This window comes from Magallana gigas, chromosome 10 (assembly GCF_963853765.1).
Source record: "Magallana gigas chromosome 10, xbMagGiga1.1, whole genome shotgun sequence".
Lineage (NCBI taxonomy): Eukaryota > Metazoa > Mollusca > Bivalvia > Ostreida > Ostreidae > Magallana > Magallana gigas.
This window is the reverse complement of record NC_088862.1, coordinates 18,274,520-18,346,608: the sequence shown is the minus strand read 5'-3', so window position 1 is coordinate 18,346,608 and position 72,089 is coordinate 18,274,520. Positions and strand designations below refer to the sequence as shown.

The 72,089-nt window shown below is 31.5% G+C and overlaps 3 protein-coding genes across 3 annotated transcripts; 1 reads left to right on the top strand and 2 right to left on the bottom strand.

Annotated features, from left to right (window-relative positions):
• Positions 1-43,292: 43,292 nt before the first annotated feature.
• Positions 43,293-45,647, bottom strand: LOC105333790 (BMP-binding endothelial regulator protein). The gene is made up of 5 exons (XM_034452951.2): positions 45,490-45,647; positions 45,062-45,220; positions 44,474-44,611; positions 43,870-43,980; positions 43,293-43,699 (listed from the first exon to the last, which is right to left on the bottom strand). The coding sequence occupies exons 1-5, from the start codon at positions 45,548-45,550 to the stop codon at positions 43,449-43,451; spliced, it is 720 nt and encodes a 239-aa protein (XP_034308842.2). The 5' UTR covers positions 45,551-45,647; the 3' UTR covers positions 43,293-43,448.
• A 2,950-nt stretch (positions 45,648-48,597) lies between these two features.
• LOC105333791 (kielin/chordin-like protein) lies at positions 48,598-50,812 on the bottom strand. The gene is made up of 5 exons (XM_011436962.4): positions 50,653-50,812; positions 50,309-50,467; positions 49,763-49,900; positions 49,170-49,280; positions 48,598-49,001 (listed from the first exon to the last, which is right to left on the bottom strand). The coding sequence occupies exons 1-5, from the start codon at positions 50,711-50,713 to the stop codon at positions 48,751-48,753; spliced, it is 720 nt and encodes a 239-aa protein (XP_011435264.3). The 5' UTR covers positions 50,714-50,812; the 3' UTR covers positions 48,598-48,750.
• Positions 50,813-56,275: 5,463 nt separating this feature from the next.
• Positions 56,276-70,069, top strand: LOC105333792 (uncharacterized). The gene is made up of 10 exons (XM_066072634.1): positions 56,276-56,392; positions 56,703-56,766; positions 56,881-57,008; positions 59,581-59,881; positions 59,999-60,018; positions 60,226-60,457; positions 62,482-62,569; positions 64,590-64,752; positions 69,062-69,164; positions 69,886-70,069. The coding sequence occupies exons 1-10, from the start codon at positions 56,366-56,368 to the stop codon at positions 69,957-69,959; spliced, it is 1,200 nt and encodes a 399-aa protein (XP_065928706.1). The 5' UTR covers positions 56,276-56,365; the 3' UTR covers positions 69,960-70,069.
• Positions 70,070-72,089: the final 2,020 nt, after the last annotated feature.

Below are 72,089 nucleotides of genomic sequence, written 5' to 3'. Positions count from 1 at the left end.
GATTTAAAAGAAATATTTCACTGTTTAGATTTAGATTACTACTTTGACTCTAGAATGACCGTAGACACAAATATAGTTCAATCAAAAATACACTTCTTCTTTTCAAATTTCTGGAACAGTGAGATTAGCAATATTCCAAACGACGTACTTTCACTCTTTTTAAAACAGTTTTTGGTAGAAAAATTATATAGTTTTAGATATGCCTAAACATTTGCGATCAATTTTGGCTCAGTTTAGATGTGGGATTTTACCATTGAAAATTGAGACGGGTTTATACCACGGTGAACCCATTGAGGAGCAAATTTGTACTTTTTGTTGTAAAAGTGCAAAAACGTCACACAAAAATTTATGCAGCTTCGTGCAAACCTTTTCGTAATCCCTCTATTCAGTGTGACCATTGTGCATAATTTAAAACGATATTTCAAGAAAAACGTTTGCTTAATTCAAATTACTGACAACAAATCTTGATAATGCTGAAATCGTATTTTAGGTGCGAAAAGATCAATTTTAGTCGTCCATAACTCAGAGGAATGAACTCTGACCTCCCATTATCTATGTCTTTTTAAGTATGTTTTGTCTACAGATTTCAAAGATATACTTCCTAAGAAATTCTTGATACAACAACATTGAGGAGTGGGATACCTAAACATTCAGTCCATTTAAATGTGTGTTAAAATCCATTTTTACTGATCTCTGATATCTGAGACTTTTACGAAAGGTATAACGTTGATGGAAATTATAAGTTAGTGCAAGCATCACTTATCGCGATACAAAAAATGTTCATATTAGTTTTTAGATAAGCTTATTACAATGAAACCTTTCCAAACTTACAGAAAAAATGTTAAATAAATATCAGTATCAAATATATTGCATTTGGCTAAGTATAATTATTCTTAAGGAATTAGTCAATGAACATTTTTGATATACCATCGTAAACCCATTGAATATCGTTTTATCAATAGAAATATAGTTCATATAAGCTTATTAACCTTTCCATTAATTATTACATTGATATAAAAAGTATTATTTAAAAACTGTCGTTGGATATGATAATGAAAATATAACAATGATGTTGTTTGTAAAAATTGGAAAAAAAATAGCAAAGAGAGCGATCTTTGTGTTTCTTTTGGCTAAGAAAGAAATTTGTTCATCTTTTAGATAAATAGGATACAACAGTTAAACTCAGTGATTTCATAATTTTATTTAAGATTAAAAAAATTGTTAAAGATTGTGAAAAGACAATGTTTTATATTTCGCTCACTTCATGTTACGTCAATTTCCTTTATATATACTTTACCTATCCCTACATGGCTTTAATAATTGTGATCCTAGAGTTAACTCGTATCATATAAGTTAGAAAAAATAAAGATATTTTCTTTATTTCAACCTGCGTGTTTCAAATCAAATTATTTTTTGGGAGTTGATTTTAATCAACTCTCCTATGCAGTTACTCAGGCAAACCGAAACTGAAACAGTGTTTGGACCCAACCCCAAATCATCACCGCTGACAAGAGATAGTTCTTGAAAATAATCGAAAAATTCGATGTAATGTGCGCTGAAGCATTCTTTTAAAGGAAACTTATTTATAAATTCCTAAGAAATAGTCAGATTTTAAATAGTACGAACGATTTAGAAGTTTTTTGAAGTCGTATGTATTCCGACAAGCAGAGAGTCAGTCTATATTTAGAGGTCGCATCATCAAGCTATCACGTGACGTGGTATCTCTCACTTGTCGGATATCAACGGAGACAGCAGAGCATCTGGTTGAACGAGACTAGAGTTCATTATTGGTTGGATCCATACACTTTTTGAAATATTTCGAATACCAATACATAGTTTGATGAAATAAATTCTATATTTTAATAAAACACAACATGATTCATAAGAGGTTTTCTCGAAATTCTTGTCGGAAAAGTCCGAGAATCCATATTATAAAAATGTGCGTATACTAGTTCAAATAGAGATCATAAACTACTTGCCAAGCAAAATAACATATCGTTGATTTTAACATAAATAATAATCTATAAAATCAACTCCCGTCAGTACTTCAGTACTTTGACTAATTAAAGTTATTCCTTAAAATGTTAAAAGACTGGTCTTTCCTCGTATCAAGGCGAACAATGCAATTCACATTTACCTTAATTTGACAGGTGGAAAACTTGCATTAGTTTTATTTATCATAAGGATATACGAACTCTCATTCGTAACCATGTGTGTAAACATTCATAAATCAAAACAAAGCACAAGAAAAAGGGTTTTTTTCTTCTCCGTTTTTAACCTAATATTCTTCGACATAACACAACATACACTGTATATTGGTTTTTCATAAGGGTGTAACAAATCTAGAAGCTTTTTATGCAAAATTATAAAAAAAAAATTAAATTATACAATGATAAGACTCTACTAAGAGTAAATCTTTCTACAAAAATACATTCTACCATGCTGATAAAAATATTATTATAATATAGAAAACTATAAATATAATACTATATAATACTATATAATACTATGTAATATAAAAACTATTTAATAATATGATTTAAGAATATTTTAAATTCTTGTTATTGCTAATTGAATAAGTCATTGATGCCTTTAAACAAACATTGAAAATCGTGACACCAATTTCCAATTTGGGCATGAAAAATATAAACTTTCAGAATTGTGTTGTCAATTCATGGATGTCACACAAGCCCCGATAAGCATCAGAATGTTAGAATCAGATTGTATATAATCAGGGAGTGCTTTTAAAGACATATAGAGAATGGGTAAAAACTGAAAGAAGATAAAGACCAAACTCAAAACTCAAATTCCTTTTTTTTTAAAGTATTCAAAACTCCATTTTTAATCATTTTGATAACAATTAAGATGTAAGTTTTTGGCAAGCATGGTATACCTTTCGATAGTAATTAACGAGGCTGGGTCTAATTTGTTCTGCCCTAGATTTTTGATTGAATTTTTTTACATGAATTTCTACTGATATAATTATTATTTTAAGATAAAAAATAGACATTTACCACACCGTTTGTTTAAGGGGTCATCTCAAAGTTTGTTAATTTTTAACAGAAAACCCTACGGGATTTTGCTTGAAATGTAACAATTTTGCACATTTTTTTTTTTTTTTTTTTTTTTTTTTTACATTTTTTTTAAATTTCTGCCCTAGGGATCTTTTGTTCTGTTCTATATATTATTGTTATTGCTGAAAGGCATCAAACGGTAAAGAAAAAAAACCTTTTACATCTTGGTTTGTTCCAGGGGTCTCATCAAAGTTGTTTTTTGTATGCCCAATTTCCCAGATTTGTCAGATAATGGCTATTTTTTATTTGACAACGGCGGAAATGGTGATCTTTATAGTTTTATTAAAACATTCAGACATATTTAAGTAATAAATAGATAAATAATATCCGATATTAAGGGTCATTTATATAAAATACATGGCTACTGTCTTGAAATATATGAATTAAGCTATATTTAGGCAGGTTAAAAAACGTGACAGAGGGCTCGGTTTGCTGAACCCTCTTCACGTTTTGACCAGAGCCCAAATATAGCTTATACTTCGAGACATTTATGTTTTATCTACAATATAATATCAATTTTACTCATCAAACGGTCTATTTTCAACAAATGTTGCTGAATATCTGCAGTTGAAACTATCACGCTATGGCGTCAACCAAGCAAAAAGATGACATCACAGTGCAAATGAAACGCTGCGCGAAAGCATGTGTACTCGATCTGTACTCGGCCTCGTTTAGATGCAAGTTGTTGGTAAGCATGGTATACATTTTGATAGCAATTAAGATGTAACTTGTTGGCAAGCATGGCATACATTTCTTATTCATTTCGACAAGAAATGTTTGTAGAAGGTGCAACTGACCATACTTGATAAATGTGTAGGTGGGATAAGCATCAAGCAAATGAAAAAAAATTATTTCCTCAATAAATTTCAATTATTTTATAAACATATTCAAATTCTGCGTGATATAATCGTAGTTATTTTTAAATCAAGAAATTAATAACGTTATTTTAAACTGTTATGATAAAACATGAAAATGACAGATTTAGTAATTGTAGTATATATTCAATGATTGGTAAATTTAATATATTTATACATTGGCATTGTTCCAGCAAATAACAAATACATTAAGTTTTGGTTTCTTTGGCAAATTAAGTTTTTTAAAATGATCATATATGTATACATATTTAACAGAGATTTTTTTTTCAATATTTTTTCCTGTTTCTTGGTTTTTTTTCAATCCATGCATAAAATGAAATGTAGAACCGACTTTTCCTATTTTTATTTCCTTTTAAAAACATAGCTACGGCTATATTCAATAGAAATTCCTTCTAATAAGAGTATGACTGGCTTTCTTATGTTCTATTAAAACCTTTTTGACAGAAATGTACAAACGGGACTTATTTATGATCAAAGAACGTGCTATGTTTTGCCTCTCTTACATATCAGATTTATGCTTTTATTGAAAACATTTTTTGCGTGAATGACATTCATTTCAGTATAATACTGAATGGGTGCAGTTTTTTATGCAATGAAGTTTATTTCGCTGTAAATTGATTTCTGATATTTGTTTGACATGTTACTACAAATTTATGGTTAAAATACGACAAACTTAAACACAAAAAACAAAAATTCAAAAACATTTTGCAGATATTAAATTAAATTCATGAAGAAATGAAAACATTCAAACTAAACGTAAAGCTGATCTATGGAGGAGAATTACATGTATTCTTTTTGTGCTAAGGTAAAGAAAGACTAGATATAAGATTGAACGCACGTGTGGGTAAAACCTTAATTAGATAAGATAGATACTAAATGATTAATGACTTTTAGATATTACTTTTCCGTTAAAACTTTTTTTGGCACAACATTTTTAACGGTTCAACATCTTTCTTCGGCAAATTAAGCGTAGTAGTGTACAAATAAATTGAAATTGTGTAGGAATTCATCTTGACTTAAATCAAAATAAAACTATCGATTCTTTAATCAATATTGATAAGGAAATCTACATTATTTTCGATGAAATGTGCTTCATTTTAAAGAAATATTCATTGGATTTGTGATTTAATAGATAAAATACGTATAAAGATAAAAGCATCAAGAATCTTGTTTTTATCTATAAACTACCGTACACGGAATACACGTACATGTACAAAATTACAGACAACAATTGTTGATTCATTTATAAAACTCTAATGTTCAGAACAACTTGCAGAATTAAATATTATATTTGATAACAAAATACTGTTAAAATAAGACTATGAACACATGTTTTAATATTCATATAAAAAATCAAATGACCCATTTAAAAGATCAATTATTCTATTTTTTTTTTTACTCCCTCAAGTGAAACAACAATTATGTTAATAATTGTATTTATGTGTTGAATGCTATAATTTTATTTGCTTATTTATTGTATTTTTTCATGTATATGTTTGATTAGATAAGTTGCATTTCTTTCCCAGGCCTTGTAGTGGTCGTTGGCCATATTATGTAATTTCCCTGCAGTGGTCACTGTCCATGTCTATTTTTAGCCCAAATTCTTAGTCTAAAAACCTCCAAGTGACCTATCATGTAATTGATAAAAATCCAATGGTGAAATTCTCCCCAAATTTAATTTAATAGCCAATCAAATTAAGCGATAAGGTAACGTGGTTTGATGCGGTCAGTATCTGACCGGTGAGATTAGGGTCATTCTGTCTTCATCTCTGATAGTGTTAGCACGAGTAATGTTTTAATCTTGTGCGTAAAATACGGAGGGTGTCTCAATTAATTTTGTTAGTTATAGTATGTTTACAGGTGTAGTAATGTGTAATGATAGGTCAGTGTTTAACTGCTATTTTGTAGTTGCACATTGTGTCTTTAGATATTGTTAGTACAACTTTTAAGTTAGTTTATTAGAGTGCCTGCGGGTTTCACCTTGGAATTGCCATTCATGTTACGTTTGTACGGGTTATAGTATAATGAATTATATGCACTTATTGCCAGGTCAGTGTGTAACTGCTGGTAACACTATGCCAAGTCAGTGTTTAACTGTTGGTACATTTGACTATAAACTGTGATTTGTGTATGTGTTCACATCAGCATCAACAAGTGCACAACTCACCTTGGATGGCACAATGGAATTGCCAATTGTCATTATGCAATTCACATTTGGTGGCATATTTTATTTTTGAGGTGCCATCTTTTTGCTGGTTTTGTATATATTGTATATAATTTTGAACAAAATATTGTTTTTCTGTATTTTAAGGGGATCAGCATATTGATAAGTTATTTAACATTTTGTGTGAACAGCTTTGGGTCTGATCCCCTACTATGTTGTTTATATTTTTCTTTACTTTCGTCATTTTTAATATATAAATGACATATTTCATCATGCACAAGTGTTGAGTTCATTTATCAGACAGCAAAAACCGAGCTGCGGTGGGGTTGTGCAGCATGAGAAAACATAAAACAACAATTATGTTAATAATTGTATTTATGTGTTGAATGCTATAATTTTATTTGCTTATTTATTGTATTTTTCATGTATATGTTTGATTAGATAAGTTGCATTTCTTTCCCAGGCCTTGTAGTGGTCGTTGGCCATATTATGTAATTTCCCTGCAGTGGTCACTGTCCATGTCTATTTTTAGCCCAAATTCTTAGTCTAAAAACCTCCAAGTGACCTATCATGTAATTGATAAAAATCCAATGGTGAAATTCTCCCCAAATTTAATTTAATAGCTAATCAAATTAAGCGATAAGGTAACGTGGTTTGATGCGGTCAGTATCTGACCGGTGAGATTAGGGTCATTCTGTCTTCATCTCTGATAGTGTTAGCACGAGTAATGTTTTGATACACCCACCACCATCCCCGTTTCACCACTCCAATATTCGAAAGTTGCATACATGTACAAAATATTGTTCTTTTGCATATGGCATATTTTATTTTTGAGGTGCCATCTTTTTGCTGGTTTTGTATATATTGTATATAATTTTGAACAAAATATTGTTTTTCTGTATTTTAAGGGGATCAGCATATTGATAAGTTATTTAACATTTTGTGTGAACAGCTTTGGGTCTGATCCCCTACTATGTTGTTTATATTTTTCTTTACTTTCGTCATTTTTAATAAATGACATATTTCATCATGCACAAGTGTTGAGTTCATTTATCAGACAGCAAAAACCGAGCTGCGGTGGGGTTGTGCAGCATGAGAAAACATAAATTGAATTATTCCAGGCTCACGCCTAGCAGTCGATTAATCCTTCCTGTCTGGTAATTTATCTTTTTATCAGATAGATAATGTCATTTTTGAAATACCATCAGTCTGTAGTTTTTATATCCCCCGCAAACGAAGTTTGGGGGGTATATAGGAATCACCTTGTCCGTCTGTCCGTCCGTCTGTCCGTCCGTCTGTCTGTGCAATTGTGTCCGGTCCATATCTTTCTTATGGAGAAACATTTGAAGTTCTTACTTTACACAAATATTGCTTATGACCTAAGGGTGTGTCATGACCTTGACCCAAGGTCACTCGGGCAAGGTCAAGGTCACTGGCAGAAAAAATACAAAATTCGTGTCCGGTCCATATCTTTCTTATAGAGAAACATTGGAAGTTCTTACTTCACACAGAGATTGCTTATGACCTAAGGGTGTGTCATGACCTTGATCCAAGGTCATTAGGGCAAGGTTAAGGTCACTGGCAGAAAAAGTGCAAAGTTTGTGTCCGGCCCATATCTTTCTTATGGAGAAACATTTGAAGTTTTTAATTCATACAAAGATTGCTAATGACCTAAGGGTGTGTCATGACATTGACCCAAGGTCATTTGGGCAAGGTCAAGGTCACTGGCAGAAAAGCGTTGAATGTTCTTACTTCACACAAATATTGCTTATGACCAACAGTTTTAAAAAAAATAGAGTAGTTGTTATTTAAAGAAAATAGACGGTGAAATAGATCCATCCAATATTTTCTATAATTGGAAAAATACACGCATTATGATTTTTATCTTAGCGGGGGGTATCAATTGTGAGCTTGCTCACAGTACCTCTAGTTTTTTTTGGCTTGAGAAATTGCTTACTACCTATGTACTGGCTATTGGGACAATTGCAAGTTTATTGTTTTCGAGACAGCAACTATATCCCGAGGCGAAGCTGTCTAAATCTTTCTCTGAAACAGGATCACCTACCACCGAATATAAATTTATGTCGGTAAAATTCTGGAGGAATAGCCATCTGTACTTGTAGATAAACCACACTTTTACATTAACGGAGCTATTTAAAGTGTATGAGAGATTTCAGAGCATTTCCGAGACAGGTAAATAATATAATAGGGAAATTTTGTCATTATTTTCAAAATGGACATTGTTTACTTTGTTGTGTTTTTTGTGGTCTTTTATTGTGTTTTTTGATGAATCATTTGTTTTAAAATTACTTGTATCAATTATTTTGGTGTACTTATGCATATACATGTATGTTTTTTTTTTTAGGAAATCAAATTAAACAATTCAGGTTCTTATATTTTATTTTTTCAATTATTTGTTAAGATATTTGATAAACAGAAATGTAACAGAAAAAGTGCTTAACTTATAATGTGTTTGAGAACTAAACTATTTGGAATAAAAATAAAATAAAATAAAAGTCTCATAAGCAGAACAAAACGTTTATTATAATTTGTTTAGAGTCCAAAAAGGTATCAAGTACATATAAAAGAAACAAACATAAATCATTTTTAATGTTTTTAGGGAAAAGAAACTTTCTGACATGTAACGAAATGGATAAACAATTGTTTACTTAGAAATCACAATGACAATGCAAAACAGAATACATCATTTTGCCTGAATATCCTTTGACAAACCACGAAATAAAAGTGTTACTCTATTAGTCCAATCTGCTTTTATTTTCCTTTTATAATGCACATTACAATGCATACTTGTCTATTTCATGAGCAATCGATTTCAATTTTGAAAGGAATAAAAAGTACCAATAGTTACGAGGTTCTATTTTCAACATAAATAGATCTTTTATATGTTTAAAAGATGTCATTTACTGACCCTGGAACGCACTACTACACCTAAAAAGCGTATTAGAAGCGTGCAACTTTAGTATCGTATAAGAGGCGTATCGTATCGTGCAAGAAACGTACCGTATCGTATACAATCGTTTCGTTCCGTGCGCGAAAAACGTACCGTTTCGTATAAGACACGTATCGTATCGTATGAAAAATGTACCGTACCGTATGAGAAACCTATCGTATCGTACAAAGTGTATAATAACCGTATGAAAAGCGTGGGACAAACTTACAGATTTTTATGAGAACTTTACTTCCCGGTACGTAACGAATAACAAAAATTCCAGGAGGAGGGGGCAAAATGACCGGATGATTTTATTTCTGCATTTGCTTTGAACAAGAAATCAAAATGATAAATGAATTTGACCACAAAATATAAGTGCATTCTTTAAAGAAATATATTTTAAACTTGGACACAAATAAAAGACCGGTACCGATCAATGAGTTGAAATTTCCGTTATAACTTTTACAACATGCAAACATGAAAATAATTCTAGATTTTCTTTAATTTCATGTGATTTTTTTTTCTTTGTATAGATACCAACTTTTCAGGTTAAGATACACCCGGTTTTCACACCTGGCCGCGGTCACCTGTTCACCTTACAAGCCCGGCGGTGCGTTTGTATACTGCTGTGTTTATGTTGCTGAACTGAACTGTTGCGTAATTTCTGTTGATCCAGACCATTTAAGGATCATACCTTTTTTTAGATATACACTGAGAATTAGAAATGTGCTGCAGATTACCAATTAACGAGGAAGTATTATCCCATACAGTGATGTCATATGTACATGTACATGTATTTGTATTCGTGGAATTAAAAAGAAAATGTAAAAACTCAAAATGAATACTCTACGGATATTTTATAATCATGAAATAATTATTGAGAATTTTTGAAAATAAAATGCTTACTTTGGTGATTAATGCAAGTACCGAGGTAGTGGAGAAATTGCCCGGTAGATGAAAATATACAGCGTTAATTCGCACTAAATTATGTTACAATTTCTTTCTTTTCTTATTTTAGTGTAAAGGGTTAAACATTGTTACATGTAGTAAGAAGGTTTATTTGCAGAAAAGAGTTTCTGAGAGAGAGAGAGAGAGAGAGAGAGAGAGAGAGAGAGAGAGAGAGAGAGAGAACGTGGTACATTTACATAACGGAAACTTCCGATTGTTATAATGCTAACCCCGGTTATACCTTAGTAGAAATTATTTATTCATCAACGGATAAACTCGCTGTAATGTACAATAAAATCTGATTTGATATCATACAAATGTAATGTTCCTTTCTGAACGAATTCCCAAATCAATGTGTGTCAAACTAAATACGTATCTCTGAAAAATCTCTCTCTCTCTCTCTCTCTCTCTCTCTCTCTCTCTCTCTCTCTCTCTCTCTCTCTCTCTCGTTAGTCCGTCACCGCAAGTTTTAAAGCAACGTTATCCGGCGGGCATTTGTCTATAAGGCCATATTTAAGATTGTTATTGACGATATAAATTATTTATTCAAACTTGTGATAATCCTAATTACTTTGAAATTAATGTGAATAAGATGTTGGTTTTTTTTATTATAATCATCGATTGTTAGAAATTAAATTCATATCGAACAGAAACCGTGCAAACCGTATGGAAAGCATATACAAAACGTATCGTTTCGTACAAAAACGCGCTATAAAATATTAAAAAGTTTTGTTATATCTAAAACATGTTTGAGCAATAATAGAATTATTATCAAATACCAATGTATGTTTTATTTGAATTTTTTCATTCGAAATGTACTTTTCCTCGCAATTTTCATTTCATTATGCTGATTTTAAATTTTTGTTTTTGACATTGGGCCGCATGTCGAATTTCTGATCTAAAATGCTTTCATTTCACTAATTTAATCTCAAACAATATTTGATTTTAAAACATTATTTGAATGCAAATTTTTTGAACCCTTTGTGGCACAAATTTCATCTTCCTTTGTCATCGATTAACTGAATAACCCACTTGTCTACGCTATTTTGGGACAACCCTCGTATGTCCTTGTAATTTATGATTTAAATACATGGTGTTAAACTCCGAGTGTTCTGCATGTCCATTGATCATAGAGTTACTTTGAGTTAGTTATTTATGAATAATAAAATTGGAATATCAAATTACTCGCCGACACGCCTTTTTGACGGGCATCAGTTAAATAGATTTACAATGTTACTAAATCAGTTTAGACAGCTTTGTTATGAAACGGTTTTAGCCCACAAAAAAGCACATTGTTTCTAAATCTCTATGTTAATAAGTCTATACTTACAAAAAAGATTTTTTTTTTTTAATAAAAATTTTAAAAAACCTTAAGCCTGATCTTCTAATATATTAAATGTAGAAGCTAGTAAAAATCTTAAATTGGCCGATATTGCTTTAGTTATGCATAAATACATAAATACAACCTAAGATGACTTTCATGCATTCTGGAAAATTAAAGCTAAAAATAAGTAATGCATATTCTTAATTAAAAAAAATCATCATTTTATAATTAATAAGTCGCAAGTTCTCTTTAAAATGTTATTGCTTAATTATTACGAAAATAAGATTTGAAGTAGAAAAGTATAAAACTAAAATAACGCTTTTTTACATTTTAATACACCATTAAGTTAATATAACATTTAAATGCTTTTAAATTTCAACTTGCAATATTTATAACGTATGTCTTTTTTAACGTGCGGAGATCGTAAGTACAGATTTTGCAAAAAAAAAAAAAAATTATTACCCTTCCTTTATAAGCTGTCATCACTAACCACCATTTTTGTTATTTCGTCGATTTAATACTGAATACATTAAACTGTTAACGTTACTGTATACAGTAATTCGCACAATTAGGACTGCACAGCCCGTAATTGTAATTAGTGGATCCGATTAAACGGATCTAGTTGAATAAAAAAACATGTTCACTGTACACCGCCTAAAATAAACACTTTACGTTTAACACATGTATGACTGAGTGATTAATATGAGAAAAAGAGATTATTCTCTGCTGAAGTCCTTTTACATTGTGTCTGACGAATAATTTCTATAGCTAGCCAACGACTGACACAACACATCTAAAAGCCGTCAATGGATAGCCAATGGCATATTTCAAGAGCTATCATTTGCTTCGTATAATTAATCAAAGAAACACAAAAGTACGGGCTTGTAAAGCTAAAAACATAAATTGCTCTTTATTTACTTCCGCAAATTATGAAATAATCTTGAGATCCTGATGCACTGTCCTTCTGAACTTTTCCTTTGAATTTGAGCTTGACTTCCTTTAACATTGTAGCTTATATTTGATACTTCATCTTTTCTTGTAATTTGAAAATAGGTATTCTTATGAATCTATTAAAAATTCTTTTTAAATTTTTTTATCTTTCATAAACAAATCCAAATTTCTGTCTTGACGTTTCCAATATCTCCGAGACCATTTTAAACAGCATTTAGTTTATCCAATATACAAGTTTGACTTTGGAGTAAAATTCATATATGATGGAATTGCTTGTAAAGAAAATATTACATTACCTCTGAATAATTTCATTTTTTAATATGTGCATACTTAAAATAAGCGAGACACTTAGATATAAATCCTGTGTCAGAAACCTCACCTTTTTAACTTCAGAGAGTTCTCAAACAACACATAAGTTATCATCAGCAATCAGGAATTCAGTATTTGATTGTTTTTTTTATCTGAAATTAATATATTGTTTTAGTGCGCTTTTTAACCTTTAAATCTTCGTAATTTGTTCTCATTTGTGTATATTACAGGAGAACTGGAGGATTTTTCTATCGTTTAATTACATGAAATGTATATCCAATTTCCCTTTTTTATCATACATATTACTTGAAAAGAGAACAAAGTAATTTTTAGAGCGTATATGTAATCTATGATATAATTTCTTTGTATCTTCTTTGACAGTTTATGATGTAAATTAAATTAATAAAACTCAGTCTCTTTGAAGATACATTCAGTATTGACACGGCCCTCTTACTTTGGCATGAAAGTTATAATTTAGGACAGTATGATTTTAAAGTTCTTCGAAAAAAGTCGTATCCGAAGAAAAAAAAAGGCGACTAGAAAATCTATACCTAAGGCAGAATAATTCACGTTTAACTCAGCAAATAGCGTCATTTTGTTTCGTACAAAAATACAGCGATATTATGTCTATTCGTGTTCATTCTAGCAAAGACGAATACATAATTCAGCAGTGTATTACATATATTAGTATATCTCAATATGATTATTCTACATAACGCAACATCTGATTGGACAATCACGTCCCAGGGCAATAAAAATTCATATTTCCCTAGCTGTCATCGTCATATTCTTTATCATATTTCACCCCCTCGAATCTTCTTATAGAAAATCAATAGTATGAGCATGTGATGCAATTAAATGAATAATTTTATTAACAGATCGTTTTAAATCCTTTTTATTTCAGAAACTGTATTAGAAAAAAAAGGTAAACATTAACCACGTTATTGCTTTACTAGAATTGAGAAACTGATGCATTCTTAATTATCACCTGTCGTTCGGTATAAAAAAAAAACCAATTTATTGCATGATTGTGAGGGAAATATGAAGATTTATTCCCCCAGAAAAACCGTATTTCCCTCGGGCGTTGCCCTCGTGAAATATTTTTTATGGGGGAATAAATCTTCATTTTTCACTCACAATCATGCAATAAATATATAATGTCATTACATTATTTTAAATAGTCATTTGAAAAGTGAACAAGCCACAATTGCATCTTCTTAGTCAGCTCAACAATACTAGTATATTGAATCTCTTTAACATCATTTAATTTCTTGATGATTATCGGAATAAAACATTTAGTTTGAAAATATGTTCGTCATAAGAATTTGAAGAAGAAGCTAACATAATCTTAAGGGTTTTTTTGTAAGTGAAGTAAACCGGAGGTTAAATTATTCACACTGTTCATGGTTTGGTATTTTGAAACACGTGCGAGCGTATTTCATATTATATAAAATTGGTAATAAAGAAAACAAACTGCCTATAATGTCAAACGTCAGGTGTAGAAAAACGTTAAACAAAATGCAATGATTTGTGAAAAAGCCCTTGTCAATTTCACATCCACCAACAAAAAATAGTAAATAGTTGTGTTACCATTTGTATGCTACAAACATCAGCAATGCAGTATATCATATATCAAATCCTGTATAAATTACCCTTAACCTATAACTATTAAATAAATCAAGTGTGTTCAGCCTATATGTACATCAATGATTGTTGATACTGGTGGCAAATAAAAGTACATATACATAAAGCACCAGTACGTAAGATGGTTGAATGGACGTAGCTATTCTTGGACTTCATTAATCTCAGAGTGATTTTAGGTGGCGTTATCCACGGCCACGAGTTTTAATAAAAATCGAGTAAATTATAATTAAGAGTATCAAATTCATTTAAGTCTGTAAAGCCTTTGGGAAAAAGTGTTGAAAAAATATATCCCTACTCTTAGTAACGTTTGTTCAATTACGTTGTTTTTATATTCCCTATATTTATCTTACCGGAACTCAAGCACAACAAGTACAAAATGTGGGTGAAGTATAGTTTTAGATAGTGCAAATAAGCCTCAATGTATCTCATTTTCTGATTTAAGAAATCATTTTTCTGTTCATAGTGCAACAACAAATCAAAGTACTGAAGTACTGAAAGCCGGGCTCTTTTGGTGTGTATTTATGCTTATTGTGTAGTAAGGACTGAAAATATCTCTCTCTCTTTCTCTCTCTCTTTCTCTCTTTCTCTCTATGTCGTCAAAGCGTCAGAGAGCGACCAAATTTTGTAAGCGGCTATAAACAATAAACAAAAAAATATGTCTGTCTAGTTCAACTGTTGCTGCCTTAAATTTAGCAACAAGCGTTATATATTTAATCCCCATTTCTTCAACGCGCAGCAAAGTAGTTAATGGAAATTTATGCTCATTGTATGTGTCAAAAATGCATAGTCTTGTTTTTAAAACGTTATTAATAAGAAAACTAAAAAAGATAGACAATTTTCTCGAAATTAAAAAAAAAAAATGCCAACACTTTTGATAAAACGTGACTCTTTGTGTAACTATTTGGTATAGCGGAAGCTTTTACTTTGACGCTGTTTGGTTTTTTGTTTACTTTTGAAGTTGTGCTATTTATAGTAGCATTGGCGAATTGCCTGCTTACAGCCAGGACTCTGCTTTCAGCAGAGCCCGGCTAAAAATATATTCGATAAATGAAGCAAAATCCTTTAATTAATAAACCCCATAACATAGAACATTTAATATGTGAATTAATCAAAACCAAAAACTAATAATATGATTATATAACATATTGTTTATCTTGTTGGTGATAATGTTTTTTAGGTAAAGCTCAGTTTATTTTCTATTGCTTTTTTATTGTATTTTAATATCACTACTATAGAAAAGATAAGAAATAATAACAACAATATTACATATAGCTTTCTCAAATATAATTTTTTTTTGCACAGAATTATTCACGCCTAATGAAACTCATATAAATAATTTAAAATGTTTGAAATTCAGCAATGATTGATAACATATTTACGCATAACTCATTACGAAAATTTATTGATACAGTGTCAACGCTTCTTCTCTGAAGATAAAGCACCAAATTTGTTTATAAGCAGTGGCTAAGTTATAAAAACCGCATTTTTTCTGGTTGAAATGAAAGTAAAAAAAGAACTAGGTTATTGTCGCCCCTTTTCAGACAACAAAAGACTTTGCTAAAAACATTTTTATTTTTAAATTCTCCGAACTTCGACTTCATAATAAGATCCAAAAATGTAAAAAAAAAAAATTTAAAAAATTAAAGAATCTTTTCCATCACACATTCGGAATTAACAATACAGAGGTCTTTTAAATCTACGACGTCTGATATTTTAAATATCGTTCACAAGTAATTTTTCCCCATGCAAAAAGATTCTGACGTAGTTAAACGTTTAAGATAACTCGTAGCATACAGTTGTTATTTGAACATGTAAGACGCTGGGAGACGATTTGACGGACATAAATCATGATATCCAAAAGAGGAATCTTAAAACCAAACTAAGATATGCTACTGGAGTAAGTGTCTCATAACAATCAATACGGAACTGTCGAAGCGCCGGTAAACGACTATCCAGGCGTCCAAGATAGCGCCGGTAAACGTTAATCCAGGCGTCCAAGATAGCGCCGGTAAACGACTATCCAGGCGTCCAAGATAGCGCCGGTAAACGACGATCCAGGCGTCCAAGATAGCGCCGGTAAACGTCTATCCAGGCGTCTAAGATATTTTTTACCATACGTCATCGAGGTTTCAATCTAATCAGACTCAACTTTATGTCATTGATTGGATTTTAATTTTGAAAATAAACTAATGAACTTCTGCAGCAAAACTGTATTCATTTTCTTTTATGACTCGGAGAAAAAATCATCTTTTATGGTTACATGTATCTTGAAAGATTCTAGAAGAGAATAATTAATGACTAATTCATCTGATCTGAATCCCATGCATTGAGTAGGGGTTTAATGAATATAGAAAAAAAAAGTAAAGAACAAGCCCCCCCCCCCCCCCCCAAACACAATGATCCAACTTAGCGACCGCATACACCAAAAACAAAATAACATCCCTTATAATAGCATCAGGGATGAATTGTAATTGTAGCATTTGGAAGCGTTGGATTGCCTTTATAAAAATTAACACTAATAAAGGACATCATCAATGCTGGTGTGACATTTGACTTGATGTGACTTTGCAAATTAACCCCTGGTGTTTTTAATTTATTGTATGTATAGTAGTTAACGTTTTGAAATATATGTATGTTATCTATTATAAACCGTCCAGAAGACTTTGAAAAAAAGGATATGATAATTTGTTGCAATGCAAGCCATGTTAAACTGACAAATATAATTCATAAAGATTTTCTTTACAATGTTTGAATATAATAAACTACTCTCAACATATTATAAAATTCATAGTAAACTAATTAAAATGAACTACTTAAAATAAGCACATGCAAACATTCCATACCTTCTACTTTTTTTAAATCCCACAATCACATACATGCTTATATTCACAAACGTTGTAAATTGTTTACCTCTAAAAATTGTTTTCAAGAAAAATGTTGATAACAAAATTGATAATTTTGTTAATGAAATTGTATATGACAAAGTAGCACAGATCAGTTTTATTCCTTTCAGATTATTAAACGGAAAATATTGGTCATTACTTCAGAAATATAAATTACCTACAAAGCATATAAATCTATGCTTTGTATTTTGTTCTTTATTATTGCTTTATTTCGGATGTTATGTTTTGCATGCTTTGTTCAATTTTGTTCTTTTGGGGTGTGTTGTATCTCTAACGAACAGTTTAGTTTTGATTATGTCGAAATCTGTGACTCATATGCATAATTAGTCTTTAGCGTAACAGGCAAGTCAATTGAAAATGTTGTTGAGACAAATTAATTCAATAATGATTAATGGTGACGTGTCTGATCCCGGCGGCCGTCTTAATTTAAACAAAATTCTACAACAGTTATTGCTCAGAGATCAACGTCACCAGTAAATTATCAGATCAGAAATACCTATTTGTGTCACACTGATCATGAAAGTACAAATTCAAACCGTAAAAAAGTTCAAAACCAGGTCAATTTCACGTGTTAGTTCCAGTTAAAACAATGTGATCAATGCGGCTGTTACTAGGACCTCCCTAGCACATTTTCACTGCGTTTTTTTTTTTCATGAAATATATAACGTGTAGTAGTAATAATCGCATTAAATTGCCTTTAAAATATCAGGAAAATGACTCAAAGATGTTTTATAAATAAGTGAAGAGTTTTAAAAATCCTACGAAAAATTCAGTCGTCTGCATGCGATCCCTTTAATCGATACACATGTAAACATTACTAAACAGAATCGTTCGGGTTACACGGAACAGCCGTCAAAATGACCTAAAACGTCTCTCTATAGGAGAAACAATCTGTAGAAATACTGGGCTGTTAGAGTTCTTGTTATCATGAATGTTGCAGGATAACTTCCGAGGTCGAGAAATGTTGTTTAAAACATTAACGCCTCGGCTTTTATATTTCAAAACAACATTTCTCGACCTCGGAGGTTATTCTGCAAAATTCACGAAAACTCATAATTTATTTCTTTATAATTATTTAGTAATTGGCTTACATATTGCAACAACCATTGATAACAGATTGAGAAACAAGCCAAAAGGCTAATGTCAATCTTGCTCCCGTCAGATTACAAAGGAGAGGTGAATGAAGTACAATAACAAACACGGATAAAGAAAGATTTAGGGGAAAAAGGTGAAAAAACCAAGAGAGAATCGAATAGGAAAGTGAGTTTCAAGTTTCAGATATTGCTATCGAACAAATTCGCAAAAATCAATAAGGCAAGTCGTCTTAAAGAATACGGTTTGAACGAATGAAGAAATTGAATTTTGTCTAGTAAATAAATATAATTTGGATAAGCAAATTCCAAATCAGAAACATTCTAAAAAAATTGGAGGCAAATTTTAACATAACTGGATTATCAGACATTGTAAAACGATTTTACAGTTGAAGTTAAAGGTCATTCAGTTCCCTTATGTAAAATGTGAAACTTACGTTGCATAATCTGAATTTGGCTCTTTTATAACAAAGAGCTAATCAATATGCCTTACGGGACAAGATTATGAAACAATTTTTTTCCCATCTAATTATTCAAATCTCAAAAAAGGGGTGTTCAACAATTAGCTCATCACTTTTTCAATATCCTCGTCTAGAATTCATTTGCATATTATACACTAACATATTGAAAAATGTTTACATTAATTATTTTCGAGTTGGTTCATCAAATGTAAAATCATACAACTTTTGGCGTAAGGTTGTAGCTGATAAATGCAAATGTCGACAGAACATATGCATATTAGATAATAAATCTTCTTAATATAATTTCGTATTTATATCTACATATACCAGGGTTGTCCCAAAATAGAGTAGACAGAACACAAAACTTAAAATATGTTTCCTTTAATTTCATAAGACTTCATTGTCTTGTTCAAATACCCATTGGTAAACAAAACCAAATTGTTTTTTTAAAATTCCGTTTATTTATTTTTTGAGAAAATCAATATTTAGTGAAGAAGTTTTGCCAGGAGGCGCAATGTTACGACATCAAAAATGCTCAGTCTTTTCGTCATTGCTAAACCCATCACATCGTTTCGATAACATTTAGCTTTAATTTTCGAAAATATCATGCTAGATTTTATTTTCCTTGATTATGTACACCGCTTGCACATTTAGTATACATTTCGTGTCTCGTCTTAACAATATTTTATAATACAAGCAATCTGCCAATTCCTCGAATGCCTCGTATTTTTGATAGTATTATATGTGCCTTCCCGATATGTGTCTATCAGCATTTTTTCGTCTTTATCTATCGGTAGGGGTTTCATATTTGCTGGATTACGTAGTATTTGTCTGATATTTTCTGTGTTCGTTGACAGGTAAGTAGCGCCAGGGGGTGGGGGTGGGAACAGCACCAGCAAAGATTTTTCTTAAATTGCATTCAAAAAATTGAATTAATAACAATTAACTTACAAGTTTATGTCGGCCGCCCACTTTTATGGGACCATGTAAAAAATTGAATTGAAAACAACCCTCCCCCATAGATTATTATTTTCAGGATTTTGGTTAATAAACTTTTTTTCGGCTTATCAAGATTTTTTGGATGAGTTCCCCCCCCCCCCCCCCCCCACACACACACTTTAAAAGACGATGTTACGTGCCTGGTTGACAATATAATCAATGAGTGGATTTATTAGCGATTTTGTTTATTTATTTTCTTTCAAATTCTCATTAATTTATTTCAATAATTTTTACAAAATTGTGTCATTTAGTGTTAACGTTGCACCGCCTCAGAGGCTTACATCACCATTTTACTACAAATTCCAACATCAACTCGTCGCACAATTACTCGAGTGTTTTTAACTCTTTTTCCATTTTCTGAAATAAAGAAAAATAAAGTAATAATTACATAAGTTTTATTCAAAAACTGTTTCAGATATTTTGGACATGTGTCTTTTCAGGGAAAGGTGTATTTTATTATTATACACGTAGAGCCTTAATGAAGTGGATACTGGTGCAAGAATTTCAATAAAAATGTCATAATTAACTTGTTTGTTTCCATAATGTAATAGACAGTAAACCATATTGACCTGTGAAAATATTGTCATTTATCGAAAAATGTTGATTATTACACATACTAATAAACTAAAAAAAATTACAAGAAAACATAAAGTGGGGCATAACGTTGGTAAATATGATTTTCCTACATGTTGCCAAACTACCGCTTGTTTCAGAGATTTGGCTCTCTTGGCCCTCATGATATTTGCAAAACAATATCACATATTGTAAAAATGCGTCTTCTACAAGAGAATTCGAAAAATATTTCATGTATATCCTTATCTTTACTTTTCTTTTCCTATTCTATTTTTGAAAAACGTCGTACCATTATGTGTGTTTAGAAACGATTTTAACATTTTCATAATAACATTGGCATTTGGTTAAGAAAGGCTGTTACCATTTAAGTGATGGCTGTATGTTTTAACATGGTTCAGTACTTAGAAGAAAATAAAACACGACTAAAGTTTGTTGACAGAAAGTTTGCTGTATACCGTGATTTTTTCGTCCAGTCATGCATCATATTTATCAAAACCTGTCTCCATTCAATAGTAAGGACTTTAATTTCCTTTCTTTTTGATTTTTCAATGTAATCAATGAAAGTCTTCAGGGTATTTTTCTCCTCCAAATCCATATTTCTGAAAGGTTCAAACATAAAAGGTGTAGTCATTTTTTTCTCTTTGATATAATAATAGTTATTTTCATGATATCATCATAATCTGGTCGTAAACATCTTTTATATATTTCACTGACATGTACCTAGTAATTACCATATTTTTTTATATAGCGTGCTTCTTTTTTACCCGTTTTGCTTTAATTACATGTAGTTACAAACTATTTCAATATCTTAGCTGCAATATATTGTACATGTAACTATTACTTACAGGGAATTGGAAAGATGCTTAGACATATCTCGCATATAGTAGGAATAACCGTACGAGCTACAAAATAAAAGAAAAGAAATTTCTTTTCGTGTCCATTGTTATTATCTATGTTGTAAATAATTTTCTTTGCTTACCCTCCATTCAAGAGGAATGTACAGTTTCTCTTAATACCATATATGCCATAAAATTCAAAACTATTAAGAGGAAGTCATTTATTGTAATAATTTTTTTTCAATCTTTGGGTGTTCTTCAGTATTTCGTTTACTCAATAGGAAAAAAATCCACTGATGAAAATGAAAACCATTTATTGTGTGTCGTAGATTTCTGATTGTCAATGACTAACATTTTAAGCTAATTCCCTTTGAATAACTTGAATTTTTAAGAACAATTTGTTAAAGAAACTACACTTGATTGCGATTTTCTTGATTGTGAAAATAACACAAACTGTCAAACTTTATTAAATACGAAATACAGTTTAGAAATACATGATCCACTTAATAGATACAATTAATGACGTTTTCATTGACATCTTTTTTAAAGATATACTAGTCCGAATTTCCTCTCTAACGTTTCAAATCCCTACCAATCTTTGTTCAATTTAACAAAACTTTGAATGATGATAATACTAAAACAATTATAGAATTAAAATAATTATATTCACCTTATTTTGCTGGCATAAAAAGATAATGATCACATTTTTGAGATATAGTGTTTTTAAGCATTGTTCAATATTTTTGAACTTTTTAACCATTAAAAATTTGAAAACTCAGAATCCTGAATAAACAATTTCCTAAGTAAATAATAGCTACAATTTCTTTTTTTCTTGGGTGAAATTTCTAAAAATCACTTGAAAACAGGAAAAAAAATATGACCCTTACTGTACTTTGTTCTTTACCTAACAAACATGCCTTCCGAGAACTTTAAGTCCTACCTGTTTTATATATATCCCGAATAGAGTAAAATCACTTTACTTTTATAGATACATTTTGTAGCTGCCTGTCGATTCCCCCGTGATTGATTGATGATATTCTAAATTAGAACATTCAAACGTTTTATAATTGAAATTCCTTTGATGGTTATTAATTTAAAGAGACAAATATTATGTTTGTGCTATACAATTTCATGAAACTGACCAGTAGTGTAGATTATATATTGATATTCTAATCCAATTGCAATTAAGGGATACTTTATCAAATGCTTCCAATCACAAATATTTTTGAGCAGTTCTTCGCTATAACACTTCCGTAACAAAACTGTAGTTTCGAAGATTTACAAGTATACTACCAACAACTGATTTACGATAGGTTCTGATGGGTATTAACACCGAATACATGTTAAGTTATCATTAGAATCCAAACTTATGATGAAATAATACAAAATGTATGAAGTAAATCATACTTACTGACAGATTTTGTCGAGGTAATATTTCATCCGATCTTTTTAACACATTCAAATTTGCTTTCATTTCTTTGCTATGGTACGGAGTTTTAGAAATATAATATAAGCTTTTTTAATGATAAGAAAAATTCTTTGAAAAGTATTGCGAGCATTATTTGGTGTTAAAACATAGTAAAGCACTTAAGGTCAGACGACACGTTCCTCGAGAATCTTTTTTGTATCTCCTCATAATAAAGAGTTCCAATAAAAAATATTAATTTTATAATTAGTTTAAAAATGATCAAAATTTACTTGGATTTGGTTATATGTCTAGATGGTCGAGTGGTTAGAACCGTGGCCGCTCACTGCCAGATGCGTATAGGTTTTAGAGGTCGTGAGTTCAAATCCCCGCCCCGGCGGAGATATAGTTCTAATATAGTGAATTTCGCTGTGCTGTATATGTGTTTATTTTTATATCAGCAATCCAAGTGTATTTTCAAGAAGATTATATAGGAAATTGCATACTCTAGTATTTTGCCTAGTATTTTGCAAGAATGCCTGGTAAGGTACCCTAATTTTTTGCAAGAAAGCTTGTCAAAGTAGTAGTAAACCATTAAAAATTCCTGGAAAACGTAATCTAAAATTGAGGAACGTGTCGTCTGACCTTAAAAATACTCGAAAAGCACTTACACTAAATAAAGCTTGTAATTCTTTTCAAATACTTTTCGTGCTACAAAATTGAAAACATTATATTAAATGTACACATGGTAATGTCATGCCAACCTCCTTATTTTAATATGCAATTACGCAATTTTTCAAATTTTTCTTTTGTAATAGTGGTTTGTTTATAATGAAAGCCCTAAAACATCTGTATCAAAGATTTGTTAAAAGCAATCTTGCTTTATTCCGCTTTATTCTTTAAAATACTGTACTGTCCAAAGAACAATAACTCAAACATAAAACAGCAATCAAATTTTTTACAACCAAGCTTGAAAGTTATAGATTCATTGCTCTCTTAAGGGAAACACTATTCGCCTTCAAAATAACAAACAATTTGAGAAATTTTACAAATACTGGCCATTTTTAGCGAAAGAAATGTCCAATGAAAATATGAGCGTTTCATGAATCGAATAAATCAAATCAGTTAAGTGTAAGATAACAACTTAATTAAAATAGTTTGTTAGATCAGTGCATTTTATAAAACAATAATGTAAATGCTACATAAAAATTCAAACAGATCAAAATACATATGTAACACATGAGATTCCAGATATTGTCCTTACAAAATAAAAATTTAGTTTACCAATGAAAATCTTCAAATCATTTATGACGTGAAAATCATCAGCAACAATTTGCATGTTAAGATTGAATTGTCATTTTTACAGGAAGTGCGATATCCCCGACTCTAATTCTCAACATCGTTTCCATTTTAACTTTGTAGTTTAAATTGGTGTTCATACTATTTTACAAAATATAAACAAGTCAAAGCAAAATGACCATTATAATGTTTTGGTTTTTTTTTAAAGATCCAGAGTGTCTTTAACTATATTAGATCGCGTTTATGGAGTTTATGGTTTAAGAAATGACAATGATTATTTGGTTTTTCATAGAAAAGCTTCTTTATGGACAACAGAATCCTCAACCTTGTAGTTATTTCAATGAAAATATGGAAACAATTCTCAATAAACTTTTACTTAAGAAATGAAGATAATAATTTTTCTATTGATCGACGTATCAAAGAAAAAATTGACCGGAAAACTTCATCAATGCGCGTAGCGCATTGATGAAATAGTTTTCCGGTCAATTTTTTCTTTGATACGTCGATCAATAGAAAAATTATTGTCTTCATTTCTTATCATTTAATAAAACATTTTCAAATCAAAAAATGTTAAGTGTCATCGATCAAAAATGTAAATTATGTAAATGAAGCGGCGCGTATGAATACAAAACAACAACAACAACAAAATTTAAAATGGATGCGCCTTCAGCTGATGCAGAGCTACTGAGCTGAATTAATGGATTAAACACAAATAGTGAGTTAAAATCTGAACCGGCTGAATTGAAAACAAAAGGAAAATACATGCGATAGCTTGTGATACTATTCACTGTGCTGAAAAATTCGTAATAAAACTAGTTTTCATGTGTGATTGCTGGAATATGCAACTGAAGATAACCATCCAAGGAGAGACGATCGTGGACGAATATAGTTGATAAGTCGACAAAGAATAGTATGTATAAGAGACTTTTGTAAACGTTGTGGTAACTAGCTAGCCAGTGATGTACTTAAATGGTGTACCTGCCGCTTGGAATGCACCGGAGGAGTTGATGCATTACTCTTAGTCTTAGCTTTTCTTTACGATGCTTATTCTGATGACCGATCGTGTACGTGTGTAAATTTAAAAATTATCGTTACCAAATTTGAACAGCAGTGTTACCGTGAAAGTGTATAGGCCTATATGTTCGTTATAATTATTCTGGAAAAGGAACATCCAGCCTCGCAGTAATGTTGATTGATCTCAAGCAGACGAACTCGTGAGAAGACGCTTAATTTTCTATTTCGTGAATCAAATAATGTGTTTTGTTTATTTTTGAAGGTTAAACTTTCAAGTTTTTATGTTTAATACATTGTATTTTGTCTGCTGACAATAAAACAGACATAACTTTACATTTTGTTGACAGTGTTTATTTTGGAAATTCCCGTTCTATAAATAGTGTTAGATCAGAACAGTTTAGAAAAGTAGATCCGGCGAAAATTTTATTGATGCAGGTATCAAAGAAATTTTTCGACCAATCAGAAGCGCCGATATCTCATCAAACGAATAAATATTAAATGATTCATATATACAGAAAAAACAGGTAATGAATACCTCCTTATTTTTATATGCAATCACGCAATTGTTCAATATTTTTGTTTTGTAGTATTGGTTTGTTTATAATGAAAGTCCTAAAACATCATTACCAAAGATTTGTTACAAGCAATCTTGCTTTATTCTACTTTATTCTTAAAAGTACCGTACTGTTCAAGGAACAATAACTTAAACATATATCAACCATCAATTTTTTACAACCAAGCTTGAAGTTATAGATTCATTGCTCTCTTAAGGGAAACATTGTTCGCCTTCAAAATAACAAACAGTTTTAGAAATATTACAAATACTGGGCATTTTTAGCGAAAGAAATGTCCGATGAAGATATGAGCGTTTCATGAATCGAATATATCAAATCAGTTAACTGTAGCATAACAACAATTTGCATGTTAAGATTGAATTGTCATTTTTCAGGAAGTGCGATATCTGACTTTAATTCTCAACATCGTTTCCATTTTAACTTTGTTGTTTAAAAAGGTGTTCGTAATGTTTTACTAAAGACAAACAAGTCACAGCATCATGACCATTATAATGTTTTGGGGTTGTTTAAAGATGCAGAGTGACTTTAGCAATATTAGATCGCGATTATTGATTTTATGGTTTAAGAAATGACAACTTTTTTTTTTTCATAGAAAAACTTCTTTCTGGACAACAGAATCTCGTAGTAATTTCAATAAAAATACGGAAACAATTCTCAATACACTTTAAGTCATATATACAACAAAAACAGTTAATGAATAAACAAAACTTCAAGTTACTAGATAAATAGTCTTTATAAATTTCATGCAGAATGATATACAGATTGCAAAACCTAATTCATATTTGAAAACCTGGCTAACAATTAACCAATATCCGTGTGGTTGAGGATCCATCTGTTGTCGTCTTTGAAATTAAACTTTTTGCAGGTGACGATACAATTGTAAGGATTTTAATCATGAAAGGAAATTACAGTCAAACTTCATTATCACGAACTAGAGAGGACTGTTTAAAAACTTCGAGATATCCGAGAATTCGAGATATCAAGGGCATAAAACTTAAAAATAAGTGGTTGGGGCTTGCAATTCACTTCGACATATCCATTGTATTCGAGATATCAGGTTGAGAATTCTAAGTTCAACTGTAAATTGTTTTAAAGAAAAGGTAACGATTACAATTTTTTTTAAATCATAGTGATATTTAAAGTCGTCAAAGAAAACATATTGGATTGTGGTATCGGTTATTTGGACATCTTATCTTGACTGTTGAAAGCGAAACAAAGACTTTGTTCCCGGTCATGGAGCTGTCTGATTTATTTGGAAATTCACAATGCCACTAAAATCTTTTCATATTAATTCAATAATTAATACAATATTAATAAAACACATCAAAGGACATTCTTTTAACATAACAATGGGTGGAAACTATGAGTTTGGGGTAGTAAATGCTGCTTTCCAGCTATTTTCCATAGCCACAAGCAGGTCAATTTCACGTGTTAGTTCCAGTTTAAACAATGAGATCAATGTGGCTGTTACTAGGACCTCCCTATCACATTTCACTGCTTTTTTTTCATAAAATATATAACGTGTAGTAGTACTAATTGTATTAAATTGCCTTTAAAATATCAGGAAAATGATTCAAAGATGTTTTATAAATAAGTGAAGAGTTTTAAAAATCCAACGAAAAATTCAGTCGTCTGCATGCGATCGATACACACGTAAACATTACTAAACATTACTAAACAGAATCGTTGGGGTTTCACAGACCAGCCGTCAAAATGACCTAAATCGTCTCTCTATAGGAGAAACAATCTGTAGAAATACTGGGCTGTTAGAGTTCTTGTTATCATGAATGTTGCAGGATAACTTCGGAGGTCGAGAAATGCTGTTTAAAATATTAACGCCTCGGCTTTTGTATTTCAAAACAACATTTCTCGACCTCGGAGGTTATTCTGCAAAATTCACGAAAACTCATACTTTATTTCTTTATTATTTTGTAATTGGCTTACATATTGCAACAACAATTGATAACAGATTGAGAAACAAGCCAAAAGGCTTATGTCAATCTTGCCCCCGTCAGATTACAAAGGAGAGGTGAATGAAGTACAATAACAAACACGGATAAAGAAAGATGTAGGGAAAAAAGGTGAGAATCGAATAGGAAAGTGAGTTTCAAGTTTCAAATATTGCTATCGAACAAAATCGCAAAAATCAATAAGGCAAGTCGTCTTAAAGAACACGGTTTGAACGAATGAAGAAATTGAATTTTGTCTAGTAAATAAATATAATTTGGATAAGCAAATTCCAAATCAGAAACATTCTAAAAAAAATTGGAGGCAAATTTTAACATAACTGGATTATCAGACATTGTAAAACGATTTTACAGTTGAAGTTAAAGGTCATTCAGTTCCCTTATGTAAAATGTGAAACTAACGTTGCATAATCTGAATTTGGCTCTTTTATAACAAAGAGCTAATCAATATGCCTTACGGGACAAGATTATGAAACAATTTTTTTCCCAACTAATTATTCAAATCTCAAAAAGGGGGTGTTCAACAATTAGCTCATCACTTTTTCAATTTCCTCGCCTAATTCATTTACATAATATATACTAACATATTGAAAAAATTTTACATTAATTATTTTCGAGTTTGTTCATCAAATGTCAAATCATACAACTTTCGGCGTAAGGTTGTAGCTGATAAATACAAATGTCGACAGAAGAGATGCATATTAATTAATAAATCTTCTTGATTTATTTTCGTATTTATATCTTTATACCAGGGTTGTCCCAAAATAGAGTAGACAGAACACAAAACTTAAAATATGTCTCCTTTAATTTCATAAGACCTCAATGTCTTGTTCAAAAACCAAATTCTTTTTTAAATTCCCTTTATTTATTTCTTAAGAAAATCAATATTTAGTAACAAGTTTTGCCAGGAGGCGCAATGTTACGACATCAAAAATGCTCAGTCTTTTCGTCATTGCTAAACCCCTTACATCGTTTCGAAAACATTTAGCTTTAATTTTCGAAAATATCATGCTACATTTTATTTTCCTTGAATATCTACACCGCTTGCACATTAAGTATACATTTCGTATCTCGTCTTAACAATATTTTATAATACAAGCAATCTGCCGATTCTTCAAATGCCTCGTATTTTTGATAGTAGTATATGTGCCTTCCCGATATGTGTCTATCAGCATTTTTTCGTCTTTATCTATCGGTAGGGGTTTCATATTTGCTGGATTACGTAGTATTTGTCCGATATTTTCTGTGTTCGTTGACAGGTAAGTAGCGCCAGGGGGTGGGGGTAGGGGGTGGGAGCAGCACCAACAAAGATTTTTTTAAAATTACATTCAAAAAATTGAATTAATAACAAATAACTTACAAGTTAATGTCGGCCCCCACTTTTATGGGACCATGTAAAAAATTGAATTGAAAACAACCCCCCCCCCCCAATGGATTATTATTTTCAGGATTTTGGTAAGTAAACCTTTTTTCCGCTTATCAAGATTTTTTGGATGAGTCCTCCCCCCCCCCCCCCACACATACACACATACACTTTAAAAGACGATGCTAGGTGCCTGGTTGACAATATAATCAATGAATGGATTTATGAGCGATTTTAATTATTTATTTTCTTTCAAATTCTCATTAATTTATTTCAATAATTTTTACAAAATTGTGTCATTTAACGTTAACTTTGCGCCGCCTCAGAGGCTTACATCACCATTTTACTACAAATTCCAACATCAACTCGTCGCACAATTACTCGAGTGTTTTTAACTCTATTTCCATTTTCTGAAATAAAGAAAAATAAAGTAATAATTACATAAGTTTTATTAAAAAACTGTTTCAGATATTTCGGACATATGTCTTTTCAGGGAAAGGTATATTTTATAATTATACACGTCGAGCCTTAATGAACTGGAAACTGGTGCAAGAATTTCAATTAAAATGTCATAATTAACTTAATGTTACCAAGACAACATTACAGCTTGTTTGTTTCCATAATGTAATAGACAGTTAAACATATTGACCCGTGAAAATATTGTCATTTATCGAAAAATTCCGATTATTACACATACTAATAAACTAAAAAAAATAAAAAAAACATAAAATGGCGCATAACGTTGGTAAATATGATTTTCCTACATGTTGCCAACCTACCGCTTGTTTCAGAGATTTGGCTCTCTTGGCCCTCATGATATTTGCAAAACAATATCACATATTGTAAAACTGCGTCTTCTACAAGAGAATTCGAAAAATATTTCATGTATATCCTTATCTTTACTTTTCTTTTCCTTATCTATTTTTGAAAAACGTCGTACCATTATGTGTGTTTAGAAACGATTTTAACATTTTCATAATAACATTGGTATTTGGTTAAGAAAGGCTGTTACCATTTAAGGGATGGCTGTATGTTTTTACATGGTTCAGTACTTAGAAGAAAATAAAACACGACTAAAGTTGGTTGACAGAAAGTTTGCTATATACCGTGATTTTTTCGTCCAGTAAGTCATGCATCATATTTATCAAAACCTGTCTCCATTCAATAGTAAGGACTTTAATTAGGGTCTTCCGTTTTTGAACGGAAGACCCTCTTGTTATTCTATTGTTTCCTTTTATTATTATTTTTTTTCTTTTTCTTTATTTTTCTGACTTTTTTAAAGCTTAATATCTCCAACAGTTTTCAACGGATTTACATGAAACTTTCAGGGATGATGTAGCATTATTGTGCCTCAAAGATTTTAAATTTTTATTTACAACGTCACATCAGTTTTTACGTTACGTCAAATTTTAAATTTTCAAAAAGTGATTTTGTCCAGGGCGTTTTTCAAAAACGCTTTAAGATAAAGACTGGGAATTTTCTGTGTTGAAGCATTGATCGTTTTTATTTGGACATAAGGTTGGAATTTAGTTTCCGTCACTTCCGGACCAAACCGGAAGCGTTTTAAAATTTTTGAATTTTCGAATTTTTCGTTTTAATTTCAAATGTTTACGAGGTTTGTAGAGCTGGTCATGCTGAATACGAAACTGAAATCCGTTTTAAAATCGGACGATGCATTACAGAGATATCGGGGTTTAAAAATTGATTTTTCCGGAAATTTTGATTCCGCGTCCTTGGTTTAAAAAATAGCATAATGTTCAAAGTAAAATTAACTCGTACCAAAAATAATTGCTAAGTCGTACTTGAATACATTCGGATTTTTTTTTGTTAAGTCGTTCTTGAAATCGGAAAGGTTTTTGTTAAGTCGTACTTAAAATCATTCGGATTTTGGTAATTCGTACCAGAAATGATTCGATATTTTTCATCTTTTTATTTTAGTTTCTCTTGTTATTGGTTTTAGAGGTCTGCTTCTAACAGGAACTTCCAGCTTTACTTCCGACATTAACGGAAGACCCACTCGTTGCTTTGCAACGAGCTTTGCTCTAGTTTCCTTTCTTTTTGATTTTTCAATGTAATCAATGAAAGTTTTCAGGGTATTTTTCTCCTCCAAATCCATATTTCTGAAAGGTTCAAACACAAAAGGTGTAGTCATTTTGTACTCTTTGATATAATAATAGTTATTTTCATGATATCATCATAATCTGGTCGTAAACATCTTTTATATATTTCACTGACATGAACCTAGTAATTACCATATTTTTTTTTATATAGCGTGCTTCTTTTTACCCGTTTTGCTTTAATTACATGTAGTTACAAACTATTTCAATATCTTAGCTGCAATAGATTGTACGTGTAACTTACAGGGAATTGGAAAGATGCTTAGACATATCTCGCATATAGTAGGAATAACCGTACGAGCTGCAAAATAAAAGAAGAGAAATTTCTATACGTGTCCATTGTTATTATCTATGTTGTTAATAATTTTCTTTGCTTACCCTCCATTCAAGAGGAATGTACAGTTTCTCTTAATACCATTTATGCCATAAAATTCAAAAGTTTTAAGAGGAAGTCATTTATTGTAATAATTTTTTTTCAATCTTTGGGTGTTCTTCAGTATTTCGTTTACTCAAAAGGAACAAAGTCCACTGATGACAATGAAAACCATTTATTGTGTGTCGTAGACTTCTGATTGTCAATGATTAACATTTTAAGCTAATTCCTTTTGAATAATTTTTGAATTTTTAAGACCAATTTGTTAAAGAAACTACACTATGATTGCGATTTTCTTGATTGTGAAAATAACACAAATTGTTAAACTTTATTAAATACGAAATACAGTTTAAAAATACATGATCCACTTAATAGATACAATTAATAACGTTTTCATTGACATCTTTGTTTAAAATATTCTAGTCCGAATTTCCTCTCTAAGGTTTCAAATTCCTTCCAATCTTTATTCAATTTAACAAAACTTTGAATGATGATTATACTAAAACAATTATAGAATTAAAACAATTATATTCACCTTATTTTGCTGGCATAAAAAGATAATGATCAAATTTTTGAAATATAGTGTTTTTGAGCATTGTTCAACATTTTTGAACTTTTTAACCATTAAAAATTTGAGAACTCAGAATCCTGAATAAACAATTTCCTAAATAAAGTAAAAGTAAATAAAGTAAATAATAGATACAATTTCTTTTTTTCTTGGGTGAAATTTCTAAAAATCACTTGAAAACAGGAAAAAAATATGACCTTAACTGTACTTTGTTCTTTACCTAACAAACATACCTTCCGAGAACTTTAATTCCTACCTGTTTTATATATATATCCCGAATACAGTAAAATCACTTTACTTTTATATTTATTTTGTAGCTGCCTGTCGATTGCCCCGTGATTGATTGATGATATACTAAATTAGAACATTCAAACGTTTTATAATTGAAATTCCTTTGATGGTTATTAATCTAAAGAGACAAATATTATGTTTTTGCTATACGATTTCATGAAACTGACCAGTAGTGTAGATTATATATTGATATTCTAATCCAATTGCAATTAAGGGATACTTTATCAAATGCTTCCAATCACAAATATTTTGGCGCAGTTATTCGCTTTAACGCTTCCGTGACAAAACTGTAGTTTCGAAGATTTACAAGTATACTACCAACAACTGATTTACGATGGGTTCTGATGGGTATCAACACCGAATACATGTTAAGTTATCATTAGAAACCAAACTTATAATGAAATAATACAAAATGTATGAAGTAAATCATACTTACTGACAGATTTTGTCGAGGTAATATTTCATCCGATCTTTTTATCACATTCAAATTTGCTTTCATTTCTTTGCTATGGTAGGATGTTGTCGAGGTAATATTTCATCCGATCTTTTTAACACATTCAAAGGACTATATATGGTATGGGCCTAAATGGCCCCCTAAAAGGAATATCATTATTTTACTGCAATTCTTTGTTTTCTTTGTACAGAAATATATGTGATGTTTTTACTTCATGTTCATTTTGATTCATGTGCCCACTATTTAGAAATACGGCAATGTAAAGACAACCTTTTCCCGCCATTTTTGCAATTTTAGCATAAAAAAGCTTGTTTTCAAGCAGTTTTTCTTTCAGGAAACATAGAGCGCATGCTTGAACCAACAAAATATTTTAATCAGAGATGTATCTAGCCAAGTCTAATAAGTGACAAAAAATTTGTCCTGGTTCAAGCATGCCCTCTATATTTCCCATTCGTAAAAAGATGAGAAAAATGTCAATTTTCGACTGATTTTGATTGAATTATAGAAATAGCGTCACTTCTGACGTCATATACTGCAAGTGACTGCAAATAAATCAAACAAATATGTGAAAAATATATTTTATATCAACTCTTCTAAATTATAATACAACATTTTATTGCACCCGAAACACTTTAAAAAATGGTGAATTATGGGGGCCAAATTTTACTCTAATCATTTCTTTGCTATGGTACGGAGTTTTAGAAATATAATATAAGCTTTTTTAATGATAAGAAAAATTCTTTAAAAACAGTATACTACCAACAACTGATTTACGATGGGTTCTGATGGGTATCAACACCGAATACATGTTAAGTTATCATTAGAAACCAAACTTATAATGAAATAATACAAAATGTATGAAGTAAATCATACTTACTGACAGATTTTGTCGAGGTAATATTTCATCCGATCTTTTTATCACATTCAAATTTGCTTTCATTTCTTTGCTATGGTAGGATGTTGTCGAGGTAATATTTCATCCGATCTTTTTAACACATTCAAAGGACTATATATGGTATGGGCCTAAATGGCCCCCTAAAAGGAATATCATTATTTTACTGCAATTCTTTGTTTTCTTTGTACAGAAATATATGTGATGTTTTTACTTCATGTTCATTTTGATTCATGTGCCCACTATTTAGAAATACGGCAATGTAAAGACAACCTTTTCCCGCCATTTTTGCAATTTTAGCATAAAAAAGCTTGTTTTCAAGCAGTTTTTCTTTCAGGAAACATAGAGCGCATGCTTGAACCAACAAAATATTTTAATCAGAGATGTATCTAGCCAAGTCTAATAAGTGACAAAAAATTTGTCCTGGTTCAAGCATGCCCTCTATATTTCCCATTCGTAAAAAGATGAGAAAAATGTCAATTTTCGACTGATTTTGATTGAATTATAGAAATAGCGTCACTTCTGACGTCATATACTGCAAGTGACTGCAAATAAATCAAACAAATATGTGAAAAATATATTTTATATCAACTCTTCTAAATTATAATACAACATTTTATTGCACCCGAAACACTTTAAAAAATGGTGAATTATGGGGGCCAAATTTTACTCTAATCATTTCTTTGCTATGGTACGGAGTTTTAGAAATATAATATAAGCTTTTTTAATGATAAGAAAAATTCTTTAAAAACAGTATACTACCAACAACTGATTTACGATGGGTTCTGATGGGTATCAACACCGAATACATGTTAAGTTATCATTAGAAACCAAACTTATAATGAAATAATACAAAATGTATGAAGTAAATCATACTTACTGACAGATTTTGTCGAGGTAATATTTCATCCGATCTTTTTATCACATTCAAATTTGCTTTCATTTCTTTGCTATGGTAGGATGTTGTCGAGGTAATATTTCATCCGATCTTTTTAACACATTCAAAGGACTATATATGGTATGGGCCTAAATGGCCCCCTAAAAGGAATATCATTATTTTACTGCAATTCTTTGTTTTCTTTGTACAGAAATATATGTGATGTTTTTACTTCATGTTCATTTTGATTCATGTGCCCACTATTTAGAAATACGGCAATGTAAAGACAACCTTTTCCCGCCATTTTTGCAATTTTAGCATAAAAAAGCTTGTTTTCAAGCAGTTTTTCTTTCAGGAAACATAGAGCGCATGCTTGAACCAACAAAATATTTTAATCAGAGATGTATCTAGCCAAGTCTAATAAGTGACAAAAAATTTGTCCTGGTTCAAGCATGCCCTCTATATTTCCCATTCGTAAAAAGATGAGAAAAATGTCAATTTTCGACTGATTTTGATTGAATTATAGAAATAGCGTCACTTCTGACGTCATATACTGCAAGTGACTGCAAATAAATCAAACAAATATGTGAAAAATATATTTTATATCAACTCTTCTAAATTATAATACAACATTTTATTGCACCCGAAACACTTTAAAAAATGGTGAATTATGGGGGCCAAATTTTACTCTAATCATTTCTTTGCTATGGTACGGAGTTTTAGAAATATAATATAAGCTTTTTTAATGATAAGAAAAATTCTTTAAAAAGAATTGCGAGCATTATTTGGTGTAAAACCATAGTAAAACACTTAAGGTCAGACGACATGTTCCTCGAGAATCTTTTTTGTATCTCCTCATAATAAAGATTTCCAATAAAAATTATTAATTTTATAATTAGTTTAAAAATGAACAAAATTTACTTGGATTTGGTTATATGTCTAGATGGTCGAGTGGTTAGAACCGTGGCCGCTCACTGCCAGATGCGTATAGGTTCTAAAGGTCGTGAGTTCAAAGCCCCGCCCAGGCGGAGATATAGTTCTAATATAGTGAATTTCGCTGTGCTGTAAATGTATTTATTTTTATATCAGCAATCCAAGTGTATTTTCAAAAAGATTATATAGGAAATTGCATACTCTAGTATTTTGCAGAAATGCCTGGTAAGGTACCCTAATTTTTTGCAAGAAAGCTTGTGAAAGTAGTAGTAAACCATTAACAAATTCCTGGAAAAAGTTATCTAAAATTGAGGAACGTGTTGTCTGACCTTAACAATACTCGAAAAGCACTAGCACTAAATAAAGCTTGCAATTCTTATCAAATGCCTGTCGTGCTACAAAATTGAAAATATTTTATGAAATGTACACACGGTATTGTCATGTCAACCTCCTTATTTTGATACGCAATTACGCAATTTTTCAAATTTTTCTTTCGTAATAGTGGTTTGTTTATAATAAATACCCTAAAACATCTGTATCAAAGATTTGTAATAAGCAATCTTGCTTTATTCTAATTTATTATTAAAAATACTGTACCGTCCAAAGAACAATAACTCAAACATATAACAGCAATCAAATTTTTTACAACCAAGCTTGAAAGTTATAGATTCATTGCTCTCCTAAGGGAAACATTGTTCGCTTTCAAAATAACAAGCAATTTGAGAAATATTACAAATACTGGGCATATTTAGCCAAAGAAATGTCCGATGAAGATATGAGCGTTTCATGAATCGAATAAATCAAATCAGTGAATTGTAGCACAACAACTTAATTAACAAAGTTTGTTAGATCAGTGCATTTTATAAAACAATAATGTAAATGCTACATAAAAATTCAAACAGAGATCAAAATACATATGTGACACATGAGATTCCAGATATTGTCCTTACAAAAATAAAAATTTAGTTTACCAATGAAAATCTTCAAATCAGTTATGACATGAATATCATCAGCAACAATTTGCATGTTGAGATTGAATTGTCATTTTTACAGGAAGTGCGATATCCGACTCTAATTCTCAACATCGTTTCCATTTTAACTTTGTAGTTTAAATAGGTGTTCATACTATTTCACAAAATATAAACAAGTCAAAGCAAAATGACCATTATAATGTTTTGGATTTTTTTTTAAGATCCAGAGTGACTTTAGCTATATTACATCGTTTTTATGGAGTTTATGGTTTAAGAAATGACAATGATTATTTTTTTTTTCATAGAAAAGCTTCTTTATGGACAACAGAATCCTCAACCTGGTAGTTATTTCAATGAAAATATGGAAACAATTCTCAATAAACTTTTACTCATATATACAGAAAAAACAGGTAATGAATACCTCCTTATTTTTATATGCAATCACGCAATTGTTCAATTTTTTTGTTTTGTAGTATTGGTTTGTTTATAATGAAAGTCCTAAAACATCATTACCAAATATTTGTTACAAGCAATTTTGCTTTATTCTACTTTATTTTTAAAAGTACCGTACTGTTCAAGGAACAATAACTTAAACATATATCAACCATCAATTTTTTACAACCAAGCTTGAAGTTATAGATTCATTGCTCTCTTAAGGGAAACATTGTTTGCTTTCAAAATAACAAACAGTTTTAGAAATATTACAAATACTGGGCATTTTTAGCCAAAGAAATGTCCGATGAAGATATGAGCGTTTCACGAATCGAATATATCAAATCAGTTAACTGTAGCATAACAACAATTTGCATGTTAAGATTGAATTGTCATTTTTTCAGGAAGTGCGATATCCGACTTTAATTCTCAACATCGTTTCCATTTTAACTTTGTTGTTTTAAAAGGTGTTCGTAATGTTTTACAAAAGACAAACAAGTCACAGCATCATGACCATTATAATGTTTTGGGGTTGTTTAAAGATGCAGAGTGACTTAAGCTATATTAGATCGCGATTATGGATTTTATGGTTTAAGAAATGACAACATTTTTTTTTCATAGAAAAACTTCTTTATGGACAACAGAATCTCGTAGTAATTTCAATAAAAATACGGAAACAATTCTCAATACACTTTAAGTCATATATACAACAAAAACAGTTAATGAATGAACAAAACTTCAAGTTACTAGATAAATAGTCTTTATAAATTTCATGCAGAATGATATACAGATTGCAAAACCTAATTCATATTTGAAAACCTGGCTAACAATTAACCAATATCCGTGTGGTTGAGGATCCATCTGTTGTCGTCTTTGAAACTAAACTTTTTGCAGGTGACGACACAATTGTAAGGATTTTAATCATGAAAGGGAATTACAGTCAAACTTCATTATCACGAACTAGAGAGAACTGTTTAAAAACTTCGGCATATCCATTGTATTCGAGATATCAGGTTCGAGATTTCTAAGTTCAACTGTAAATTGTTTTAAAGAAAAGGTAACGATTACAATTTTTTTAAAGTGATACAAATGAAACATATTGTATTGTGGTATGGGTTATTTGGACATCTTATTTTGACTGTTGAAAGCGAAACAAAGACTTTGTTCCCGGCCATAGAGCTGTCTGATATTTGTTTATTTGGAAATTCACAATGCCACTAAAATGTTTTCATATTTATTCAAAATTAATACTTAATACAATATTAATAAAACAAACCAAAGGACATTCTTTTAACATAACAATGGGCGGAAACTATGAGTTTGAGGTAGTAAATGCTGCTTTCCAGCTATTTTCCATATCCACAAGCATATTTGGTACATGATATAGTCCCATCGCCGTCTTTTGAGCAAGTACATTCATTACATCCGTCTTTGGCTTGAAATTTATCTCCTGGTGAATATTTCTTTCCGTAGTAGATGCATTTCTTTGGACAAAGTCTCAGTGTACAAATGGCAATCCCATTAGATCTACAGGTGCAACCATTGCAGTCTATTTTAAATGATTGTCCTTCTTTGTATACCTCGCCATTGGGCCCTTCACAAGCTAAAATGCAAATCAGTGACTGTTTGACAGGTAACATATCGTAGTGTTCATATTTTTATCTCAGATACGTACAGATATAGTTTAAGCATATCAGTGATACAAACAACGGGACGTTTATTTCTTGCTTTTTTTTTAATTTATTGCTTTTATATCTTTTGGCAACATTTTTGCCATTTTCGGGCAAAACAAGCCAGTTCAAGAAATGTTTTCATTCTTATCCTCAAATGTACAAAATGGCCGCACATCCCCCTTAAAAGATGTTCTATTTTTACAAAATACATGAACAATAATATACTTACTGGCAGGTTTTCTACACCTGACTGATCCATCCTCACTGCACGTGCATATCTATCCATTCTTGTCATAAAATATGTCCGAAGGAAAATACGATTTTCCCTTGTAGGTGCAACCTATAAAATATGCAACTTATTCTTGCATCAGAGATAATCATTTGAATTCAAATTCAATAATTGTGACTTTTGATAAAAATTTATCGAATGAAAGTTCTCAGTATTTGTTTTGTTACCTTTTTTTCCTTTGCATTGTTTTTTTTTTTTTTTTTTTTTTTTTATCTTTTTTACGTTCGGAGAGAGTACATGGCTGGTGCACCTGATAGTGTATTGAATGTCTTATACCGTCATTAATTTACTTATATAGTGTTTTGAAAACAAAAGGTAGTGGTTAACAACGTATGAATAAGCAGCCCAATCAGGCGAAGCTTTCATGATGTCGGCAGTTTGATCTGGAGAAAAGACCTTGTCAATTGTCAAACAAAACAAGGGTTTTCCCGAATATGTTGCACATTATAATGTGCGTCCTGAATTGAAAATAATAACATCTGTTTCTATATACCTATTTTTCTCAGAACTGTTTATATTGATTGATTTATATGTTACAAAAATTAATGGTACAATTTGAATATTCATATTCTACATCTTTCTTTGGTTTTTACAAACTCAATTAAAGAGAAAATTTGTTTGTGCTTTTCTGCATTTATTTATTTAAACTTTTTTACAACATATCTAATATTCGATGTACATGTACCTATTTTGGAATGCGTAGGTCAAAGGATTTTTAATTCATTTCTGGTTTGATTATGATAAAATAACTTGATATTCGTCTACATAATATCAAAGAAACATGAATCAGATTACAATTGTATATTAGCTGTTCATAAACAGTTTTATTGTAATTATATGTATAAATAGACTTCATTTTAAATATGATCAATCTAATTCAAGTGAAGCATGTATCTTCTAAATTTTAGGATACATACAGATTGATACTGTGTACACTATACAAAAAAGTTTGGTAGCATTTAAAATGCATGTCACCTGAGGCACTTAATGCAAATTAATTTCCGACATGTGATTGCTTCCTCTGCGCAATCTATCATATTGAATTAACTATTGAATTAGAAATTTTAATTGAATCAAACCTTTTTTTTAATTGAAAATGTAATTAATTTTATATAACTCGAAAAATTTGATGATAAGACCGAGTAAAAAAATTAGCTTGGTTGTCCATAATCATAAGTCTTGTCCCGAAAGCAACACTTCGTCCAAAAAATGTCGACACTTCGACCCAGATGTCGAGGGTCCGGCTTAATTTGTTCTACCTTGTATGGGTGTAGTTAGGTAAACACAGAAACATTGTTGTTGATGATGATGGTGGTCTCTGTGACCGCTTCAGATTGTTTTTCTAAAATTAAGCGTATCTGTTTTTGTGATCGGCTTCGGCCGATCACTACTGTGTCCATATGAGGCATCCGGCAAATGCTTCCACGTGCGCACACATTCCGCTTGCGTAAGTAGTTCTTATCAAAACTTGAAGCTTTGGTTTAGTATTTATATAACATTTTACTCAGTTTTATTTCAATTCATTTACCTTAAGAGATGCAAACATAAATAAAATACAGTTCGACCTGTTAATTCAAGAATGCACATTTTGTCTCACGCGTAAGAATTTCGATCGAAAGATTCATTCAGTAATGCAGGTGACCTCGATGAACTGACCTCAATCATAAGAAGATGCTCCATGAACTGACCTCGATCTATTGATGTTGCATAATATTAGCTAGCAAGACGGCTTGATTTATAAACAAAGTTACGTTATAATGCGACCTCAATAGCAAGTTATGATGGCATTCAATGTTTTTCAGTCGCATTGAATTATTTTAATACAACTCTTTCTTTGTATACGTGTTAATGCTCTTTGAAGAGCCCTACTCAGTATTCTGAAGAAGAAGAAGATATATACATTAACATTTAATAATTACGTTAAAAATATAAAAATAGACAAGGGGTTTACGAACGGCTTTCCCCAAATTTATTTCAAAATTAAATTTGTTGACGGTTTGTAATGATGAAATTATGGTGTACAGATTCAAACTATTCTATATTTTGTAAAAATACAGTACTTTTTGAACTATTTTACATCAAACTGATCATGTTGATTGCTTCTAGCTATCTATATATCGATCATTATTGCCGATCATTCCTTTAAAAGGAATACTTGTTCCAACTCTGATGGAAGGATGATCAAAATTCAGGTTCAATAACCTTACCAAATCTTTCAGGTGTTCGCCTTTATAAATAGAATAACTTTTAAATCCAGAAAAGAAAATATGAATTTTTGATATTTTATTAACTATGTGTCTTCTAGGCTATAATTAATGATTTAATGAATGAATTGATGATAAAATCCAATTTCTGTAAAAAAAAAAATAAAATAAATAAATCCTAAAAACAACAAATGGGTAATTTTCATCACATACTTCATTCTTTTTCATCGATATCAGTCTTTAGTTCCTGTTACAATCGGCAACCCGGAACAATCCGAACGATCCTTGCGAATATCAGTCAAACTGATATTGATATCCAGTGATGGACAAGGTTTGTTTCACAGCAGGTGAAGATTGGTACATTGTTCTAACAACTTGAAAGATAGGTAGAAATAAGCAGTCTCGACGGCAAGACAGTCAAATGTTTTCTATTATCAGAGTTATAATATATCTAATACGTATTTTACGATTTTTTTTGTTTAAAGACTAGTCATCATAGAATGTTTGCATTCAAGATATGGTCCACTCAGGCGACTTTTTGTTTTAAATATTTGAATAAAATAGAAAATGTACCACACTTGTAAAAGGGTAAAGTAACAAAGTTTACAGGAATAATATTCAAGCTAATATATTTAATTTGATATAAAGAAACCCAATTTAAAAAAAAATCAATTTAAACAACTTGTATAAGTTTACAAGTTTTGAGTTTGCAGCACGATGTATGAATGAACAAAGTGTTGATTGATGTAAGTATTAAAAAGACAATGCACAAATAGCTAGGTATGAACATTGAAATTGCTGTCAATGACTAAAAAAAGCATCCAAATCTGGTCATATTGATGTGATGTATAATGCAAACAACTTATGGCCAGTGCGTCCAAAACTGTAAGCCCACGTTGTGCAACAACACTCAAGCTATTGTGCACGATGTTTATAAAAAGTGTCGTCGTACTGAGATAAAATAACATGCTTCTCATCAGTACGGCATGTGGTGATGATGACAGTGTTGACGAGATTACAAAGATGTGAGAAGGACAGATCTTCTGGACGATTAAGATGCATTCCTCGAAAATTCTACGATAGGTCTTCTGTGATTTTAAATCGATTCTGACTCTGATTCAGAAATGTTTACTCTTTTTTGTGTGGGGTCGTAAAGAATAGATTAGCTTTTGGGCTCAGTAATTTTGTTTTATACACGTTAAAAGAAGCAAGAGGTGTTAAAGCTTCAATAAAAAAAATTAAGAGTGTCAAAAAACAATTGAAATACACAAACGTTTTGTTATAAGTGCTACTAATACATGTTGGTTTGACATGAGTTTTGTAGTGCATTTTAAGACGGCGTTGTCATACTGAGATAAAATAACATGCTTCTCATCAGTAGGACATGTGGTGATAATGACAGTGTTGACGAGGTAACAAAAATGTGAGAAGTAGAGATCTTTAATACTAATAAGATGCATACATCGAAGATTCTATGTTAGATCTTCTGTAATTTAAAACAGATTCTGACCATGATTCAGAAATATTTATCTTTATGTGTGGAGTCATAGAGATAATGGCTCTTTGGTTCAGTAATTTTGTTATATACACGTAATATGAAGCAAGAGATATAAAAGCTTCACTAAAAAATTAAAGAGTGTCAAAAAACAATTGAAAAACACAAACGTTTTGTAATAAGTCCTACTAATACATGTTAGTTTGACATGAGTTTAGAACGGTGTTTGAAATACAAATAGCTATCAGATCAACTTTAAAGTTTAAAAGGTGATTTCGTCAACCGTAAACTTGAATTAAAAGAAGAAAAATTTCTAGTAGTTTAGTTTTAAAATTTTAATAGATTCTAATATATTAAAACAATTGTACGTCAGTTGAATTTATTGGATTGTATAGTACAAAATCAATACAAAATGATATCACACGCAAATACACTGAAAGTGTTAATATTGCAAGATAGTTTAAGCTTTTTTTTAAATGTGTTATCTGCAAACACTAAAATTTCTTTAATTTATATATCAATGGTTTACACGAATTATGCTTCTAAGTACCCTACCGGTTTTCATCGGAGGGGACTATAGTTTTCCTCTGCGTCCGCCAGTCCGTCTGTCCGTCCGTACGTCTGTTTGTATGTCTGTCCATCCGTCTGTCTGTCTGTCTGTCCCACTTCAGTTTTCTTAATGCGTTTGAGGAATAATATATAAATTTGCAGAACAGCTTCAAAATGTCAAACTACAGATGAAGTTTACACTTTTGTAGCGTCTGGTTGGCATATTTTCGATAAAATTGATTTTTTATATTCCATTTTTTTAATGTTCGGGTTCGATATTCTGCATAACAGTGCATTGTTTTCCAAATTTCCACAAACCGGTAGGGGACGTGTATTGCGTATGCAATACTCTCAGAATGCTTGTTTAAACAAAAGCCGTTATTCATCAAGGATATTGGTAATTTATGAAAGATTGTCATTCAAAACATATTAAAAATAAACGCATGAGAAATTGTTGTCATATTTATTGTACACACATCAGTATAAATTATGAAAAACAAAATTTCACATACGAGCACACTCACAAATTAACATGCAAAGAGGACACTCTTATTAGTCATCAATTGGGGAACAGTTTTGTTTTGAGAGAGAAAATATGTAGAGACCTATTTGCCGTACCCACAAGCCTTTTCTGTACACGAAACACTGCTGTAATATTTACAAGTACATGTGTTACAACCGTCCCTTGCTGGAAAACTGTCTCCTTCTGTATACACCTTGTCGTAGTATTTGCATTTTGTTGGACAATCTATTAACGTACAAACGATCCGACCATCGGATCTGCAGGAACAAGTGTTACAGTCGACTTTGAATGATTCTCCAACTTTGTATACTTTGCCATTAGCCCCTTTACAAGCTGTAAAATACAATACATCGTCTGTTTGAAAGATGACATTTCAAATTTGACATAATTAACACGAACTTGTACTTTACTTTTTTAGAGCACCATTAAGCCAGTCTTGATCTGTTTTCTTTTAACGAAAAATTAATTTATTTACACAAAATATACTAACAATATGTACTTACTGACTGGTTTTGTACACCTGACTTTTCCATTCTCACCACATGTACATCTCTCTCCTTCCGTGTTATAAAATGTGGCTTTGGGAAAATACGACTCGCCTCTGTAGGTGCAACCTATAGAGCAGATGTGACCATAATTCTCATAAGCTACATTCTGATTACATTTAAATTTGTCCGCGTCAATTGTCGTGAAAAAACCACGTTATAGAAAATCAAATATCGAACTAGCTATAAAGACATACATTTTGTTGTGTATTATTTTCTAGTATTATGTTTTCTTTCTTTCTGTTTTTGATGTTGTTTTTTTTTCTTTTATTTTGCATTAGTAAAACAATTAGTAAAAATTATAATAATTTCAGACCTAACAATCATCAATGTTACAATTTCATTACACAAAAACAGCACAGGGAATAAATCATATGTCTTATTTAAGTATTTCCGTTTCTTTATTTTTCTTTTTTTCTTTTTGTTGGGGGGGGGGGTAGTTATCCTACCAGAAGATGTATCTGCCTGCTATCACATAAATATAAAATTATTTTTAAAAACACTTACATATTATATTTCTTGATTTCGATGTCATGTAAAACTGACTGACAGTATCTCTTACCTTTACAGCAAACTGATGAAGAGGTTTTAGTTCCTATACAGGTGTAACCACGAGGACAACTGATTCCAGATTTACCCAGGCATTGAGGGGCGTTACCGTTACGTGAGTAAGGCTCTCCAAGTTTACATGGATTATCAGCTATAAAAGAATGAATAGAGTAATACAAATAAGATTGTCTTGACCCAGCTCGTTTTTATACTTATCCTTAAATATTGTGTAATTATAGCACACAAATCCTAATTTTCGAAAAGTAAGCATTTTTAGACGGTTATAACTATATTGAAGTCTGAAAAAATTTCTTAAGAACAATATTAGATAAGAAAGATGATATAATACATTGTGATCCTTTAGGTTTATTAGACAAAAAAAATCATGCCTAAAGGAAAATGTTAAAAAGGTTTTGATTAAAGAAACTTGATCACAAATATTTTCCATTTCTAATTCATATAATTTTTCTGTTGCGCTGACAATATTCTATGGGTTTTAAGTACACGTATGAATGTAAACTAAATTTTAAAAATGTGAAAAATAATTGTTTTACGTTGTATGAAAATTGAGTGAAATGAACAATAGCGTATGATATCTTACATTTGCAACAATATCCAGGTTGATCGGCAGGGCCTGCTCCACAATAGAAACCTGGTGGACAAGACTGACCGAACGGATTGCAGGTCGGAGGTTTACCTATGTGTTTGTAATATTTTCCATATGGGCATTTGAGATAATCGGGGATTGAAGTCTGATATTCTAAAAAAAAAAAGAAAAAAAAAGAAAAGAAAACATACTTTTATATAGTTAATTTTCGTCTACTACATCTATATTAAAGTTTAATTATAGTTTTGTTTAAAGTTTGAAAACAAATCAAACGTCAAAGCTTATGATCGATGTATTCCAAACGATTACGAATAAAAGCATTACGAAACAAATCAAATTTTTTTTATTTGTTAAAACAAATAAAAATTGCCAATTCTAAAGCAATGGTACAATGATTAACATAAAATCACAAAAGTACTTACGACGGATTCCATTAACCGAGGCAGAAAAGGTTAACGTACAAATGATAAAGAATACAAACATGTTGACTGGTGAACCTGATTGTGTATTGAATGTCTTATACCGTCAACAATCCACTTATATAGTGATTGGAAAAGCAAGAGGATGGGGTTAATTTAACACCTTAATAATCGACCCAATCAGGCGAAGCTTTCGTGTTGTCGGCAGTTTGATCCGGGAAAAGACCTTGTCAATTCACAGAACGTAAACAAAACAAGGGTTTTCCAAAATAGGTTGCATATTGTTATGTGCGTCATTGGTTGAAAATAATGTTTTTATCTATTTATTTTTCTTTTCAATTGTTAAAATTGATTGATGTTTGTACAATTTAATTATTCATATCCTACATTTTCTTTGCATTTGCATTCTACAAACTCGATTTCAGAAAAAAATTGTTTGTGCTGTTCTGCACTATATAAAGTTATTAATAACAAGTATAAATCATTTTTTAAAAATTACAATATTCTATGTACCTATATCTGAATGTATAGGTCAGAGGATTTTTAATCAGAATCAGATTACATTTGTATATTAGTTGTTCATAAACAGGTTTATTGTTATTAGAAGCATAAACAGTCTGTATTTTGATCATGATCAATCTTATTCAAGTGAAACATGTACCTTCTAAATATTTAGTTCGATAATGTGTAGATTATAAGTTTGATAACATTTAAAATGCATGTCACATGAGGCATTTTATGCAAATAAATCTCCGACATTTGATTGCTTCCTCTGCGCATTCTTCAATCATATTGAATGAACTAATGAATTAGAAATCTTAAAATTAATTGAGATAGTCAAACATTTTTTTCCTTTTTTAATAGAAAATGTACTTAATTTTATGTAACTTGAAATCTTAGATGATATGACCCAGTAGAAATGTTTCATATAGCTTGGTTCTCCATAATCATAAGTCTTGTCCGGAAAGCAACACTTCGTTCAAAAAATGACGACTCTTCGAACGAAGTGTAGAGGGTCCGGCTTAATTCATTCTACCTTGTGAGGGCACAGTTAAGGTAAAGAAACATTGTTGGAATTGATGATGGCGGTCTCTGTGACCGCTACAGGTTATTGTTTCCAAAATAAAGCGTATCTATTTTTTCCAATTCTTCAGGAAGGATACCTTAAGGATCAATATTCAGATTCAATTACACCTACCAAATCTTTTATGTTTTCGCGTTTATAAAAAAAACCTTTAAAATCTAGAAAAGAAAATATGATATGTTCGCATTTTTTTACGATGTGTCTTCTTGGCAATAGTCAAGATAGAATAAGAGAATATTGATTAAAATCAAATTTCTGTTTAAAAAAAAAAAAAAAAAAAAGATAAAAATTCTGAAAACAACAAATTGGTACTTTTCACCATGTACTTGATTTTTTCATCGATATTAGTCTTTAGTTCCAGTTTCAATCGGCAACCCGGGACAATCCGAACGTTCATGGTGAATATCAGCCAAACTAAAATTGATATCCAGTGATGGACAAGGTTTGTTTCACAGCAGGTGAATGTTGGTATATTGTTCTAACAACTTGAAAGATAGGGAGAAATAAGCAGTCTCGATGGCAAGACAGGCGACTTTTTAATATGTTTTAAATATTTGAATACAATATACAATGTACTGCAAGTGTAAAAGGGTAAAGTGACAAAGTTTACAGGAATAATATTCAATCTAATATGTTTAATTTGATTTTAAGAAACCCAATTTTAAAGAAACAATTAAAAAAACTTGTATGGGTTTACATGTTTTGAGTTTGCAACAGGATGTATTAATGTACAGCTTGACGTAAGTAATAACAAGACAATGCAAAACTAAATTGATATCCAGTGATAGACAAGATTTGTTTCACAGCAGATGAAGATTGGTATATTGTTCTAACAACTTGAAAGATAGGTAGAAATAAGCAGTCTCGACGGCAAGACAGGCGACTTTTTAATATGTTTTAAATATTTGAATAAAATGTACAATGTACCGCAAGTGTAAAAGGGTAAAGTGACAAAGTTTACAGGAATAATTCAATCTAATATGTTTGATTTGATTTTAAGAAACCCAATTTTAAAGAAACAATTAACACAACTTGTATAGGTTTACATGTTTTAAGTTTGCAACACAATGTATTAATGTATAACTTGACGTAAGTATTAACACGACAATGCACAAATCGCTAGGGATGAACATTGAAATTGCTGTCAATGATTGAAAAAAGAATCCAAATCTGGTCAGATTGATGTGATGTATAATGCAAACAACTTATATATGGTCAGTGCGTCCAAAACTGTAAGCCCACGTTGTGTAACAACAATCAAGCTATTGTGCACGATGTTTATAAATCTCATTTTGTGATGATTGTTGTCATACTGAGATAAAATAACATACTTCTCATCAGTAGGACACGTGGTGATAATGACAGTGTTGACGAGGTAACAAAAATGTGAGAAGTAGAGATCTTTAATACTAATAAGATGCATACATCGAAGATTCTATGTTAGATCTTCGGTAATTTAAAACAGAATCTGACTCTGATTCAGAAATATTGATCTTTTTTGTGTGGAGTCATAGAGATAATGGCTCTTTGGTTCAGTAATTTTGTTATATACACGTACTATGAAGCAAGAGATGTTAAAGGTTTAATAAAAAATCAAAGAGTGTCAAAAACAATTGAAATACACAGACGTTTTGTTATAAGTCCTACTAATACATGTTAGTTTGACATGAGTTAAGAACGTTGTTTGAAATACAAATAGCCATCAGATCAACTTTAAAGCTTAGCAGATGATTTCGTCAACCGTAAACTAGAAATTAAAATTAAAAGAGGGACAATTTTTAATAGATTCGTTTATATATAAAAACAGTTATACGTCTGTTGCATTTATTGGATTGTATAGTACAAAATCAATACATAGTGTTTATACACACAAAGACACTGAAAGATGAAAATGTTGCCAGATATAGAAGTTTTTAGAAGATATTACACATATTTTTGGAGGTTTTTTTTCTTTTTACTGTATATGTGCATACACTAAAATTTCTTTCTAAGAATAATATTGGAAAAAAAAAAATAAAGGCATGAGAAATTGTTGTCATATTTATTGTACACACATCAGTATAATTTATGAAGAACAAAATTTCACATACGAACACACTCACAAATTAACATGCAAAGAGGACATTCTTAAAAATCATCAATTGGGGGAACAGTTTTATTCTGAAGAAGTCTGTAGAGACCTATTTGCCGTATCCACAGGCAATTTCTGTACACGATACACTGCCGTCGTTTTCACAAGTACATGTATTACAACCGTCCCTTGCTGGAAATCTCTCTCCTTCTGTATACACCTTGCCGTAGTATTTGCATTTTGTTGGACAAGCTATTAATGTGCAAATGATCTGACCATTGGATGTGCAGGAACAAGTGTTACAATCGACTTTGAATGATTGTCCAACTTTGTATACTTTGCCATTAGCCCCTCTACAAGCTGTAAAATACAATACATCGTCTGTTTGAAAGATGACATTTCAAATTTGACAGAATTAACACGAACATGTACTTTACTTTTTAAGAGCACCATTACGCCAGTCTTGATCTGGTTTTTTAACGAACAATTAATTTATTTACACAAAATATACTAACAATATGTACTTACTGACTGGTTTTGTACACCTGACTTTCCCATATTCACCACATGTACATCTCTCTCCTTCCGTGTTATAAAATGTGGCTGTAGGAAAATACGACTCGCCCCTGTAGGTGCAACCTGTAGAGAACGTGACCAGAATTCTCACAAACTATATTTTGATTAATTTAATTTTGTCAGCAACAATTTTCGTAAAAACAGAGCCTTGTTATAGAGAATCGTATTACTCACTCTGAAGACATTTGATTTTTTGTATTATCTCCTTTTTTCCTTTGTTCTTTTTTTATTTAAAATTATTTATTTGTTTTTCATTTGTAAGAAGGAGATAATCAGTTAATATTAGGATATTTCTATATATTGAAAAAATACCCTCAAATTTACAATCTTATTGCCCGAAAACAACACAAAGAATCATACATGTGTATCTAACTCAGGCATTTCCAGGATATGTATTTTTTTTCCTTTGTTTCTTTATAATTTGCATTTATTCCTATTTTTGTGTCTGTGTGCTTAGTATTTTACTACTATTAGATATGAAAAACTTTTACATTATTTTGTCATTAATGTGGTGTCACGTATAACTGACTGACAGTACGTCTTACCTTTACAGCAAACTGATGAAGAGGTTTTAGTTCCTATACAGGTGTAACCACGAGGACAACTGATTCCAGATTTACCCAGGCAGTGAGGGGCGTTACCGTTACGTGAGTAAGGCTCTCCAAGTTTACATGGATTATTAGCTATAAAAGAATTTAATAAATGTAGCTATACAATTAAGACGATCTAGACAAAGCTAGTTAAGTCATACTAATGCGAAAAAGCAGAACTTGATGTTTAAAAAAACATCTTTAGATGGTAGCCTGAGAAAAAACTCGAAAATAATAAGATATTTATTATTGATTTAAAAATAGATTGAATAAACGTTGGGATCTGTTAAATCATGCGTATAGGATGGTATCAAAAAGGTTTTGATTAAAGATATTTGTAGACAGATATTATATCTGTTACTTAATATATGGTATGAAATTTGACTACATTCAATGCTTTCAGGTATGAATATAAAACATTTTTAAGTAAATCGATAAAATATGTCCTACGTTGTATGAAAATTGAGTGAAAATAACATTTTAGTATGGTAAAGTACTTACATTTACAACAAAATCCAGGTTGATCGGCAGGACCTCCTCTACAGAAGAAACCTGGTGGACAAGACACCTGAGCAAACGGATTGCAAGTAGGAGGTTTACCTATATCTTTGAAGTATTTACCATACGGGCATTTGAGATATTCAGGGGTCTGAGGCTGATCTAAAATTAAAGCAAAACAAATAAAATTTACACGAAGTTATATTTTCAAGACAAGAACGTTGTTTGCTTGTCAGGAATTTCGATAATACATTTTAAATATCATTTTGGGGGTATAAAAAGGACTGAAAACCGAAAAATATTATTCAAAGACTCATCTATAAATGATGCTAATTAAACGTACTTACAGAGACTTCCATAAGCCAAAGAAGAGATGGTTACGGTACAAATGATTAAAAAAGTTAACATGTTGACTGTCCGGTAGGTAGGTCTTTACTGTAATGTATCGTCTACAGTACACTTATACATATATATAGGGGTTGGTAATCGCAGTGTCAAGGCTAACGATGTATGAATAATTGTCCATTTGAGAGACTTTCCCTTGTTTCATATTAACGATGTCAGCAGTTTGATCTGGGGGAAATATCTTGTTAACTTCTCTAAGCGTAAAGAAAACATGGGTTTTCCAAAAATGTCATCTTGTGTAAATCTTCGTGCGTCACAAGTTACAGGTAGTTTTTGAAAATAAAGGTCAGTGTAAAACTGTCTGATAAATTATTTAAGGTTGGTAAAATAATATTTTATTTTAAAGTGTACATAAACAGTCTAAAAAATTCACATTTGACATTAGCAGTATATCTAAATTTGTGTACATTTGTATGAGCATGATTCGGCATTATGACTTTTTTTGATTGGTCGACCCATTTGCGATTCATCTATGTCCTAAATAAAATTTAACAACTAAGTATTTATTACCATAATATAATCTTTGAACAATACTACTTGTAATAATCATTGTCTTCACTGAATTACTAAAAATCTTCAATAAATAACAATGTCCTAATAAATGTAAAATGCATTTTTGTATAAATGTGTAATTGAACGCATTTATTATTTGTAGGTTTTTGAAGTTGGTTCGTTTGCTTATGTTTGAGCAAAAATTTTGATAATGGTGAAAACAGTTGTCGTAGAAACTCAGTTCCGACAAAACAGTGTTCATTCAGCTTCTTCTGTTTTCTTTTCCACGAACTAGGGAAGTAGTAAAAGGCGAATGTTTACTTCTGAAATCCTTAGATATTAGAATGAAAAATTCAAAATTTCAATAAAGAAAAAAAGGATTGAAAGAAAAATCCTTTAATTTGGGCTGGATATATCAATCATGTACTTCTTCTGGTAAATTAGTTGTAGAATTCATTGTTTTAACTTAAAATATTAATTAACCTTAATAAAATAAAACGCAAAAAATTAAATATGTAATTGGTACAACTATAAATAATCAAACTTAACCTTTTTTCTAGACATTGCGAATATTTACATTGTAAACAGGATTTTTTAAAATCATTTATCAATCAAAAAAGGATCTATTTTTATTTATGAACACGTCAATTTCTAAACGCTCCACACCTGTATTAATCTGATGTTTTCCAGAATATTTATTGTTGAATGTTGTGGTTTTCAGCTGGCATTAGTCTCTTTCAATGAATGGAAATAATTAATGACCCATCATTTGCTTGTGCATGCATTAGTGATAAGACATTCGTTCTGCAAACATGGTCTCCTTTTTTTTCTTTTACTCTAACATAACATTAGTTTTTAGATAAGTAAAACTCCATTTCAGACATTTGTGGCAACATGAATTTTTGTCCATAAAACCTAATTTTTTTTTTATTCGAATTAGTTTGTTGCAATTTTTTTAACGCTTTAAAAAGACAGGAGAGAAATAATATTGTTGTTTTTTTTCATGTAAACGAGTGTTACTGTCTATACTGTTTTTGTCTTGTCATCAGTTCGAATGATAAATTCTAATATTAAGTTCTAAAGTATTACCTTAATACAATCAAACTAACTTGATCAATTCAAGAAGTGTATATAATACATGTATAATAGAATACAAGTTGTTTCAGGATTTTGCGTAATAAGTATTATATTTGGTTTTTTATACAAATGTTAATTATTGTTTTAATTAACTCAATTCAATGATAAAATCGTTCGTATTTAAAGTAAAAGGAAGGAATTTTAAATATTTTAACTAGACTTTGGGTTGATATTGCATATCGGACATTTACGAAATGAATACATCGACACACCGTATTGTTGACATTTACATAACAAAGCTATAAGCATACAATAATGCTTTTAATTTCACAACACTTTCTTTGGCTAGATCAATCTAACTGTGTGTCAGGAAAGGCCCTCACCACAGTTAGAATGCATCCCATATACCTGAATGTAATAGAAAATTGAAGTTGCATTGAAAATAACAGTCTTAATCATACATGTAATAATCCTTTTTGAGACTGTAAATACCTTTCTTCTAAAATTTTAATCCATATAATGAAAGAGTCCAACACTTTTTAACCAACGTGCACGTATTTTCTTTGCTACAAAGACAATATATGGAACGCATTCTATCGTAAAACCGGGTCCATAGGACATTTATTATTCCAATGATAAAACATTCCATCTTCACTCTCCTAAGAAATATAATGTGATTTTTTGCACGGAATCAAATATCTTTTTACCATCACGAAGACAAAATTAATAAATACTAAGTTGATATGTATAATTGTTATTTTATTTTTTATATAAAGCAAATTTCCAATGAAAATGCACACGAATTTGTATTATTGTTTCTGAAATTCTTTTAATGATGCTTCATAACAATATCTTTGTTTCATAGGGTGTACCGGGTCTTAAATGTTTGGCAGACACAATTAAAAATCATGTTTAAAACAACCATTTGCTATGAAATCTGAAGGATAAAAGTAACAAATCTTGGATTTTTGTCCATTTTTGACTAATGAAATATATCTAGATTGCCTACAGTCTCTCCAAAAACGGCATAAAACGAGTTCTTGAACTCCTCTTTAAAATGATTGAATATAGGTACCAGGATAACTTTTCCTGGGAATAAATATAGAATATCAAAAGATTGTTTTATTTTCTACATTATTCCTTTAAAGCCGTAAAATACGGGAAAAGATTAATCAAATCAATCTGGAATCAGATTCTATGGGGGTCGTTTCTTGTTTAATATGACGAAGACTGACCACTGGGTGTTTTTTTTTTCAAAATCATCCAACTATTCTATAGCTAGGGGCCATTTTTCTATGGAGGTAATTATTTTTCTTTACACATGTATTCATTTAGTCCGGTGAAATCGCGCTGCATGCATTAATGACAATGCCCATATAAATTTGAAAATGTATCTTGTATTATCTGCATTGCCTCAAAGCTGAGTTTAAACTGTAACTCAAGAAACCCAAAATATGAATACTTGGGATAAAAGAAAATATATCAATTCTTGTTATTCCATGACCTTTGCCCAAATAAATTTATACTATTTCATGTTTCTAGCTAGTACCGATTTCAAAACAACAGACAATTATGATTCAGATATTTCGTTGCATGCATTACCTAATGACAATGCTCATATGAATTTGAAAAACGATCTTGTATTATCTGCATTGTTTCAATGCTGAGGTTTAACTTTAAATCAAGAACCCAAATTGTGAATACTTGGGATAAAAGAAAATATATAATTTTCATTATCAAACAACTGTGTGACACAGCAGGTAATATCAGAATATTGCACGAAAAATCTGCATATTTTGCTGATGTTTTGAATTAATACTAATTACGTTATAGTAAATTGTGTTTTTCAATGCAGAGAATTCATGAAAAAATAGTCATGATTTTGGTCAAATTTTATTTTTCTGTTTTTATTATTTACAATGCTTTAGGAATGCATTTCTAATGATCAAATGAAATTTAGGTGCCAGTCAATGAGTTAATTTAAGCAAGATGCAGAGCTCACAATTCTTCGTCATGTAAACAAGGCTCGTGCCCCGTTTTTGTTTACATTGGTTCGATTTCAGGGTTTGGTACATGGTGCACGAGCCGGAGGCGTGTGCACTATGTATCAAACCCTGACTACTATTTAGGCATAGTATATGCACAACACAACACTATTATATAAATATCATATCACATAATACATCATAATATTGTTACATATGATATTATAGTGTATAATAAAGTATGATATTGTTTTGTATGATACTGTATCATAATTGATACATAATATGATATTGTATCCTATGATACAATACAATTTGATACAACATTATATCATATCAAATAATACATAATGTGATACAGTAAAAAATAACATAATACAATTATATTATAAATTTTGCCGAGTGTTGTATATACTGACGTGCTTTGCTATAAGTAGCTGTGGCGTTTGAGTGTTGTCTTGTCCCAAAAAATATTCACCGGGAAAGCTAGCGTTTCTTCTTTCAAATTAATCAATTGATTTCAATTTGATTGATTATTTAATCAATACGTTGTTGTACAATAAAAAAAATCAACTAAGTTTTATGTTCTTTTCAAGAAACGAAAGAAGTTTCAACTTACAAAGAAAACTCGAAATGTTTAGCAGACTAAATCTCATTGAATTTTGTTCTTGGACATACTTTATCAAGCGTCATTTAAAAAAGCGTGATTTTCATATAGAATTTCTTTCGAAATTGTTTAATCCATTTGTTTAATTTAACTTATAAAATTATCGTCAATAATGAGGTGTTTTTGGAAAGATTAATACTTTTAATTGCTTGATGTCAATCGTATGTTTTATATATATATATATATATATATATATATATATATATATATATATATATATATATATATATATATATATATATATATATATATATATATATATATCGTCAAAAACAATAACTGCTACTGTAGCGAAATGGTAACGCGTTGGGCATCATGACATAATGCTTTTAGGGGCAAGAGTTCGACACCCGCTGTCGGTGCTTGCAGAGTTTTTGTTGTAAATATTTGCCGTGTTCTCTTTCGGCATAGTATGCTTACGCTATATAAATTCATTGTATACTATGCGAAAATAGATGAGTTTTGAATATATAGCGACAAACTGCCAGGAGGCATAAGAATATATCTTATAATACTATATTGTATTTTATATAATGATATTCTATTATGTGATAAAATTTAATTATTCATAACACAATAAAATGTCATAAAATATGTTGCAATATCATCTCATCATTGTTTATTACAGCATTGTATTGTATTATATGATATATTTATATATTGTATGTATGATAAGATGCAATATTGTATTTTATATTATTGTATTGATAAACATTGTCTCTGACCTCTAGTACGGTATGAAGTGAACATATGATTAATTATCATACAAGTTTTTAACAGATGATATATGATATTGTGTCAAAACAATATCCATGAATATCCAAGATCATAAAGTATGATTTTCATAAAAAAGGATAAAGGTAGTCTCATACAGGTGATGCCTCATAAAGGTGATGCCTTGTCTCGGTGAGCTTTGTAATCTGTGATTACCTATGTTTCTAGGAGATACACTTTATCAGAATCAAAAATTAATGTCTTTAAAACTTATCTTAGTTTGCTAACGGGATTTTATAACAGTTTTTGTAATTATTGTAAAAGGGCCTTATTTAGTTTTTCGAAAAAAAAAGCCATTACTGTTCCCTCTAATATCTAGAATGAAAACAATTTGAAAACATGTGCACGTTGATACATGTCGCAAAATAGCCCTCTTTATCATTGCAAAAGTAAATAAAAAGACATGTTGGTGCTGAGAAGACAAACAATATATCTTTGCATACTAGTATTCTCAAGGAGGAAGACAAGGGTAAAGCTGCAAAACAATCCAGGATTGCGCACTGTGTATTACTGATAGCCGTGTACAAAGTTTATATTCTCCTCATAAATTTACAACAACATTATTGCATTTCTATGTATTTTTGTGGTATCAATTTATAAAACATTTTAGATAAGTATAAGAAGGCATGATTTAGAGTTTGCATAGTACGTTTAAAGAAAATGTTGCTCAGTCGTTCAGTGATTTTGGTAAGAAATTGAAATATTATTATTATTATATTGAAAGCATTATTTCATGAATTCTGCATTTGTATGCTAGATTGATTTTTTTATGCACATGAATGTTTATCTGTGTGTGAATTTATATGTTCATTGTATAAAAATGCAATTAAAGCAATCTGAATATCTTAAAAGCGTGCAAAAATATAAAATAATTGTGGCATCATAATAATTTATATATAGTTGTTAAAATGTATTCTTTAGAAATGGTTTCTTAGAATTGTTTTCCACCAAATTGAGATTTTCTATAAAATCATATTGAAATTTACATGTTTTTTAGTTAATATGCGTTGGCTTCAGTCAACAATATACAGAAGATCAGCTACGGAGTCTCTTGAGTTATGGTAAAATAAGTTATTCATATGAAAATCGTTTGAGGATACTTTGTATCATTTCCAAATACCAACTTTTTACTAGGTATAAGAAGAAAAATCTGATCCCTTATGATTTCTCCCTAGATTGTTCCACAGACGGCAGCATTGAAGTACGAGGGGTCCCAAATGAGTATACGGTGTCTGTGATCAGTACCTCTTGCACGGTCTACCTAATTGCTCCAGGGGAATATAACATTCCTAATGGATGCAAGGTATTTAGATTTGCATTCTTTATTTAGAATTTTTTGAAATAATGAATAAAAGTTATTGATAATTACTTACAAGTGATATGAGTATATCACTGCAAAATACGCTACGGCTCACTAAGTGATAAGATTGAAACATCTATACTTGTAAATGAAGACATTTTAATTAGTTTTGATGGATAAACTCTTGCCTAGCATGACCTCTGGTGGAAAAATGGGATAGAACTTTCTTTAACGGGGTAATCAAGAACGCAGGTTGACAAGGGTTGTTGGGGATAGTTTCGCGGGAAAGATCCATTAAAATGTTGATATAAAGGGAGAACCTGATGTTTGGCTGATTATTTGAGGGGTATAAATTGCTAGAATATTTATTACATTCGGATCATTTTGTTAATAGAGGTGTTCATTGATATATGACACTTTGGTACTGGTAGCACTTTTCATGAGATATTGAATGAAAATGTGAAATCGTGATTAAAATGTTCACTTTCGGTTTTGTGCTTGAATAATAGGATGGGTTCAGAACACAAAATATCACTCGTAAAGAAGGTGATTGACTCCCAATTCATTGCTGATATTTTGCAAAGGTAGACATTAAGCTTATCACATCCTATGTAAGTTTAGGGCAGTTGCTGAGGATTGGAGCATGGTGAAAATGTGAAAAGATAATTGTTCAGAAAATTTGAGATCTTCCCTGGTTATTCTATATAGTGCTTTATGTAAGTTGTACTTGCTTTATTTTGAAATGTTTCGAAATTCTCAAGAGTCAGGATCATGTGTCCCCTGCATGCAAACCAATTTTAGAAAATTGAAAAATTCACTGAAAAATAAGATCACAAATATAAACACTATCTGCTTAACATTTCATCGACCAAAAAAAAAAAAAATATATATATATATATATATATATATATATATATATATATATATATATATATATATATATATATATATATATATATATATATATATAAAACCTATCCTCTGAAACCAGGGCGAGTTTATCATGCATCACAGGCAGATATAATCTTGGATTGGCAATCTACAGTTAATTTTAAAAACTTCATAAATAACAAGAGGCCATGGGCCACATGCTCACCTAAGGAACAATAGGTATGATAAAATCAGCTTAATGGAGTTGTAATACAAACTATCTGGACAATGTACAATAATACATATAGATCCTGTATAAACAAAATTCCATTTTTCCCCTGGATATTCTTATGTTTATAATCATTTGTCCCTTTTCTAACAGGATGATTTACATAGTCATATCATATGTCGGGTATTGTAGTTCTCAAAAAGATCCTTAACAATTGTTTATATACAGGATATAAACCTACATCAAACTCTGAACCCCTTGTGAGGCCCAATAATTGTCCAGGACCCAAAGTTTAAAAAATTTAAGGAATCATCTGGATGATTAGTTTCTGAGAAAAAGATTTTTAAAGATTTACTCTATATATTCCTATGTAAAAAATTGACCCCCATTATGGCCCCACCCTACTCCTGTGGGTCATGATTTTCACAACTTTGAGTCTACACTACCTAAGGATGCTTCCACACAAGTTTCAGCTTTTCTGACTGATTATTTTCTGAGAAGAAGAATTTTAAATATGTATTCTATATACTCCTATGTAAAACTTCGACCCCCTCCTTTGTGGCCCCAACCTACCCCCCGGGGATCCAGATTTCCACACTTGTCAATCAACAGTACCTGAGGATGCTTCCACATTCAGTGTCAGCATTCATGGCTGATGAGTTTTTGAGAAGACGATTTTTAAAGATTGACTCTATATATTGCTATGTAAAACTTCGATACACCCCCCCCCCCCACACACACACACAGTGTGGCACCACCCTACCCCCGGGGGTCATGGTTTTCACAACTTTGAATCTACAAAATAATAAGAATACTTCCACACAATTTTCAGCATTTCTGGCTTATTACTTTTTAAGAAGAATATTTTTAAAGGTTTTCTATATATATTCCTTTGTAAAACTTCGACATCCCCCTCCCTTTGTGGCCCCTACCTTGGGGGGGCATGGTTTTCACAACTTTGAATCTACACTACCTGAGGATGCTTCCACACAAATTTCAGCATTCCTGGCTGATTAGTCCTGAGAAAAAGATTTTTTTTAAAGATTTATTCTTTATATTCCTATGTTACAATGAAAAATTTCGACCTCCCATTGTGGCCCCACCCTACCCCCGGGGTCATGACTTTTACAATTTTGAGTCTACACTACCTGAGGATGCTACCACACAAGTTTCAGCCCTCCTGGCCTAATGGTTATAAGGTTATTCTTATCCACTAATGTACAAGATGGCCGCACACACCCCTTAGGAACCGTTTTCTCTTTATAATGAGAAGATTGAAATAAACTTACATTATGAAAGTCAAGTTTAATCAAGTTGTCTTTCAGTTTGATCTGAAACAATTTCACAATTATTTCAAAAAGGAACTTTCCTATAAAAATGGCACAAGCTATATCTAAAACATTATTGCAAACATAAACTCATGTACATTACAATGACTCTCAATCATGTACGTAGTTCCTTTTTATTGTTTTATAGACTTATAACTACTGGGGATACCAGCATGGCTACCCAACTGATGGGTATTATAGGACCACTTATAGGTATTACACAACCACTCAATGGTACTACACCTCCACCACTGATTACTATGGTGAAGTCGACATCTCCGTATCTCACGGAACTCACTCTGGGATTGTGGGAGGGAGAGATCATCATGAGTTCCGCCTGATCTGTGACAGCCTGCATTCGGGTGGAAAGATGTATCGAGTGTCGGATAGCGTCTACGCAGACACAAGGTTAAGTGATTTACAATTAATTCCTATTATTTCAAAGACTTGCCCCACTTTACTTTAGAAGTTGTTTTATGCGACTTATGCTTAAAATAATTTCTTTTTTCAAATTCATGATTGAAATTGCTCAAAATGTACCACAATATGGTAAATTCTAAATGCAGACACAGCACAATATATATTTGTTTGTTCTGAACATATTCTTTTAAAAGGACATTCAATAAATAATCACAAACCCCTTCCTGCATATCAACACAAGAAGTCAGTTAGTTGGTCATATTAATTATAAATATTTGAACATAATATCTGATGTCTCACACACATACACACACACACGATTTGGTATAAAATAAAGTATAAATATCTTAAATTTTTTACCAAATAAAAACAGATTTTAATTGTTTTTTATTTTAAAAAATCTTCATTAAAAATGTGTATCTTATCATTGGGACATGATTTTGTCAGCTCCATCCATGTGCTACCAACCTTATCATATCGACATCAAAAACAACATCGTGCTGGCTACTACCAGTATCCTGATCTTCGTATGACGGATAGTGAAGGGCGGTCAGTCTATAGCACTCACACTGGACAGCTGATCTATCTCCTTATATCCTCCAACGGTAACTATGATCATTCAAATAAGCATCTTAAACTTAACAGAAAATAAACCGAGTTTCTACGTTTAAATTTGTTTCTTGTTTCTTTAGTAATGACAAACCAATAATTGGAATAGTATAAATTATATGTAGTAAGTTTAATTTGTATTGCATACCAGTTTATATCATTATGTATTAATTCATTGTAAACTAAAAATATGTTGTACAATAAATCAACTAATTATCACCTACGATAATTGTAAATCGTATATATTTTCAATTGAAACTATATAAACAAATTTCAAATTATCATATAACATGTAAATATAATTACGAATAAATGTAATGGAAATCTTCACATTGTGGATATAGGCCGAGAAAAAATAGAATGTAATGATTAATATAATCGCGTCTGATCATAATCTGAAAATCCACCATCATTAGGACCCCATTTGCTGCACAGATTATTTAATTACGAAGTTAAGAAGTTAGTATATCTCCCTAATTAACCACAATAAGATAGTAACAGGTCTCCCAATATTAGTCAATTTTTTTTTATTATGGGTTGTGCCAGACTATGCAATATGCATGTAAATCTTTAAAAAGGTTAGGTTAGAAGTACATGCATATTGAAAGTCATGCAGTTATATGCCCGATTTTGCTGTATTCTCTTTCTTTTAAACCTATAAATATTAAGTACACTCTGAACAAACGGATATCTCGATTTTTTCAATATTTTGTTAACGCTTCACATATTTTATTTATTGCAAATTAAGGCATAAGTGCTACAGGCACCTGACTTTATATAGTTTTCTCATAATAAAAACAATTACCTTCTACCCAATAATACCCACACATTAAGTACATATCACCGCCATCTTAAATTTATTAGTCCCCTACCGGTTTTCACCGGAGGGGACTATAGCTTTCCTCTGCGTCCGTCAGTCCGTCCGTCCGTCGGTTCCCCTGTCTGTCCGTCCGTCTGTCCGTCCGTCTGTCTGCCCCACTTCAGTTTTCCACACTTTTTTTCTTTATGCGTTTGAGGAATAATATGAAATTTGCTGAACAGCTTCAAAATGTCAAACTACAGATCAAGTTTACATTTTTGTAGCGTCTGGTTGACATATTTTCGAGAAAATTGTTTTTTTTTCTTTCCAATTTTTTAATGTTTGGGTTCGATATTCTGCATAACAGTGCATTGTTTTCACAATTTCCACAAACGGGTAGGGGACGTGTATTGCTTATGCAATACTCTCAGAATGCTTGTTTAAAACTGTCACATCAGCAAGAAGTTTCGCATTCATGAAACTCATCAGAATTGTTTTTCTGCGATCATTTTCGTTTTCCGATCACAGGAACGTAGCATCAGTTGGGGGGGGGGGGCATTTTTGGTGCAGCAAAGATTTTTCTTCAATTTAGGTAATTTACGTATAAGAATGTGAATTTTCAGGGAGTTGTGTCCCCCCCCCCCTCCCCCTTATTTGGGGACCATATAAAAACGTAGTGAAAGTCAAGAAAGAACAGGAAAATCGAAGTTATAGGTATACTACCCCACTCCCCCACGGATTAGGATTTTCATGATTATGGGAACTTCAGGGTTCTTTAAAAAATAATATGCTTGTCAAATTAAAAAAAATATTTGCTTGTCAAATTGTTTTGGAATGATTCTCTCCCCTCCCACTTTCAAAAACGATGCTACTTGCATGGATCGACCCATCAACACCCAAGTTTACAACCGGCTCAACGAAAACTATGCTGATAAAAACAAACCGGAATAGCGGCGGGAAATTAAACAACTGATTTTCTTGATTTATTCATTGGTCCGAGGGTTCTTAATGAAAATAAATACGATTAACATTTATAGTACATGGTAATAAATTGATTTATTGTACAACATTTTTTTTTACTAAATTACAACCCAACCTCAGAGGGAGCTTCGCGTCGCTTGACAATGGTTTTCTTTTGGTGTCAATTTCAACTGTTACCCTCCCAAACAGGCATTATTTATATATTAAACATATTTAATTGAATTGTGTCAAATTGCACAGATCCACGATATATCGTCCGTCCAGAAAACTGTTCAGCCGAGGGCTACTATTACCAGAAAGTGGAACTTTTTGATGTGCATCATTCTGGGTAAGTGCATTATGATGCTTGCACATCTATAAAATGTATGGCTACTTATTAAAAAAACGGTCAGGTTTTTTTAAAAATAAAAGATGTGTTTGAGAGGAAATGACACCGACATTTATAAATTCAATGGCATGATTTTGTAAAAAATCAATCTGAAAGCTCAACTGAGCTGTTCTGACCAAATTTTGTCGTCCGTCTGTATTTTTCTACATCTCCTTCAGAACCACTGGACCAATTTTAACCAAACTTGGCACAGAGCACCCTTAGGGTAAGGGGATTCAAGGTTGTGACTACGCCTTTTTACACGTGAAGATAATTAGAAATAATTACTATTAATTCAATGGTTTATTGACTTCACCATGTTGACATACAGTCAAAATGAAATCAAATGACAGACAAAAGAACATTTAAACATAAAAGCTACAGCATGTAAGACAGTTTTATTCAATACTTCATAGTCCCTGGAACTGTTTTCTCTGCATAAAACATTTATCAAAGTAGATACAAAGACGTTTTGTAGTATTATAACCACATAGATTAAAAATTTCGTTTATGGGATCAATACCACAGTACAATTTATCATTGAAAATATCACAATAATGAAATCGAAGATTGTCATTCACAGAACAGTGAAGTTCAAAATCTTTTTCATTTTCGACTAATAATTGACAAGCATAGCATAAACGTTTTTCTTTTGGGATAATTGGTTTACAATATCTACCTGTTTCAATGAATAGTGAATTCGAATGTTCACTTATTCTTAATCTTGTTAGCTGGAATCTTGAATGCTTTTTCAAGGAAAACTTTAAGTAATCTTGCAGCTTGTACTCGTTAGTATTTAATATTTAACATTCTGAGGATTTTAGATCTAGTTTATAGTCTGAGATCCATATTTCAGATCCATATGTTATAATTGGTACAATCATTGAATGGTAAAATTTAAGTAACACTTGAACTGAAAGATTATTATTTCCAGGTATACTTGATTTTAGTGCATAATATGCCTTTTTAGCTCGTTCTGAAAGTTGCTCAGAGGCAAACTTAAGCTTTCAATTTGATGTTAACACTAGTCCTAAGTATTTATATTGATCTGTTATAGGTACAATAGTATGCTTATGATAAAAACCATACATATCTTTTACTGTTGTTTTTCTGGAAAAAATCATTGCATTGGTTTTATCCATGATAACTTGTAACTGCCAATCAGTACAACATTTTTCCAAAGCATTTAGACAATGTTGGAGCCCAGATGGAGATTCAGAAATTAAAACTAAGTCATCAGCAATTGATTAACAGGCATTGAATCTAAATATGCTGGTAAAGTATCTGAACTATGCAAGTGTAGAATCAAATTCGTTAAAATCAAAATCTTGAGTAGTCGGGTGAAGCCACATTGGGGATCCAATTGTACAAAGGAAAACATTTTAATTTTTCACCAAAAATGAAATGTTATCACATATGGTTTTACTTATATGCAAGCATTTTGACATATTGCTGATTCTTTAAAATTGTTAAGACTCTGGCACCTGGACGATTCACAAGGAATTCAGAGTTTTATATAATTTTATCTCCATATATAAACAATTGGTTAGGATCTTGTTGAGAACTACGATGTTCAACATGTGATATGACTATAAAATCATCCCGTTAGAGAAGGGACTTGATTTTAAACATAAAAATATCCAAGGGGAAATGGATTTTTATAATTACAGGATCCACATGTTCTCTATTACATTGTCCAGATATTTTGTGTTATGACTTCATTAAGGTGATTTTATCATTCCTCTTGTTACTCAGGTGAGCGATGTGGCCTATGGGCCTCTTGTTTCAAAATATGAATACCAAGATTAGTTAATGATGCATTGTCTTAAAAGCCATATTATGATATTTTACTTTTTTACCAAGTATATTATATTTACATAAAATAGTCGAGGTAGAGAAAAATTGAAAGTTGTAAAAAATGTAGAAGAACCAAAATAAATCAGTAATTTTACCATTTTCTCTCACATGTTTGTTTCCTCAGCTGTCTACTGGAGCCCTACCTGATGGAGATGTTCAGTTCCGTGGGTCACGGCCAGAGCAGCGTCAGGGCACCTGTCTACTCCTTCCACTTCCCAGGGGCAAGTTATGTCAGCTTCATCTGTAACGTCCGCATCTGTACCAAATCCTCTTACAACTGCGACCTGGTTTGAATATTCATATTTACCGTTTTTAATATTGAATGGCAAAATTCTAAACTGCTTACATAGCTATTTTTTATATAAATCATATATTTACTAAGATAGAGGTTCATTGTATTTCATTTCCATAGAAAGTTCGTATCTATGCACATGAATGTAGTTAAATATGTACTCTGCTTGAGGGCATATAAACACTATCAAGACCGATAAATAAAACACACATCCCTAAATGATTTGTTAAATATTTAATTTTGATACAGTTAAACTTCGATATCTTGAACACTGATATCCAGGATTTCACATTAAGTTTTTTAATAACTACTCACTGAGCAGTCGGGCTACCTCAGCAATGTTTCACTAGCCCTGACTCTTTTTCCACTAGCCCTGACCAATTTTGACAAAATAGACTGAAAGTAATGAGAAACATAAAATTTTAAAGACTTGGCTCTGTTTAGTTGTACTGGTTTATCTTTACCAATAATGATTCAATCAAACAGTATTTTAGGATTTTACAATATTGCGCATGCGCATTACATTCACGCTTAATCACAGGATTCTCTTTGCTTAATGTTTCCACAATACTACATTTGCATGGATAAACTAAAAAACGATGCTATATATTCTGTTCGTGAAAGAAAATACGGGAGATAAATCTAACTCAGTGCATTTTATATGAAAAATTCCGAGAGTTCTGAATGTCAACATGGTGTGCAAATTTGATGTATCTAATGCCCGACATAATATGCAATGTCAATCCGTGCAGGCACCGGTCAAAGTCTAGTTTAAATTAATTAGATTTGAAATCTATACTACTGTATTAATTTTTGGGCTTTAATACCGAGAAATCGGAAGAGTACTGTGTTTTTTGTTTTATATATTTTAAACATCATTGAAGATTACCAATTTGTTTTTATTTTTTCTCAAACAAGCTTTGCTAATTAATAAATCACGAAAATTTCTTTTAAAAATCCGGAAGTCATCTGGATTTTCTTGTATCCTCTCGCCAAGGCTTGGGGTTAGAAAACACACAACTCGTTGTAAAAAAAATCATAAACCATTGCAATCATGAGAGATCCTAGTATACATATCATTAATGGTCAGAATGCTGACCACCAATGCATCTTTATATCATTACTGGATACTGTATCATTAAAAGTCTCTTATATTCATGACAGTCTGTTTGTCTCCGTAGTTGATCAACACCAAATAACAGTTTTTGATCCCTTCCTTGGTCTTAATTCTCCTGTCCGTGTCCGTTGAGCGAGACCTTATTTGATTAATTAGCTCGGTCTAAAGCTATTCTCCTTGATTTTTACTGTACAGATAGAACTCAAACTTTTCATTTTTAGCTCACCTGAACTGAAGGTTCAAGTAAGCTGATCACCTGTTGTCTGTTGCCCGTCCGTCTGTAGACTTTTCACATTTTTTACTTCTTCTCTAAAACCACTGGGCCAAATGTTCTAAATTGTTAAATTAAAGGGCGTAACACTTTTTAAAAAGGAGATAATAGTAAAACAGTGAGTATAGGGTTGTGTCTTAAAAATCTTTTTCTCAAGAACCACTGCACCACAAATGCTAATATTTACAGAAAAGCTTCTATATATAGTGAAAATATAGTGAAAATTCTAAATTGTAAAAATTGTGAACGTCGGACCAAAACTGGGACCCAAGGCGGGGTTCAAAGTTTAACACAGAAATACGTAAGAAAATGTTAAAAATCTTCTCTAGAACCACTGCACCAGAAATGCCAATATTTACACCAAAGCGTGTATAAATATATACTGAAGATTCAAAGTTGTAAACATCCTGACCCTCGGATCAAAACAGGGGCCCCAGGCGTGGTTCAAAGTTTAACTTTGAAATATGTAGGAAAAATTCTCAAGAACCACTGCACCAGATATGCCAATATTTACACCAAAGCTTGTATAATAGTGAAAATTCTAAATTATAAAAATCGTGACCCTCAGACCAAAGCTGGGGTCCCAGGCGGGGTTCAAAGTTTAACATAGAAATAGGTAGGGAATATGTTTTAAAAATTTCTTCTCAAGAACCATTGCACCAGAAATGCCAATATTTACACCAAAGCTTGTTTATATTGAAAATATAGTGGCCCCTGGACAAAAAAGGGGCAACTATATTTTCAATATATAAACACCCTTTGGTGTAAATAGGATTTCTTTTGATTTCTGTTTTTGATTTTACTCTCTATACCCCCTATCTAATCATATTTTCATCTATTAGTATATCGTTCTTTTCATTTTTGCCAAAGTATCTGAATATCCAGTTTTTGTCCTTGATTCCTTTTTGTCAGTCTTAAACTCTCTCTGTATTTTTTCTCTCAATCTCGAATGCATGACTTATTCTTCCTTGATTTCTTTTTCTTGAGTTACTTGCTTTCATTTATATACCCTAAAGCTTCCAATTTTTAAAGTCGTAAATAACCTCAGAATCTTGTATCATTCCACCATGATTTTAATACTTTTTAGCTCACCTAAGCTAAAAGCTCAAGTGAGTTTTTCTTATCAAAATTTGTCCGTTGTCTGTAGTTGGCGTTGTCGTTGTAAACTTTTCACATTTTCATCTTCTTCTCAAGAATCACTGGGCAGATTTCAACCAAACTTGGCACAAAGCATCACTTGGTGAAGGGAATTCAAGTTTATTCAAATGAAGGGTCACACCCTCTTTAAAGAGGAAATAATTTAGAATTATTAAAAATTTGTTGGTACTAGTATTTTTCAAAAATCTTCACAAAAGCTATTAGCTGTAACTTGTATGGAAGCATCCTCAGGTAGTGTTGATTAAATGTGTGGAGGCATCCTCAGGTAGAATAGATTCAATTTTGTTCGTATCATGGTCCCATGGGTCACAATGGGAGGGATGAACTTTTACGCAGGAATATACAGAGAAAATCTGTAAAAATCTTCTTCTTAAAGACAATTTGGCCAGAAAAGCTCAAATTGGAGTGGAAGCTTCCTCAGATGGTAAAGATTCAAGTTCGTTTAAATCATGGTCCCCAGGGGTAGGGTGGGGTCACAAAGGGGAGATAAACCGTATATAGGAATATATAGAGAACATCTGTAAACATCTAATTGTAAAAAACTATTTGACCAGAGAAGCTCAAATTTGAGTGAAAGCATCCTCAGATAGTGTAGATTCAAGTTTCAAGATTTAAATTATGGTCCCCGAGAGTAGGATGGGCCAAACTTTGGGGAGGAATTTTTACATAGGAATATATAGAGTGAATCTTTAAAAATCTTCTTCTCAAAAATTATTGGGCCACAAAAGCTTAAACTTGTGTGGAGGCATCCTTAGGTAGTGTAGATTTAAGTTCGTTCAAATCATGGTTCAAAGGGGTAGGGCGGGGTCGCAATAGGGGATGAATTTTTACATAGGAATGTATAGAGAAAATCTTTAAAAATCTTCCTCTTAAAAACTATTAGACCAGAAAAGCTGTTACTTGTATGGAAGCATCCTCAGGTAATGTAGATTTATGTTTGTTCAAATCATTGTCCCCGGGGGTAGGATTGGGCCACAATGATGTGATGTGTTTTTACATAGGAATAGATAGAGAAAATCTTTTAAAATCTTCTCCTTAAAAACTATTAGACCAGAAAAGCTCAAATCGAAGTTGAAGCCGCCTCAGATATTGTAGATTCAACTTCGTTCAAATCATAGTCCCCAGGGGTAGGGCGGGGTCACAAAGGGAGGGATTAACTTTTACGTAGGAATATATAGAGAAAATCTGTAAAAATATTCTTCTTAAAAACTATTTGGCCAGAAAGGCTCAAATCGAAGTGGAAGCAATCTCAGATATTGCAGATTCAAGTTTGTTTAAATCATGGTTCCCCGGGGGTAGGGCGGGGCCACAATGGGGTTGGGGGTGGGTGGGTGATTTTTAACATAGGAATATATCGAGAAAATCTTTGAAAATTTTCTGGGAATGTTTTCAGTCCAAAATGCAGTAACTTGTGTGAACGTACGGGTTATGCAAATTAAAGTTAGATAAAACCATGATTCTCTAGAGAAAAGTGGGGCCATAAAGCGGTTGGGGGGGGGGGGTATAGGAATAGAGAAAAATCTACTTACAGGTACAACAACATAAGGGGCTTATTATTACCATATATGTGTGGAAGAAAATTTGCAGATTTAAAAAAACATTGAGCAAAATCTACTGTACTTAGTTGTCAAGATATTTTGATTTGACACTTTAATGCTAATTTGATCAGAGTCAAGGCTGTTGTTGCTCAGGTGAGTGATGTGGTCTCTGGGCCTCTTGTTTTTAAAAAGACTTAAAGTTTTTAATGGTCTAACTCAGGGTGTTTGTAAATCCAAAAGAGCCGCTCGTGACGTCAGTGATGACGGGGTACATGGTCGTGATCAGCTGTCTGTGTCTGTGTACGTAGGACGTCAAGCGTCAGGTAATCTTTGATGGCTCTAAGCCTTTTTCATTTGTGTTAGGCCAATGCCAAAGATCGTAACATGTCTAATAATCGGCAAGTTTGATGTTGATGATAGTTTATTGTTTCTTAATTTTATTCAGACCTATATTAATTACGTGACATTACGTTGGACTAATGTCAATAAGTAAACACAGCGTTTGACATAATTATGTAAATACATGTTTTAAAGAAAACGATACTTGTAACAAAGGAAAGACACGTTTTAATTAATAAAGGATCCTTTATTTTTCGTATGAAGCCTAAAGTTTATGTTGTGTATATTGATGTGATATTTAAAACAATACGAATTTCTAGAGTTGCTGAGATGTCGGAAATATGATTATTTATGTTTACTCATATAATATACATGTATCAATGATATACATGTTAAACATAAGGTATCAATACCAAGGTTTCTAACAACGCAAATTCTCTGAAATCAACTTTTTTTCGATGTTATCAACAGTCTCTTGAAATACACGTTTAAAGTGGTTTTAGAACAATCTTGTGATTTATGCCCTGTGTCTGCCTTTTGCTGCAATTTTCAAAGTTCAAGAAAAGTAATTTGATTTGTTAACACGATAAATTAAATGATATATTTTTGAGGAACTAATTACCCTCACCGCTCAGAGAAGAGACGTCACAATGATTATTTATCAATTATAATACATCTAATAATATGTACCTGTTTTATTTACAGGAGTGGGGAAGCTGTTGCAATCGTCCACGCTCGCTATTGTGATCATTCTCGCCTGGATCAATGTATTTCTTTAATGATGTATGTACAGGAACAGTGACAGACTAAGCAGTTATCCGATATGTCGATACATACATGTACATGATGCATGACTTTAAAAATCTGAAATACATTTATATCATTTGAATTAGTGTTTCTTATTCATTATTAATCTAAACACAGAATCAAATGTTCAAACTGAGTCATCAATCTAAAATGTTTTGATACATGATGGAATTGATTTGTATTGAGCAGCCACGTTTAAGGAAACAAAAACTTTCCTTTCCTGGCGGCTTTTAAATAAATCTGCTGAATTTACATAATGTCATATGAAAAAGAATATTTACATTTCTGCGTCCTTAAAAAGTTGTGTATAAAATGATTCACACATTAAACAAACTAGTAGTCTTTGTCTTGTTTTTGATGATAGTATCTTAAAGTCAGAAATTTTCTGTTAAATGCTCCACACCTTTCTTCCCGCATACCAAAGAAAGAATTTTAGTAAGAAGCAAAGTTTACAAACATTGTTCGTAATGGATATTTTAATGTAAAATCTGAAATATATAATCTGAAATATAAAAGTATTTTAATGAGTTCATCCGGTGACAACCACCGGATGAACTGAAAACTGCTATAGTAAGTAATGTGTCGGAAGGCAGTTTCAAGCTATAGGAATTAAAACGATGTCTCTTAATATTTATATTTTCCAGTGTCTTTGTATATGATTACACTGCGAATCGATTTTGTAATGTGTAGTCCAATAGAGATCATCAAATGAATGATTATTCAAAATGATATTCAATCAAACAATTGCTGAAAAATATATAAGTAATAAGGAATCATTCTTAGAATATTATGAGGTGGTTCAATACGGTCTAGCGCAGGCACGTAGCATCGGAGCCCCCCCCCCCCCCCCCCCACTTTTTTGCGCAGCAAGAATTTTTCTTAACTTTACATACAAAAAAAAAAGGATTAACGTGGAGCCCCCCCCCCCCCCACTTTTATGGGACCATGTAAATAATGGATTTGAAAATAAGGAAATGAAATTGAAGTGAATGGCATACTCCCCCCCCCCCCCCGAATTTGATCACCCCAAACGTGTTTGATCACCTCATAATACCCATGATTTCTTATTCCTTGAATATATTTGATGTATGGAATACATGTACATGTATTTGCATATGGACTGCAGAATCTGAAACGCAAGATAATTTCAACAGAACTATCTAATTAAATTAATGTGAGCTAATTAAGCGAGTTCCCCTGCATGCTGTTTATTTGTTACGCCATGCAAATGATGTTGTAATTCACAGGAGCGATGTCCCGTTGTGGGATTTGGTACCGACGATGAAATGTTTTTAAAATTTTTGATATAGATTCAAGGCTAAAAATACAGTAAAATACTTGCTTTTAGTGGTTCATAACTAAAGGAGCCCTTGTGGAAACTCTCCAGGTATACAAAGCTATCAAGCAGTTAAGCGAATTTAAGTGGCATATGTATATGCCTTACCCTTATTTTTTCCTTTCCGATGAACTACAAAACCAGGCACTTAGCAAGGGGGGAGGGGGGCACTTTCTTTCGCAGTAAACTTGTTATCTTCTAATTACAAATAAAATAAAAATTATGACCCCCCCCCCTAATTTTTCTTGACCATGTTTGAAACGTGAAAAAAAGGAAATTAATTGTAAAATTGAAGATATAGCTATACGTTACCCCCCCCCCCCCCCCCCCCGCACACACACACACACCCACCAACGGATTAGGATTTTTTTCCCGATTTATGAAAGGTGTTTTTTTCCACCCCCACTTTAAAAAGAGAGGATGAGCAATACGTGCCTGCAAAGTTCGAATCATATATTCAATTGCTCTGGTGTGCAATTCTGCCCATGCCTCTTGCAAATTTCGCGATGATTTTCGCATGGTTTTTTTTTCAAGCAGTTGTTAACATTATCTTCTTACACCCCCGTCCTTACTCAACCATAGACTGGTTTCATGTACACCAGTTACATGGTCACTCGGTTCCGGGCCCTATCGGTGTTCCAGTGGTTCCTAGCCGAGTTGGTTTAGCATGGTGGACACACTTCCTGATTTCCTTGAGGAATAGTCGCTAATGGCAAACCTTGCTGCTTGGCGCTGAGCATCTTCTAGGCGTTGGATAAGGTGTTGT

Excerpts from the sequence above, each read along its gene's own strand:
- LOC105333790 (XM_034452951.2), bottom strand. The coding sequence starts at position 45,550 with ATGTTTGTATTCTTTATCATTTGTACGTTAACCTTTTCTGCCTCGGTT. Across the intron at positions 45,221-45,489 it reads CTCGGTTAATGGAATCCGTC|AATATCAGACTTCAATCCCC; the intron begins GTAAGTACTTTT and ends TTTTTTTTTTAG. Across the intron at positions 43,981-44,473 it reads TTCATCAGTTTGCTGTAAAG|GTTGCACCTACAGAGGCGAG; the intron begins GTAAGAGATACT and ends TCTGCTCTATAG.
- LOC105333792 (XM_066072634.1), top strand. The coding sequence starts at position 56,366 with ATGTTGCTCAGTCGTTCAGTGATTTTG. Across the intron at positions 56,393-56,702 it reads TCAGTCGTTCAGTGATTTTG|TTAATATGCGTTGGCTTCAG; the intron begins GTAAGAAATTGA and ends CATGTTTTTTAG. Across the intron at positions 69,165-69,885 it reads CGTAGGACGTCAAGCGTCAG|GAGTGGGGAAGCTGTTGCAA; the intron begins GTAATCTTTGAT and ends TTTTATTTACAG.
- LOC105333791 (XM_011436962.4), bottom strand. The coding sequence starts at position 50,713 with ATGTTAACTTTTTTAATCATTTGTACCGTAACCATCTCTTCTTTGGCT. Across the intron at positions 50,468-50,652 it reads TTTGGCTTATGGAAGTCTCT|ATCAGCCTCAGACCCCTGAA; the intron begins GTAAGTACGTTT and ends CTTTAATTTTAG. Across the intron at positions 49,901-50,308 it reads ACCTGGATTTTGTTGTAAAT|CTAATAATCCATGTAAACTT; the intron begins GTAAGTACTTTA and ends ATTCTTTTATAG.